A 72,089-nucleotide genomic window follows, 5' to 3' on the forward strand; every position below is an offset into this window, starting at 1 on the left:
CAGTAAGTTATGGAGTCAAGGGTAGGCCACGACGCATTAGGTATAGCGGAACCATCAAGATAAGGTTCGGCTAAACTGGTAAAAGCAATTTATCTGTTCTTAGCCCTTTGTACTAGTCGGGATAAACTCAGATGGTCCTTCTTATCTTGACTTATAACCGAAGTCCTAGAATGATTAAATAAGTGAAAGGGAGGTACGTCAATGTTAACAGGTTCTGGGAATGTAGTATCACCTCTAATAGAAGCATATTGTGTATCACTGAAGAATGCCTGCATGAGTGCAAGATTCACTGGATGTTGAACGGAGACAGTTCTATGAACATCTGAGCATGCTGCCAAACGTGGGGCAAGTACAAATCTTTGTAAGGAAGAGAACATCTACAAGGAACGGAGAGGATGCAGAACTTACATCCTTGAATCATTCTTTGATGAGCATGATAATCAACAGTGAGCAAGTCTGATTCATACACAAGCACTGAAGCTGGAGTTAGTTCCAGAAGATTTGGAACAAGGTGGTTACAAAGTTTGGTAACATCCAATTTGTGATTGTAACATAGGGCAGAAACACAGGACATGGATGACCTAGTATGAACTGCTAGGTTAAAGGGGCAAGTTAAAGTGTTACCGATTGAGCAAACTGCTATGTCGGTAGTAGACATGGTGGTAAAACAATCACTGGACTCGGGTCTTCATAAAATAATCAGGTTGGTCTAAAATCTGGGAGGCATGAGGAGATGTTCTATTTATTGGAACAGGAAATGATTGCACCTTATAGATGGATAGAGGGGAGGGGAATGCTGTTAGAGGAATTTTTATAGAAACATTTATCTTCAAACCATCTCTGGCTAAGAGGAAATTGCCCTCTCTACAGTAAGAGTTGATGACTGTATTAGCCACATGAAAACGAGGGTATTGTGTGTTCAAGGTATGTTGGACTCGCCTCAGGGCATGCCCAAGCACTTGATATGGAACAAGACAGGGTGAAAGTTTATCATTGCGTTTCTCATTCTGACAAGAGTGATCAAAGTTGTTATAATCGCAAGACTATGCCCTGACCTGTCACGAGATAAAGTTGCACCCTGCGTTTGAAATATAATTTCAAAGACCAATGTGCTACTCTCTTTTCTTTCATCAAAATTGTTTCAAACAATGTCAACCACTGCTTAAAAATACAAAGCTGTTTCCAGTGTACTTTATTTATGATCCTGCAAATCTAACCTCATAAGTAAAATTAAAAATGTCGGCAAATAGCATGCCCCAGTAATATGATATCCAACAGTGTCATCATGATATTGACAGCATACATTATCTTGTCAATTGAACCCCTGACACAATTACAGTTTTTGGATATGAGATAGACGCAATAATTAAACCTCCCCGAAGTGCACGTTTCTTTTAGGTTAGAGAGTGAACACCTCTCCCTTGCGGGTGCTGTATATATACACAAATACAAATTCAGTTCTGCAGGATGGAAATCGTAATAACTATTCACTTTTCATGAAGTTTCTTGAAGCAAAATGACAAAACATTTCACACTGTCATTCTTACTTTGGAAATGTTCTTCTAAATGTTGTCAAACGTCTTGTTTTACAACCCCCAATACCGCGTGAAGTTCAGATTGGATGTTTTGCGATTCCACACAAACCTATCCTTATAAATCAAGACTTGAACCAAAGATTCTTGGTGACTGATCGTGTTCCTAAAAGAGTTTCTTAATCAAAGTTGTTTTTTTCCAGTCATCCTCAATTCATTTTCATGATGTACACAATGAGACGTGTTTGATGGCACCAATAATGATCTTATTTTAAGCGATCACCATGTTAAATGAGTGTGCAGTGCCCCAAACTGGTACACCTTTAAACAGTCATGAAGTATACAAACGATCTACACACACTAGAGTGATATGCATTCACGAAATATGTAAATGTCTCAACTACTATCTAGGGGGTGGCAAGAGGGGGGATTGCGGAAGGGAAAGGTCTATATTATAGGAGGGGTCAGGGAAAAAAGGAGTGGAGTGAGCAAGGGTGATTGGGGTGGAGTGGGAAATGAGAAGGTGCAGGAGGAGAGGGTTGGTAGTCATCATCAGTAGAGGTGGAGAAGGGATAGCGCGGCTGCGACAAGGTTTCCCAGGAGGAGGGATGGGGGCAACTTCTAGCAGGGGTTGGTACAGATGGTGTTGGTGTCTACTACGACAAATTCGGTGTACTGCTTTGCTAAAACGGAAAGCAACATCCGACGCTATCGTCAGAACCAAGAACACCACCAAGGAAATTAACCCAGCCCTCAAGACGATCTGGAAAAAGAAATGAGGAAAGAGAATAGAAATAGTTAAAGTTGTCATAGCATCATACAGTACTTACCGCTGTTTCTAAATATATTGCACACTCATAATCATCATGACTGTAATGTGATAATACGAAGCATTAATAATGACCATCACTGTGTCACTGGTTCATGTCGACATCGCAGATCAAGTGAGGTAAAGAAAAAAATCAGTCTGCCAAACATATTGTCATCAAAATGTCCATCACTGTGTCACTGGTCTTTGAGTTCATAGCACATATCATAACAGGTTAGCTGGAAACTCATTTAGTCTCAATGCTGATCAATTAATAGCAATTAATTTGCTGATTTGGCTCGTTCTGTTTTGCTTTGAGAACGTAATCCAAACTGATACACCGCATCCTCTGGACTAGGCATAACGACTCCTTGTGCTTTGTCATAACAGTAGTCTTTATGCTTATCCAGACAGACATTGTTGTGATGTATAACACCAAAGACATTTGCGACAGATGAACTGAGTGCGGTTATTTCGTTGCTTGTTTCTGACTAACCCACTTAAACTGGTAATGAGACAGTAATGTGTATTTGGTTTAACGTCTACGTCCATACGTTCATGTTCTTCTAACCCTAAGATGCTTTCAAAATCATCCGACTCACTTTCTGGTGAAAGCAACAACAAATCAATCTTCCTGTTTTCATGTACAACAAATCAATCTTCCTGTTTTCATGTACAACAAATCAATCTTCCTGTTTTCATCTACATCCAGCAGATTACTGATATACATGGGATACAAAGTATTATCTTCAAAGCCATACATATTGATACTCAACTCATTGGCTTCTTCAAATCGAGGAATTTGTTTCAAAGTCATGGGAAATGTGAATCCTTCTAAATTCAAACGGTTTAAATAAGGACGATAATTTGCCTCGCGTTCTTTGTTATGAGAAGCCGGAAACAGTTTTGCTAAAATGCTGTAAGCCAAACAAAGATTATCACCATTTTTTATGTTGATAATACTTTTGGATTTCTTGACAAGAGTTTGAGGTAGTGGAATATAACTACCACCTTTGAAAGGTTCAAACTTTACCACAGTGAGTTTCAAAAGTACGACGCCGTAGATATTCAAACCAGAATGAACACTCATAATCATCCAGCGTCTGAAGCATCTTGTGCACGGCTTCAAGATACTGTTCATTTAAGTCACTACCCTCTGTAGCTATAGTCATGACACTTCTGAAATAAGCCTCATGGTAACTTGTGCTCTCATCTTCCCGACTAGGTTTGGCCATTCTAATATGGAGACACAACCCCCATTTTACGGCTTTTTTCTCGCGAATTTCATCCTTTATTGTATCAATAACCTGACTTTGTTCACTGATCATGAAATTCAGTGGGTCCGTGCTATTCCGTCCGTCAAAGTCATAGTCTCTAACATCTCCCTGTAAGGAGTGGCTTGAACATGGACGTGAGATGATATTGGTGACGGGAGGGGCGTTAGGTGGAGGAGGGACAGATAGCGTAGCCGTTTTAGCCCTTTGCCTACGTTTACCTCTGCCACCACCCGACATGTCATGGTCAGTTTTATGTTTGTGCATTCTTAATGCTTTAGAGGTTGGGAAAGATTGATGACAAGTTTGACATATATGTTCATCAGGAGCAGATGTTTTACAGTTACATGAATGTCGTTGATAACCGAATTCGCTGTTAAAAAAACTGTTCAAAGCAATGTGGACATTGACCACAATAAACAATATTTTCGGAACAACTTTTGACATGACGTTTTAAATTGTCTTCCCGATTAAACGATCGATGGCAATGGTTGCAGGTAAACAATATGGCCACTTGTCCACAATGTCTCTGATGTCTTAACAAATGACATTTCTGTTTGAAACAATATCTGCAAATTTCACATTGAAAGACAGGACATGTAGTTTGCTCAGACATTTTGGTAATTGTTGTTAATTCACCTACTATAAAATTTGAATACGATTCACTATTGCATGCTTTTTTTCTGCGCCAACTTCTACTTTGTTTATCTGAAATAATTAAAGTTAGTTATGATAAAACGTTTCTAACAATGGTTTAAAAAATTATACACAAAAAAGGCCAAAGACTAAATATTCTGATTGTTACTCACTTCTCTGTTGCTTGTACGTTCGCTTGAAGAAGTCAAGTCTTGACTGTCTCTAGTCTTTGACGGACTGTTGAAGTGTGTTTCCGGTCGTGCATAACCTTACCCTTTTTATACCGTGTAAGTGCGCTATGTTGCTTCCTATTTCTCATGTCTTGTATCCAAAGGGGGATGCGACTGGGGTCGCCACGTTTTGAAAAAAGTGATGTGTCACGATTACCTCGCTTCTGTTTTTCAACAGTACAACGTGGTTGCTCGTTACATGTAGGGACGTTGATGCGACGTGTTTTGGAAATGAAAGAGTTCACGTTTGAAAGAGTTGTGTCACCATTAGTCAGCGCTTCATATCCCGCAAGTCGGGGAGGTATCATGCTAATAGCAACTTACTGCGGTACTGCTTACTGGATCTGGTACTGCACATCTTCATGATAGGGTATAAATACACCCGTCAACAGAACAGTTACGAAGTCTGCTCACTTCCGTCGTTGTAGTTCATTCGACTTACCAAGCCGACATCATGTCTGATTCTGTTAACATACAGTTTGCGGAAAAACATTTTTGTCTATCAATGTGTTTAATGGAACAGTTTACATACATCTCACGAACTGGAATTCCCGTCAACAGAGAAAGAGCATATCTATAACATTAGATGTGTTCAAACAACTCTTGGCTGATGGACGTCCAACAGGGTGAAAATATGGCACTAATGACGGATGAACTACCACAAAACAGTAAGGTAACGATTTGAAAAAAAACAAAACGAAAAAAAAAAAATGAACTTATCAAAGCAAGGATGGCCGTTAACGATAAGGTGTTTGGCAATCATGTTGTGCACTCCTTCGCAATTTGCCGCACCACCTCGTATAATCTGCAAAATAATTCCACGTGTGTGTGTGAGCAACATCATCGAAACACTCGCTTGCTACATGCAATCAGAGAAGTTGATAAATTAAAAAAAATGACATTATTAAGATCATCAACCGTAAGGCAAATTGTATGCTTACCTGTAATGAGGGGAACAATGTACCATCAATAACTGTCCGATCCATGATCCCGCGGAGTTCTATCACTTTAACGTGGGTCAAGGTACCGCCAACTCCACGACATGTCATGACGGTGAAACGTACATGACATGCACCTGAGACCTCGTGGTTTGTTGATTCTACCACGATCGCCATCATCATAATCATCTAGCACACTGTAACCAACTTTATTTTCATTTCTTTTTATTCCAGGAATGAAACACTAATTTGTCTCATTTCCTATTTATACTATAAATATTTGATTGACAGATTTTTAATCAACCAATGAAATACAACACACGTACACAAGAATAATACGCGGGAAAAATAGCAACAATGTAACACATGATGTTCAAAGATCAAAGACAGTGGCGACACGCCGTCTCGTGTCGGCAAGAAGAAAGGACTGAAAGTGAGGGAAATTGCACGAACACGTTCTGGGTAAAACGATACAAAGCGATTTTCATACCTCACAGGCACGATGAAACTTTCATCACTAACTCTTCTATGGCACTCTTTGTTAAAATGAAGGTTGCCTCACCGTGGACCAACAACGCAACACCCAAAAAGCGATCCTTACAATATTTCGGGAAAAAAAGTTGTAAATGTGTACCTATCGTAACAACCTCACTTAATTCACAACGGTTGAGATATTTGCCTAAATAATTATATACAATTTCGCCTGAAGGCTGGTTTAAAATAATACTTATAAGTGGGTAGGAAATTTCAGAACTTTTTAAACACCACTCGCGGTTTGAATGGTAAATGATTTCAGATCTTCTCATTTCTGGTGTACTACCCTGTTGTGAGCGGGTAAGTCTACCGAGAGTCATATATATATATATATCGTGGGTATCACGTGTTTCCCCTTGAGAAAAAACAGTGCGCAAGCACCATTCATGCATCGTTAGTAGGGTAATATTAATGAAAGTTTTGCCTCCTCCTCATTTTGCGAGCTTTTGATTGGCTAAAACAAGTCACGTGACTGTGACGTCACTGAGTCACGTGACTCGATGACGTCATTACTGTACGAAGTGACCTTATGTCAACAAAAGCAGGAAATAGCAAACACCTGTGTCAACAAAGGCGTAGACGTTGCACTGAATAGGTGCCACCTGTGTCAACAAGATGTGAACATTGAATTAAATAGGTACCACCTGTGTCAACATGTGGACCGAATATGAGCATGATAGCTGCAATGGTTATTGCCCTAAGACCAAAAATAGCTTTTTAAAGATGGCCGCCTGGTGGCCCATATTTGATATCAGATTCGCCCCTCGTGAACATACTTGAAAGTACTCACTGACACAAGCATTCATGCAAAGTTTCAGTTTCATAGCTCTTGCACTTTGGGAGAAGAAGTTTTTCAAAGGATTTTAGGTAAAGTCATAGCAAGGGTATGACCATGAGTATGACACTCTTTTTTAAAGATGAATCTTTTTGATGTTATTGTTGATGTTCTTTTATAGTTTTAAAGGGCTAAAATTGGCAGAGATTATTGCTATAAAGTGGATTCTTAAAACTGTTTAAATTGTAAAATTTTAAATTACTAGCCTTTAAAATGATACTTCATGTGCATTAAAAAGTTTCTTGAAATCTTGAAATTATTTTTTGAAAATGATTGTATGACGTGCTTCTTTAAAAATGGTGAAGGCATTTCATTTGAATTGTGGAACCACATGTGTTTTCTATTGACTATGGCGAGGGCATAACACAAAATGTCAACAAACATTTGAAAGGGTTCGCAACCTGTTAACAGCAAACAATGGATTACCCATATGTTATTCATTATGAGCAACATTGTACCACATAAAACCTTAATCCTTACAATTCTATTTCACAATTACTTCGGTTAAAATGGATTTTAGATTTAATATTTTTCCGGGTAATGGTGATCACTTTGAAATTCGTATTTTGGATGATCTTATTTTGAACATTCTAGTGTGTCGTTCCCTTCAAGGAGTCCTTGAAAATTTCTTGGACGAACTCAACAAATCAACTCATGAATTTATATTTTTATGAAATAGAACATTATGTGAAGAACCTATTGAGCTTCATTCCGTGTAGCTATATTGGACAGTTCGTCTACCATCATCCTTTTAACACGAGCTGGTAGCAACATCATGATGATTTTTTTTGAGGAATATAACTAACCAGACATGGAATGTATGAATGAGTTCGCTGAATGGATAGATACAATATTCACCACTTATGTACTTACCGCGACATCTTTCTCCATTTACGTCAATTTTCCCCACTCCAGCTCCTCTCAGGTCAGAGCATCGAGCCGCCTCACCTTTGATGTGCTGAAAATAATTTGTCATCACATTAGTATGTTAGTTCATTACATTGGTGAGTGAGTGAGTGAGTGAGTGTTTACATCGCAGTCGACAATATTCTACATGCGCTCTGTAAATACTCGATTTTGCACTAGACAACCCAGTGATCAACAGTATGGGCACCGACCTGCGCAGTAGGGAACCGATGACATGAGTCAACCAAGTCAGCGAGTCTGATCGTCCAATCTCGTTAGTAGCATAGTCGCCTTTTTGCGGCAAGCATGGGTTGCTCAATGTCTATTCTACCCCTCAGACGTTCACGTGTCGATAATATATAACGTGTCGATAATATAAAGTTCCCTAAAATAGATGTTGTGTAATGTACTCACCTGTAATTTGGGGAAAAGATCCGTAGACACCTCAATCCTGTCTCGTCGTCCCAGTAATTTAATAATGGTGATTGTATGATAGGGGTCCCCACTCAGATGTGAGAATGTTCCCCCACCAGGTGGACATTTCATCATTTTACTTATCACATCACACTTGCTGGTGGGCAGCAATGCTGCAGAACACATTATCAAAAACCCACCAACAACTACGATCAGCAGCATTTTACACATCGTGGCTTTGCTAAATTATTGTAATGGCAAAGCTTTATATACCCTATCCTTCCACGTGTTTCACATGCACCATATTTGATCTTAAAGTTCAAAGACCAATATGCTACTCTCTTTTCTTTCATCGGCATTTTTCAAACGATGACAACCATAGCTTTGAAATACAAAGTTGTTGCTATCAAACAATGTTTACAGTGTACCTACATAGATGTTTATGATCTTGCAAATCGAGGTAAACTTGAAATGTTGACAATTAACACATCATATATATATATCATTGTAATCTTGATGTTGTCGACACTTTACATTATCTTGTCAATTAAACACCATTCATTAATTATCTTTAGACATGAGGTAAACACAATAATATGATCATCTCTGCAAGGGATCACCCCCCAGAAGCGCACAACGTTTGTTTAAGGTTACAAAGTGACCTCCGCTCTCACACTTTTTCGCACGCCAGATGTGTTTATTTTGCTTGCTATTCCAATATCAAATTTAAATATTTATTAAGCCATACACCTAGCTACCACTTCCGATGTGCCTTTTTTTCACTTTTTATTTTTACCACTGATTATCGAAAGTAAAGGGGTTACATAGTTTAATGTATCATTAGGTATTAATTTGTTAGATTCATATAAAAAATACCCAGTCGCTGCAGATGAAAGATTAACGAACTACAGGGAAATAGATTAATGGTGTGTCTGTAAAATTCACTCGGTGAAACCCTATCAACAGAATTATTGCAACATCACGCATGACCTACATACTACACTGATATTTACTATTCAATGTTTGAATAAAGTTTTTTTTCCACTGGAAAAACTGGTTTCATATTGCTCGTCTCACACTCCTATGGTCATTCTCACATTCTTGGTTTTTTTTTATCTTCGGTGTACAAAACGTTAACCGTAGTTTACTTACTTGGATCTCATAGAAATTTGGAAGTCGAATGTGATATTTAATTTTATTTTGTACCTTAGAACCGACTTTAAAGTTACTCTATATTGTGAATGATCTCTTTATTTTGCTGTTATGATCAAAGTGTGGAACCTGGTGAGGATTTCACCCTATAGGGAGCGTTTCCTAACTTCTGTCTTACCCCCACGACGAAGCACATTTAATGTGGTCTCACTTTAGGGGAGTGACCATGTTCTAATTTGCCTCGGTTCATCCAACAGAAACTGGGTACCCGGTGAGATCATGTGACCATAACCTTCTAGCATCCTAACCTAGCAGCTTGGGCTATCAATGATAATAACGATGATGATTAACGTGCTAGTGCTTTAAGCGTGCTTTGTTGCGTGGACGCCGGCGCATTACAAGATTTCACATTATTCTTATGAGTGATTGAGTGAGTGAGCATTTCCGAAAATAAAATAAAATAAAATGCACAGCCTATATTATCAGAATTATTTCTGTAATGGATTTGTCCGGTACACATAATGCTCTGCAGCATCACCAATGGAATAATGAACACGGAAGTTCGTAATACTTACATTTCAGCATAAATGGTTGAAATCCACCCTAAATTGGAATTTCTCCAATTCCGCCTCCCCGCGAATTAGCAGTTCCACCGTTTCCTTTATTTCATCTAGGTCCAGTAGTGCGATTGAGTGACAGCCTAGAGTCTGTATCTCCAATGTCCTTTCATCTCGATTGAAAGTGAATCGGGTATTTTCTAAAGTTAACGTTAATAGATTATTGAATGTCTGAATGAACGATCTGCTCACCCACAAGTCTTGCTCTTTTAAAAAGTTTATAAGGATAAACTTTAGTTGCCCGCTCACGTTGTAACTCAAAATGTGATCCTCTCCGATGCCGAACCTGTATTTGCTTCTTGTTTCATCATAAATTAGAGTAAAACCCATTTCATGAGAGTAAGAAGACTTTTGTGAAAATGTCTGCTGAGAGGTTCAATTTATACTAAATGTGTGTGTGTGTGTGTGTGTGTGTGTGTGTGTGTGTGTGTGTTATATTCGTAGGCTGATCGGAATGTACATGAGCTTCAATGCGCTTACCAAATCGTGTATTGCTTTTAAAATATGATTGAAATACACATAGTCATTATCATCAAATGAAGCTGACGGGTACATCGTGTATTAATATAGTGAAAAACGCATCGCAATAGCCACCCGACATCACAGGAAAAACGAAGGTTCCTGTCCTACACACATTCCTTCTTATTTTGTATTTATTTTGTCCATCATAACTATTGCACGTAAACTTGGGTTATTGCATTATATTCGTGAATCGACACCCATCGTGCCTACATGCGATGAGTCTCGGGCCCTATGTTAAGTAGGTGGAAGGGAAGGGAAGGGAAGGGAAGGGAAGGGAAGTGTGTTTGCAGTGTAAATACGATTTTGCATGTTTTCTTTCAGCGGCGTTGAAAACATCTCTTTTCTACCTGCGGATATACCGCTCTTCCGGGTAATTGCATTTCATTCATCACATGCACGTATTATTCGTATGCTGAGCTATACGTCATCCATTGACGAATCCGAGGGAGGAGAGTCGTTTGCACGGGTGTGTGCAATCTTTATAAATTCGTTTAAGCAACACAGCAAGAGATTTCAACGTTACTGTCAGGCGGTCTATGGTAACTCTCCGCGCACAGGCGAACGAGTATACGCTTAACCAGGTGAGTGAGTGATAAATAGATAACATGACTTGGGGGTTTAAAGTCCGCTTTCAACAGTATTTTAAATTGTCTCACGGAGGTTAGTATTAGGACAGGAGGGGTGCGAGCAATTGTAAAACACCGACTGTGGTTTCTGTTTGCAGTGACATCAACAAACCCGTGTTGAAAATAAACAACATGACGATGGCTTCATTGTTTGTTTATTTATTTATTTACCACAATCATGTATGTAAACACACAAGTCACAACCATCATTTCGATTACAAAGATTCCAATCTTTTAAAACGCAGCTGCCCCGGCACACCATTTATAACTTTGCTCTTCACCCCTAATCTTTTGTTAGTAGCTGTTTTAACTCCAGATCGTTTCACAATATGTTTAGGTACTTTTAAACTGCGTAGCAGATTACGGAATTCCTTATATCCAATTGGCTTTTTCGATGTAGAATGTTGCAGAACAACGAAACGAATCAGTTTCACAAGGTTCGAGCCTTCCAGCCGTTTTCCATTTTGCAGTTCAAGTTCCAAGTTATCTCTCACTGTCAAGTATCCCCCCTTGATTACATTCTTGACAAATAACCACAAAGTCATTAATTTCCCCACAGTTTTTGTAGAAGAAATGTTCTTGAGAAGTTGTTCGGGAATCCGTAACAAAACTTCACTGTCGCTGTTGCTGTTGCATTTATTGTTGACAGACTGAGATTCATCCTCAACTCGGAGGTCATCCTTTGCCAATGTGCTACTGTCATCCGATTCATTCTCTGTCCGAGATCTTGGCTCTGGATTCGCTGTCTGATTCGTCGACGTCGTCGTCGTCGTCGCTGTTGTCGTCGCTGCTGCTGCTGTCGCTGTTTTCTGCGCTTCCGCCTCGGACATCAGTCTCTGATAAGTGTCCCTCGTCAAAAGAATCATCGGCTTGCTCATCATGAATCTCTGGCTGTACAGATGAGAGGTAATCTCTATAGGATCTTATGCAAATGGGTAGAACCGAATGGTGAGCGGCAATCAAATCACGTTTGCGACGTCCACTGACTGTCTTGGTGGCCAGTGTTCGTATGCACTTCTTGTGACGTGACAGTCGTAATATATCCTCATTCGATAGGACAATGTTGCCCCTTAACACGTTAAATATCAGAGTAATCACAGCCCTGAACTGTTCGCGCGATGCGTGATTCAACAAAGCTTTTCTTTGTTTCACATTAGCTTGTTCCAACATCAGAAGAAAAGTCCTATGTTTATCCAACAGTTCACTCATGTTGAGATGTGTTGGATGTTTGCCGCTCCGCTTTCAAATGTTCGACACTCACTAGGTCAATGGGGTTTTATTATATCGTGTGAAAAAAAATCATGGATGCTTTCTAAGCTCCTTTGCTGTGTTTGGGTTCAGACACCATGTGTATGTAGTCACAGTGAGGTGACAGTCTGAAATGTTCTACCATGGGATTGTCTTCCGGTATCCATCGATGAACACGTAGCTTGCAGCTGAAACAGTAGACTTTGTCCGATTGTCCAGTGTACACAAATCCGGCCGCAGCCATGGACTTTGGAGACTGCTTCATCTGAAGTGGCCAGCAGTTAGCAAACGAGTTTAGTCTGTCACTAAATTTGTGTCCATGCACCTGGGGACAGTACTCTGTTTCGGTACAGTCTGGAGCTATGTCTTCAAACCTTCCACATACGTCCATAACGCCGACAACAACGTGAAGAGTTCTGTTTAGTTCGAGAGTTGAAAGCAAAGTGACGAAACCCAGTGCAGCATGTACACTTTGTAATATTTTTGTGTTGTTTTGATTTGTTAGATACAGGTTTAGATGCGAGCAGACGTGAATTATGACTGAGGTAAGTATACCGTGCACACATCACCGGGAAATATTCCTGTACGCAAACGTCCATACTGTTCGTCGGCGTGGGGTGAGACATCCAGAACGAGATATCCGTACTTTTGTCTCCCAACAGCATCTTGGAAGGCTTCGGCAAAGTATTTCGCCTGTCCCGGGAATATCTGCGACGCTAAAATTTTGTATTCGTGCGCCGAACGTGGGTTGGATAACAGAACAAAGTAATGCGTGTTTATAGACATGGTTCTGTTGCATTCGCCTTTGGGATAAGCCGACTGTTGAATGTTGATTACCGTGATCCCTAAATGGTGGGAGAGAGTAGTGTACAGATGCAGCATGAGTTGATTTCTAGATATCTCCATCATTAAATCATCAAATATCAACAGCATGCGTTTTCCCGACTGTACAGACCAGGATCTCAGTTCATGTTCCGTAGGAAGGGTGTCGTGAAACTGAATGTTGGGAATGGAGTGCTGCATGTCACTGTACACATCTTGCCAAACTGCGTAGCAATACACTATCAAGTTGGGTGCTGGTTGAAACATGTCATCGACTTGTTCTAGCATCCGTTTTACCAGATGGGTTTTACCGGAAGAACTTCCTCCTATGACGGATATAGTCGTAGGTGTTTGAAACGGCAGTAAGCATGAGCTGTCTGCGACATTTGATCGATCATCGGACTGTTCCATGATTGTACTGTACAGTACCAGTGTTCAGACACAACTGATCGAATCGTTATCTATGCAGATGTATTTTATGTCAAAGTTTTAGGGAAAGAAAACATAAAACCAATATTTTTTTCTGAAATATTTTTTATTTATTTATTTGAGTTGATGTTTCTCTACAGCATCTGTTCAGCACTATAAAGAAATAGTATTCAGCACTATAAATGAATATACATTCAGTACAATAATGCGGTTACATAATTAGTAACATTAAAGAACTAGATTCGGCGCTATGAAGAAGCTGACTGCTTTACAAACACATACAACACTCGGTAATCCTATTTTTCACGTCTTCTGTGCAGGGGATAAACACGATTCTGTAAAATATCTGAAATAGTGACAAACATATGTGACATGGGTCGTATGGCACTGAATTTAAGTAAAAGCTAATACACCTGCGTGTTGGCTTAATTTTTGCGTGCAGATTTGACATGAGCATAGATCGTGAAATCGGGTCGCATCGTAGGACACACCAAAGGTGTGAAGCTTTCAGCCGCTGACAATTACTTGACAAACACGTTGCGGGCTTGATCGATTTCAATGAGTGAATTTCGCTGCGTCAAGACAATGCAACTCAGCGTGCTTTTGAGTGCCGATTTAAATTCCAGTTCGAGCCTCACGCTTCCCGATTTCACCAAATTCAGATACTCCGAATCCGCACACATTTTGTCAATGTCGAAGACGAACAAAGCGTTCCCAAGGAGAAATTCGCTTCTACTAATGCCGTTGCCCTTGTCTTCGTTCCACACACCCATGCCGTCGAGCATGTTGACGTAACAGGTGACATCGTCGGCTTCGACGGGCTGACCGGGCACACTGACACCGTCGATGTACAACGCCATCTTTTTAAGCATGGATGACTTGAAATTATACGGATTGCCTGTGTAGCTCCCGTTGAGACTCGAACTTTCCACCAGTCCCACGACATATCGGTTGGCGACGGGATTGCTGACGTTGTCTATGGTGTGTGCCTGTTGGGTGGTTGGGATGCTGGTCACCTTGACTTCGCTTTTAGTGTATGGGTAAAGCGCGTTTGACTTTTCGAACAGTGTGTTGTGAGCCAAGATCAAGGCAGGGTTGACTTTGACCTTGCACACCTGCAAGTAAGCGTCCAAGAGGTGAACTTTGAATTCATGTGCGGTAACACTGCTCATCAAACAAAATTTGGGCTCCGATCTGAACATTTTCAGGGTCAGATCCACGTCGTTGGGCAGAAGTCGATTCATGTCGAAGATGTCCTCGTACAAGGGTCCCGACATGGTGAATTCTTTGCTTTCCGCTATGAAAGCGGAGCGTGCCAACACGCCTGTATTACTAGATCCGGTAACGTTACTGCTTTCCAGATCAGCGTCGTTATCGCCAACATCCTTGTAGAACAGCTGCGTGGACAACTGGGTGTTTTTTGCTTCCTCGCCATATCCCAGCAAGACTTTCATCATGCTCTTGTAGGCGTAATGGTTGTTGGTCGAAGACACGAGCTGGTTCTGCAGGTACACCGCGAGCTGTGAGAACATTGTTTGGAGGAACAAATTTGTGGGGGCGACATTCTCATCAGTAGCTAAGGAAGTACCATCGGCCTGTGTTACTTTGACTTTCACGTGTAGACGAGTGCGTCTAAGGTCGGTGTAGTCGGGACCGGAGTTGTTCACTTGAAATTCCAACGGTGCACCATCGTTGATTTGGCTTAAAGGTCGCACATTCACGAAATAATGTTTCTGTACGCTAGTCTGATAAGGGGGTAAAGTGAACAGATTCAAGGATTCGGGCACCAGCTCTTCAAATTCTTTGTCGTTCAGCAGTGACATCGTGTCTTGGTCGTTACGGATGGTGTTTTAACTGAAGATATCGTTTTCTTGCACGGGCGTACACTTGAGCGCTTTGGCTGTCTTTGATGGGGCAGCGTTGTTGTCGGTTCGGCGAATCTTCTGCGTTGTGACGCACTTTTCACCGCCCTTGCGTTTTAAAGCTTTCACTCTTTTGTCTTTGGCTTCCGCTCTCTCTACCTCGCTTTGCGATTCTGACGTCATTTGCAAAGTGACCTTTGTCGGCTGCTGTTGCTGCTGTTGACGATGTGTTCCTGCTTGCCGTGGTGGGATCACTAGTTTTTTCGCTTTTCCGTGAAGCAGATTAGACGTTTTCCTCACATGTTTGTTGTCGAAAATATTGCTTAAACTTGGCATAGTCAGGGAAATACAGAGGACGTGAATCCATGGCTTCTTTTGTATTTTTACTCCACAAAAGGATAAGACCTTAAATGAAGTGTAGCGTACGTCGCTTCTGTTAGGAATGAAGCTGTCGATGCATTTTCCGACTTTAAATACATTTCGATATTGTCGGTTTCTTTCAGCTTGACACGAATATTAAATTCAGTACCAAAGGCGTAGGTAGGTCCCTGTCTTAAATCGATACGTCTCAATAAGGCCAGTTGTGTTTCGCCCACCAATGAACTGTCGCACAGATTACACAATACGTCTACGTACGGATCCGTGACTTTACTCAGGTCCACCTTTCCAAAGTTCAGCTCCACTAAAGATACAACCCAGAATCCGTCGAAGACTAACCTTTGATTTAATTTGACGCGAAAATGGTAGGCCGTATTCTCCGGAAAGGATGTCGCTTTGGAATCGGTGCTTTTAAGAAACAGGTACTTCTCCATACTTGATTTTTTTTGTTGTTGTTGTTGTTGTTGTTTTTCACTCCATTACAATTCCTTCAATTCGCTTTCTTCAACGTATGAATCGAAAGACTTAGGCCAGCCGACCCAGCGCACCAGAGCGTAAGTTTTTCCCCTCACTTTTTTCCTTTTGAGCACTTTCTCAACTCGCCAGAGCGCGTCCGTCGTCTTGTTGACCTTCTTTAACTCGTTTGCGTAAAAGGACCCGATCACTGGTTCGTCGTGAAAGTCCTTCAGTTTGTACTGTGGAAATGTCTGTTTCTTGTAGCGTCGAGCCACTTTAAATAACTCCTCTGTCCACTTGAGGTCGAGTACCGTGCTGAAGGGTTTCCTGAGATATGAGATGCGAACCAGGTCGCCCACTTTAAATACATATTTTTTCACTCTAGGTTTACTGACTTTCCTCAAAGGTTCCAGATAGACGTGATCCCATACCTTCACTTCATTTTCTCTATTCACTTGCGCAGGGGACAGGTGGGGTAAAGAAGAATGTAATGTGTGGTTGTAGTTGTAAACCAGTTGTGGCAGAACGTCCAAATAATGCTTGGTGTTTTTGTGCGTCATGTAACGAGTGATGAGAGACTTCAATGTTCTGTTAAAGCGTTCGACGTAATTGCTCTTGATGTTTTCATTGCGAGCTATGGTAAGTTTTATCTTTTGTGTTTTTAAATACTCCTTAAACACACCTTTGAATTCACTCCCTGCATCCACTCTGACTTTTTGGGGTTTTCTTTGTTTGAGTATTTTTTTGAAACTCTTCAACACTGTCTCAGGTCTCTTGTTTTCCAGTGGTAAAACGAAAGCAAATCGTGATAGAATGTCCACCACTACCAGCAAATATCTCACTCCCTCGTTCCACTTGGTATACCTCGACACATCGGCTAAATCCACATCAAACATTTCATCGATAGAATTGACTCTTACTTTCATCCTTTTGAAACGATATCTAACAGGTCTATGTAAGCTGTAAGCATCTTGATCGCTAACAAACTTTTTGACACGACGAAGTGACGTCTTTGGTTCACCCTTATCTCGTAGCACACTTCGAAGTTTCGAGGGTCCGTAATAGGCACCTGGTTTCTGCGGGTCGAAATAATAATCTTCTAGTGCTGTGCCAGGAGTCTGTGCAGTGTTACTCTCTTGAGAACTCATGATGAAATGAGAGCAGCGTAAGATAAGACAACAAAAATACAATGAAAACATAATGATAAAATAACATCATTGAACGGGATGTTGATTAAGCGGTCGGTCTCTCTCTCTCTCTCTCTCTCTCTCTTGCTGTCTCTAAGAGTTATCCCCCTTGGACCATGACCACGTTTTAACTGTAGCGGATGTAAAGAGGATTTGTGGGTAATTTTAATGGTGGTGCAAGAATTACATTTGTTTTGGCTTAGTTGCATACGAGGAGAAAATGGGCCAGTGTTTCTGTAGAGCAAGGGGAGACGGGGACATAGAAGAGAAGGTGAGGAGATGTGAGGAGCGACTAAACGTCGCTTCTCAAGACATAAAGACAGTGTTTTCTTTGATCGAGTGTCCCAGACACTGCCGTTATGAGGTCAGGATGAACCAGGTAGAGAGTGACATTCGCAGACTGAAGTGTCCTCCACCTCCCCTGCCTCCGCCGAGGAGAGTGGTAGCAGCCAGCATTGATACATCATCATCATCTCAGAGTAGCTGGCCCACCCCGATGGCGCCACATCCATCCCCAGTCACCGCAACCACAGACGAAGACTACATTCCCATGACTCCCATGACTGAATTATAAAAGTTGTACTACATTCCCATGAATGGATTATTTGAACCTTATTTTAGACCAGATTGCATTCCATCCCAGATGGGAACCCAAATTTTGTTACGGTTAATGTTTCATTATTTTCCCGAAATCTGCATTGTACCACTGCTGTTGTACATTTGCTCAATACATTTAATTGAATATTTTAGATTTGTCAGTGTTATATTTTGGTGGTTCATTGTGGATTTTTTTATACATTTTGTCACGGCAATATAATGACAAATAACATAAATAACATAGAGGGGTTTTATTTGCGAGAAATACAGACCAGTACGATGGTTTCTTCTTCTTACGGTCCTTTATCCAACTTTAACATTTTCAAGACACGCTCTTTCATACTGTCAGTGCATTTATCAGTTTTAAACTGAGAGTCACGATATTCCTCGCATTGATACGGAGCAAAGTTGAATTCTTTCACGTCTCGCAAAGTCGGGTCATCTGCCAACAGGTTTCTCCAGTTTCTGTTCACCTCTGCGTCGTCTACTTCAGACATCGCCATGTTGAAGTACTTCTCCACCATGTTTTCTTCTGACAAGTCACAAGTATGCACCCATTCACCTTCTGTCTCGAACATGCACCCAAAACACAGTTCGCGAGACAGTCGTTTGATAATCTTAGTGAGTTGATGACAATAGCAGAGAGTCAACAAGTTTTCTATGAGGGTCATCTTCTCCGTCATAGCGACCTCATCTGCGGAGAGTGCCCAGCGAGATTTTTTAATAATGACTCGCTTTGTGACCTTGGAATCACTTTGAAACTTTTTCTTGGCATCGTTCACACATTCGTCACGAGTTGAAAACCAGTTACTTGATTGGTGAATGACCGGTTCGTTCAGAGTGAGTGGCATTCTCACGACTTGTTTCCAGGAGTAAAATGTAGATTTGTCTCTGCTTTCTCTCCTGATACAAAAAAAAAGCCAACCAAACAACAATATAGAATGACAAGGTTCTGAAATAGATTAACTCGACAGGAGAAGCAGTACATAGTATGTTGAATCACTCACAAGCATCAATTTGCTAAAAGTACATTAAATATTCTATGTTTATAAAATATAGATGATAAAATTCACAAACCTTGCCGTCATGATTTACACTGTATTTCTCACTAACACAATTTCTCACTAACTCTCTCTCAAGCAGTAGACGTGACAATGAATGATATCCAGGTAATTTTTTGCGCAAGACAGTATTAAGATATTTGAAATCCATTGGTTGACGGGATTAATTCTTGTTTGTCACGTGTTTGAAATCCATTGGTTGACGGGATTCTTGTTTATCACGTGTTTATCTAAATACAGTAAAATGATTTAGACCAATGTAACCGTTTACATAAATATTTGAATTTATAAGCATCTCAATGACTGATGAATAAATGTGTGTTTGTTTGTTTGTGCGTGCGTGTGCGAGTGTAATATAATATTGGTTGGTTGGTTTCTGTTTCGATTCTCTCAGAATGAACATATGAACTTTGTTTTTTCCCCGCCTTCATGATAACTTCGACATATGAAATAACAACAAAACAAATTTTATCTCTTGTATTTATATCATATTTTAATATATTACTTCATGAAACAGGTTTCTCGATTATTAATAGAAGTACTAACATTATTCATCCATGTGTTGAAATACAATAGAAAGGATGACCATAATGCAATAATGGTAATGTTCATTCATTTATAAATTCATTTATTATTTCAGCATGATGTTCGTGTCCCCAACATCAAACAACCAGATTCACAATTCTTAGGCGAAAACTACTACAGCATGAGGTAAATGGGATGAAGTGGGGATAATCATAAAAAATATCACTGGGAATAAAACTATCAGTGTTACATTCTAAAAATCTCTCATTTTCTCTCTCAGTTTTTGCTCTACTCGTTCTTTTCTGCTCACGGAAAAGAAAGACGTGTTTAGGTAGTCCACATTTTGATAGCATTCAGTGTTAATTTCGGATGATGACTTCATTTGCTCTCGTGCCTTGTCGAGGATGGATCTATGAGGCATTGATGACAGCGCAGCATCAAAATAGTAATCAACCCGCTCATTGGCCTCCATCATTAGACACTGATGATGGACTTGAGACGGGTGATCCACTTCACATCCATAGCAGTTTCCATTACATAATTCATTCACTTTGACCTTAAGTTCATCAACATAAATAGATTCCATCACATATTCAAATGAAGATCGAATGTGTTTGCAGTTGTCCCCACTCTTGCGTTGCATCCGTCTTGGAATAAGGACCTCATAACAGGCCACAGAGAACAACGGCTCTTTATGAGATGTGCTCTCTTGTGCTCCCACATTCAGCTGTTGTCTTAGCATTCTCTCCAGACATCGAGTCGCTGCCTGACAAGCTGCCAGACGATTTTTGTGCAAAAGTCGCCCTTCCTTCAGCACTTCTCCCCGACTTCCAATAACCCTGAATCGGTACCTCGTGAGTTTTTCAATCATCCTGTAAAAATAAAGAGAAAATAATTATTATTAATTTTTTTTTCACCCACTCACCTTACAGACGTTTTCCTTCTTCTATAAAATTTCGTACAATTCGGTTTCTGTTATACAAGTTTTAGTTACTATGATGCATATTTCAGTTTCTCTCAGACACATATTAGTTTCTATCACACACATTTCAATTTCTGTCATGTACATTTCAGTTTCTGTCATACACATTATAGTTTCTGTCTTGCGCCTTTCAGTTTCTGTCAAGCAACATATGAAAACGATCGATGAAATACCTCATTTTTTTCCCCCTTTCCTTCTTTCTGTCAGCAACATCAGAGGGTTTCTTGACATGTTTGCTAGACACATGCTGTTCTATTGCTCGAAAGTTGTTTTCAGATATTTTTTTTTGTGTGTGTGTTTAGAAGTTCTAGAAAGGGTTAAATCCATAGGGTCGAGACTCAATGCCGTCTGCTAACAGATAGCGCTTATCATCTTGTGGCGTCAAAGCCAGTTTGGTCACCTTGTCTGTGTAAAGGGTGTTGTGAATAGATCGAATCTGATGATAAGTGGCCATGTTTTGTTCATGTTTGAAAAGACAGTCTTTATACATTTGGTGGCGAAGATGTTTCTTTTTGAATGATTCCTGTATCCCTTTGGCAGTGCTCTTCTCGACCCTTTCACCTGAAGTTTTGTCAAAAATGAAACTATAGTTTTTTGCTCGAAGTCCAACAAACTCTCTGATAGTCTGACCACCCACTTCGTCTTTCATCAGACCAATCACTTTGTGTCTTTCCATGGAATGAAGTGGGTGGTCCTTAGGGTAGTTTGAGGTGTCAAAGAGATGTGGGTTAGCTAACATGAAGTCTTGAGGGTCGGGGAGAGGAGTACTCATGGGCGACCAGAATTGGTAAAATAAGCTATCTGTGTCAGTCATCAAAACTCTCACTTGGTCGCTAACGTAAGCCTTTAACACAACGTTGTAATGGAAATCGTACAGAAATCGCTTAGCATGTTCCAAAATGGTGAAACCTACAGCGACGGGTTGGTTCAAAGTGACAGACACTTTCTCCATGCTCACCACGACCAAATTTTCCGAAAAAACATTGACACTTTTGAAATTTGGCTTTGCCGAAAACCTTCTTAGTCTTGCTTCATTGGTGATCAACTCGATTTGTATGTAATTTCTTACATTTTGTAATTGTTTCCCATACACGGCATTGGATAGCAACTTGAACAAATCTTTTGAAAAATCGTCTGTTGCCTCTTTGCGCTTTTGGGTGTTAAAGTCGATGTAGGGTTTCATCCACTTTGACTGAGTAAATTTCAACACCTTGTGTACTTTCTTCAGCTTCAAACCCAGTCGCAAATATTGCTGCAAAGTTCCGAAATAAATGACATAATTCTCTTTGTCTTTCAAGGTGGAAAAAAGTTTGGTGCTCGTGGGTGGTTTGCTCTTATTGTTCTTTCCTAACATACCTAATTTCATCAGCAAATTGTGATGGTAGGGTGACAAATCTTCGAAGGGAATGCTCTCTTTGGTGGGAGCGAGGGGCAAGGATTGATGGACGGAGTGAAGATGACGTGGGTATTCCAAATCGCACTCAATGACGTAACCTACATCACCTTGGGGGTCGAGTTTCAACCAGTCAATAGCATCTACTTGTGTTTCATCTACCCACTGAAAATCACCTTGAGGTAAAGGACAGCTCATGGCAGCACCATACAGATTGTTAATATCATAATACATCAAGTGAGATTTGGGTTTTGACGGGTCGTAATCTGACATGTATTTGTTGTTGGCTTGGGCGTGACGATGATTGATGCTAGCCACGCCCCCTCTTACTGCGTTGGAGACAAAATTGTACATGTCTGGATCAGTCATGAGATCAAGGGTGACCCCTGTCATCAAGAGACACGCATCCATAGCCATACCCGGGAGAGTAAAGTACTGACAGGGATCAAGCTTGTAATAGTTTAAACACATGTTGCGAAATGCTTCAAACACATCGGTCAAAATCAGTGTGTCAACGGCAACGTACAATTCCATGAATTCTCTCACTGATGTAATTTTGAATGTCTGCCAAATATGATGAGCAAAGGCATACTCTTCCTCTGATATCGTGGCTTCCGACAGAGAGGAATAAAAGTCATCACGCATCGGAAATTCAGTATGGTTTAATTTTTCAAAACTATCAACGTATTCGTAAAAATAGGGCAATTTCCGAGTCAACAAATCCACATGGTCAGGATAGTTCTTGGCTAAATAGACAAACTCTTCTTGACCTTTGCTTCTTAAGTTGTTTGCCAACGTTTCCAGGCTGGTATTCAAAAATTTGAAACTGTCCAAAAACCGCAGTTGATCAATTTGAAACATGATGAAATGCTCAGAATTTTGACCTATGCATGTCAATTTGCGATCCGCAAACATCTCAGCCGCTTGAAGAATCAAATGATTGTCATATCGTGAGGCATTGTGGCAAATGACATTCACAAACGTGGATTCTTTGTAATTGACATTGCAATAATTGTGACACAAACCCCTGACTCGACCCGTTAAATGATCATGATCGATGTGTCTCTCATTGAATTGTATTTTTTCTCCACAAAGATAACAGTGACTTTCCAGTTTTAATGCTGACATTTCCTCTTGAGTCAGATTCATGGGAACCGGGTGGTTTAATATGTCCATGAGCTGATCGTAATCTTCCAATACATGCTCCATAAAGTGCTGAGCAGCATGGTCTCCACTGTAGGTTCTTAATGGGAAAGTGTACAAGTTTGGCTCTCTGCACACAATCTGATAACTATAACCACAGGGAAGGTGCTCTTGGACATGATGAGTTCTCCCCACTGTCTCTTTATGATTTAAGGGAGCCAAGACAGACTCAAAATCTGCATAGATCACAAAGGGGACCTTATTCATCTTACCATACTGACCCAACCCAAATGATCGAAACGCTTTATCCGGTTCAGGCATTTTGATTCTTTGAGCTTTTTGATGACAGTAAGGGACATGTTTTTCCAAAGTATTTTCAGTCTTGAACGTCCACAAACATTTACGACAAATGAATTTACTGTTATTGTCACCGGCTTTTCTAATCAAGGCTGACAGACTGTTGATGAGAACATAGTGAGACAGTGGGGGTTCGTTGTCTTCCTCCACCTCCTCAGTTAACAACAGGAGATCGATGTGACGATTTTGAGGTACGTCTGCACTTATTGAACTGACTCGCAAAGGAAAGATGACATGATGTTGATTCTCATCTTCGTCAACACTGACATTGACACTGACATTGTTTGTTTTTTCAAATTTTGAAATGTGATTTAATCTCATGGGAAATGAACAGTCAGTGAGGTTTAATTGGTGTATTTTATCCTTATAGTGACTCACTTGTTCTCGGACTAGATGGGATGGGATGGGATACAAATGAGCCAGAACACAATACACAAAGCACATGTCATCATCCGTGTTCTTGATGTTCAACAGACAACGCTTTTTCTCTAACGAAGGGGGCAGAGGGAGATATGAACTTCCACGAAAAGGTTGAAACTTGACCACAGATAATATAGCACTCATCACAGTTTCAAAATTCAAGTTTGAACTATCCCCTTCGTAATTGTCCATCAGTTGCATTATTGTATGTATGGCTTCTGTGTACAACACATCCAAATCATCAGCTAGCGTCGCTGGAGACATTTTAGTTCTAAAGTAGGGTTCAGAATAGGAAACCTGACCATCAGGGTTGGTTTTGCTAAATTTGAATTGAGTACAAAGTGCCCATTTGATGCTTCGTTTTGTTTCAAGCTCCGTTTTGAGGCATGCTATGATTTCTGGTTGAATTTTCACAAAGTAATAGAAGGGGTCATTCCCTTCTTGACCTTGAGGAATGAAATCAAATTCCCTCACAGTCCCATTCAATGCATGTCTAGAGCACGATTGTTCATTATCACTGTTAGATTTCCTTCGTTTAGCTGACCCACAACCGCTTTGTTGTTGTTGTTGTTGTTGTTGTGAACTGGTGGAAGAAAAGTGATTCTGTCTAGTGTGTTTGGTGAGGTCTTTGACTGTGGGAAATGTCTTTGAGCAGGCACGACATGTAAATGATTGACGGGAAGCTGTGCTGAGCGAGGTGTCTTTGTGTTGACTTTTTATATGTCTTTGTAATGCATCACTGCGCAGGAATGATTTAGAACAGTTTTCACAATCAAAATGTTCCTCAGATGGACCACAGTTTCTCCGATGTCTAACTAGGGAACGTTTGTGACCAAAGGTGCTTTGACAAAACTCACAAGTGAATACAGGTGCTGTATGTGGGGTAGACATTTTAAAGAGAGTCTAGCAAACAATGTCCTTGGTACACTGATATTTTTTCTGAAATAAGCAAAGAAAGAAACAAATAGATTTGTCTGACTTTCTAAGCTTCAGAAAACAACCTGATGATAATTAACTAAAGTTCAAATGCATTCTAAATTATCATCAAAATGTGTACATTTGAACATATAGTTACAATGTGAGATAATATTTGTGATTTCTTATTATATATTATTCTGTTGAAATGAGTGCATAATCCTATCTGCGATTTCATCATGATGTGATTGTCTCAAAGCATCTATCACCTGGTGAAAACTGCTGTGTCTTAGAACAAAGCACATCAAGTCTCGATTGGATTCAACTCTACCATAATGTTGCAAAGAGGATCTTTTATCAGTGTAACATACAAAAGTTATCACTCCTTTTTCAAACAAAACATCAAGAAAATCTGGGGTTTCCAAATGATGTATGATAAAAATCCAGTTCAACTGAAACGCAGTACGTTCTGTGGGATTCATTTTCTGTATTACTTAAAAGCAATTAACGTGATCTAGCAAACAATGTAGATGTGAAGGAGAATATTCTGAAATACAATGTAAAAATTATTATGACATATTTGTTGTGTTGTTCTTTCAAGGAACGTAATACTGATAATGTCGTAAACTGCTTATGATATGTTTGTTTAAAACAACAACAACAACAACAACAACAACAACAACAACAACAAATAAAATAAAATAACACTCTTACCTTAACTCAGGGGTTCTGTCAGTCCAAACTCTGAGGCACCCTTCTGGTAGGAGAGGAAGAAAAGGTTCGACTGGTCTATGAAGCCAGTTGGGAGGAAGTAAGGTTGAGACCACAGGACACTGACAATATATATGCGACGCAATACACCAGGGAGTGGTACTCATTTCAATTTCAATACATTATTGACACAAGGCGTGGCACCACTGGTATATCTGCGACGCAATATGCCAGGGGGTGCTATTCAATTCCATTTCAATACATTATTGACACAAGGCGTGGTACCATCGCTATATCTGCGACGCAATACACCGAGTGGTGCTATTCAATTCGATTTCAATACATTGTTGACACAGGGTGTGGTACCAACGCTATATCTGCGACGCAATATGCCGGGGTGCTATTCAATTCGATTTCAATACATTGTTGACATAGGGTGTGGTACCAACGCTATATCTGCGACGCAATATGCCGGAGGGTGCTATTCAATTCCATTTCAATACATTATTGACACAAGGCGTGACACTGATGGTATATCCACGACGTAGTAACACTAGGGTCTATTAAGTTCAGTTTCAATACGTTATTGACACAGCTGCCCCATGAGTACAATGGGTATTCAACCCACTGTTGACATAAGGACAATACCTTTCAACCCGCTGTTGACATAAGGACAATACCTTTCAACCCGCTGTTGACATAAGGACAATACCCATTCAACTCATTGTTGACATAAGGTCAGTAGGTACGCTGGTGACGTCAGAGCACCACAAATGTGGTGCGATACATCTTCTTTATTATCTACTCACATTAGGTATTGAAATACAGTTCATCTGAACTTGTTGTCCATACAGTTATGCATAAAATGATAAAACAAAATTCTAACTTTTCCCAGCAGGATAAATATGAAAAGCTTCTACATTAAATACATTTAATGTTCGCACTGTTGTGGTCTCTATTTTGTCTGGTCTATTTTGCAGATTTTTGGATTGATCCAACACCTGAAAAATGAACAATTTTCACAATGTTACATGTTCATTAGAGTGTCAGTCATTGAGAAGTATTTCACTTAAAGAGTTTACTTTAAGGTATTGAACCTATAATTGAGCTATTATGACGTCGGGAAAAGTCGGGTAATGTCGTAACTTCTCGGAAATTCAGCTTGAACAATGCCAAGACAATGTTAAGACGTCATAAATGTGATGACGTCACAATGCGATGTCATCACTCAACAGCAGCTCTAAATGTACTAGATGTACATATGCTTTCTATTAAAAACAATCTTACAAAGATTTGCATTGTGTATATACACGTAATCTTACCCTCCTGTCCTATGATATAAATAATATCGGCACTCATTGATAGTAATACCATATTTTTGAATATAGATAGTTTTAGTACCTCGTATTGATGTATTTGATATCATCACAAAATACATTTTAAGATGAAAAATAGGAAGGGTAATGGGTACTTAGCAATTGATTTAGCGCATTTAGCAGTGACTAAACATTCAGAAAACTTACAAAATGTTGGTCATTTAGGTGGTATGAAATCTGGAGAAAGTAATTTATTGACATTGCTATTGCTTATAGAAAATATTGTGTATTTGTAATTTTTCACTCACCTATTAGAAGCTCTGCGAGTTTTCAACAGCTGTTGCATCATTGACATCACCATCAGGGGTTTCATCTCCAGTTTTGCTTCTTTCCTTTCCACTGTTGAGACTTCCCTTTGCATTCTCAGTGCTGTCACCTTCAACCTCTGTAGAGCTTTCTTTTTTGCTACTCTCCCCTTCACTCGTGACACTACTCCCTTCTCCAACAACAGCATTGGTTCCTGAACTGTTGAGACTGCCGTTGTTTAAACAGTAAAACTTCAGTTTATTGTAACTTCTATTCATCTTGGATTTAGCCTGTCCTAAAAACGTCATGTGCGTTGCTGTTCTTAGTGCTGTTGTAAAAGTATCATTCAACAGGATATTGAATGATGTCTCTTCCTTTCTCTCTGCTCTGGAGTAGGGAGAGAGCTGGATTTTCCAGAGATGTTGATTGTCAATTATCATATCCGTTTTAAACATAATCCGTAGAAGACGACTCTTTGGTAAATCACTAACACGACATCTATCATCATGCTGTTCTTGAAGAAGACCATTCTCGTCGAACTGTATCAGCAAATCCTCTTCTGATAATGCAACTGCTTCTGGTTGATAACAAAACTTCTTTGCTGTTGTCTCGTTGGTAGAATTTCCTTCAGATGCTGCTGCTTGTTTCGGCATTTTTTTCTCTCTGTCTTTTTGCTGCTTCTACTGTTGTTGTTGGAGTTGATGAATGGTGTTAGCAAATGTATGGTGTGGGCTTATCACAAAATTTCCTCTTATATATGTGTTAAAATGTGTCATAATTCTATCAAGATACTATGACATGATTGTTTAAGTCAATGGGAGTGACTCGAACAAATAACCAGCAGATGGAACCATAATGCAAACATACTCTCGTGACATGGGTGTATTTCCTGTTCAGATTTTGAGTCAACAAGGGAGTGACTCGGACAAATAAGCAGCAGATGGAATAACACAAAGATACTCTCACTGTGTTTCCTGTGAAAATGGTCTAATAAAAGACAACACCTGTGTCAACAACAAAGTGAGTTAAGGAAGTTTACCACATAATTGAATACAATACACAATTGAATGTTTGTACTCTTGAGACTTGTGTGTACTTCCTGTTCAGACTCGTTTGACGTCAGAAAACATCTGTGTCAACAAGGGAGTGACTGAAACAAATAACCAGTAGCTGGAACCATAATGCAAACACACTCTCGTGAACCATCTATATTTCCTGATCAGATGTTGTGCCAACGAGGGAGTGACTTGAAGAAATTATCAGTTGATGGAATACAAATTCTAATCCACTGAAGATAAAGGGTTCCAAATGGTTTGCAGACTTAGGCGTACCCATTTTAGTGTACATTTTCAAAATTGAAAGGTCACCAATGACGCAAAGAATAGGCACCTGCAAGCACTCAATAGGAGGATATGGTGGACATTGCAACTATTTTGATTAAAGCGTGGACTTGCTCTCTAATTCCAATTTCTAAAAGGTTATTGTCATGGGTGGGTATTCAGTGCAAAAGACCAACGCCTTGTTGATACAGGTGACAATAATCAAATCATGGACCCGCATTTTGTTGTCACAGATGGTAGTCATTTACCTATGTCTTCGGTGACTTGTTCACTGCCATAGGCCCTACGACATGCTACACAGGCTTTGGCTTAATTGCATATTTGACCTTGCTATGACTCTGAAACGTTTTTCATCCTACAATCCATTGAAAAACTTTTCCTAAGAAAGCACAAGCTGAAGCTGAAATTTTGCATGAATGTTTGTGTCAGTGAGTCCTTTCAAGCAGGTTCACGAGGTTTGAATCTGATATCAAATATGGCCGCCATATTTCTAAAAATAGCATCTTGACCTACTTTTAGGAAATTGACTGAAACGTCTAAATCCAGTGTCAGCTATAAATAGAAAGGTGACCCAGTTTTCTAAAAAATAGTATCTTGACCTACTTTTGAGAATTTGACTGAAACATTTAAATTCAGTGTCGGCTATTAATAGAACGGTGACCCAATTTTCTAAAAATAGCATCTTGACCTACTTTTGGGAAATTGACTGAAACGTCTAAATCCGGTGTGGGCTATAAATACAACGGTGACCCACTTTTCTAAAAATAGCATCTTGACCTACTTTTGGGAAATTGACTGAAACGTCTAAATCCAGTGTCGGCTATAAATAGAACAGTGACCCAATTTTCTAAATATAGCATCTTGACCTACTTTTGGGAAATTGACTGAAATGTCTAATTCCAGTGATGGCTATTAATAGAACGGTGACCCAATTTTCTAAAAATAGTAACTTGACCTACTTTCGGGAAATCGTCTGAAACGCCCAGATCTGGAGACGACTATAAATAGAATCTTGACTCAATTTTCTAAAAATAGCCACTTTACCTACTGACTCAATGTAGGATGTCCCTTTAGCTCAATCTGTAGAGCGCTCACCTCTCTGCAATGAGGGCCTTCTCAACCAGGAGGTACCGGTTTAGAATTCAGCAGCGGACAGTTGGTATTTTTTTACTGTCTCTGTGACATAATCTTGAAAGCGGTGTTAAACCCCAATCCACACACCCACCTCAATGTTGTTGCTGCTTGCAACTCATTGCCTAACCTGTATCGTGACTTTGCTTAAAGCAATGATGACAGAAACATTTTTAGCAATAAGACAATCGTGGGTAATTTTGAACCATTACCTACATAGTCTTATTTATTGTGTAATACTTGAAACTGTCCTAATGATTTCGCAAGATTTCTCTGCGAATCTCTATGTCATACAATTTGAAGTGCACGTTTCTTTACTAGCATAGACATGAGCGCTACCGACAAACTAAGGTATGTCAGTTGATCGTGTTACCCTTGACCTACGACGTCACGAGTTGCTCCTTCACCATTGAGGAGGACACCCAAATAGATGATAGTTTCATCTATTTAGATGAAGTTACCATGTAATTGGATGTTGTAGTATGCAATGAGGCTCTCCACCACTGAATTTTAACAATCACAACAAAATGCAACACAGTCTATTTTCCTTTGCAAAAGTTATTTTATTTCATAAATTTTTTATCCAAGCTAGACAGAGTACACTGATGTATCTTCAGAATAATTCCAATCTTTTAATGTTAGTTCTTCCAGGAACTCCAAGACCTGCTTTACTCTTCACATGCAGTCTTTTATACACCGTTTTGTCACTGTTGCTCTTACTGCCATTGCCTTTAGCGGTCCTCCCGATGAAATGTTTAGGCATGCATAGACTGCGCAACACTTTGCGAAATTCAGTGAGTCCGATAGGACTCTTTGACCTGGCAGGATTGAGAATCATGAAGCGAATCAGTTTCACGAGGTTTGCGTGTTTCACCCATTGTCCATTCGCTGACACAAATTCCAAATCTTGATTCACTTTGAGGTTATTTGACTCAATGTTCTGTTTGAGAAATAGCCACAATCTCATTAACTTTCCTACAGTTTTTGCAGAAGCAATGTCTTTCAGGAGTTGATCAGGAACACGAAGGAGAAAGTAGTCACTTTTGCTGCTGATGTCACCATTTGATTTCTCTGTTCCTTCGTCCGTGGAGGACATGACATCATTCTGTATCGTCTCCTCGTTCTTCTCTGTCACTGTCGAGCGAGCTTGTGGTGCTTTCATCGTCGTCGCCGTCTGTGTCTGAGTCTGTGTCCTCTCTGTCGTCGACTGCGACTCTTGATCTGACATCAGTCTCTGATAGGTCTCTCTGGACAGCAGAACCATAGGCTTGCTCATGATTGCGTCTGTCTTGCTCGAGCAATGCTCTAATGCACGTACGTAGGACGTTGTGGTGTGTGACTAACAGCCTCCGTTTTTCACGAGCCCCTACCTTCTTGCTTCCCAATGTCCGAATGAGATTCTTGTGTCTTTGCAATCGTATTTTGTCAGAGTCAGAGAGGGGAATGTTTCCCCTCAATATGTTGTAGATCAAGGTGATAATCGCCTTGAATTGTTCACCCGAGAGATGAGCCAGCAAGGCCTTTCTTTGTTTGGTGTTCACGTCCTCCAGTGAACAGAGAAATGTCCTCTGCTTCCTCAGGAGGTCTGCTGCCATAATGTCTTTTTTACTAGTCAGATGCAATGAAGAGATCCAGACACAGATTGTCACAGATGAATTTCTTTACGAACAACGACAAAGTGCTTGGGGCTTCCCCAGCGGTCTGGAATGTCGATTCCCCTGCTTTCTATGTGATGTTTGAGGTTGTCAAATGCCTGCGATTCGCTGGCAAACCAGGTCTCACACCGAAATAGCGTCACCTCTGCTTCTCCTCCAGGTGGGTTAGCTACTACGAGCCAGGAATATGGCTTCTTATCCATCACACGGTCCGTGTACAAATAAGCGTGTCGGAGGTATTTGATCTATTTAGAGCTACTTAGGTAGGTACACTGTGCACGCGTTGTGGTTGTCCCCAGGGAATATATTGGTACGCAAACGTCCGTAACGTTCGTCAGCGTGTGGGGAAACGTCTACAACCAAATAACCGTACTTTCGTTCAGCAACTGCATCCTGAAATGCTTCTGCAAAATATTTCGTCTGACCTGGAAATATTTGCGATGCCAAAATTTTGTATTCGTGAGCCGACCTGGGGTTTGACATCAGAACAAAATAGTGCGTGTTCAGGGAAATGGTGCGGTTGCATTCACCTTTGGGGAAGGCCGACTGTTGAATGTTGATCACCGAAATCCCCAGATGATGAGAAAGCGTGGTGTAAAGATTTAAAAACAATGGATTCTTGCACACTTCCTGCATGTAATCGTCCAGTACCAGCAAGCATCTGTTGTCAGACTCCACAGCGTAAGATTTCAGTTCCTCCTCCGTTGGAAGCGCATCTTGAAATCGAATGTTGGGGACGTTTTTTACCAAGTCCCCATACACTTCCGGTTGGTACACGGCATAGCAGAAGATGATAAGTTTCGGTGGTGGTTCGAACATGTTTTCAGCCTCCTTCAACAGCCTGGCTGTCCAGAACGTCTTTCCCGAAGACGAACCGCCAAGTATGGAGATGGTGGTAGGCGTTTTAAAAGGTAACAGACAATTATCGCTCTCGGCCATTACGTGTTGTTTACTCTCTGGGGGGTTCGTCTCTAACACTGATGTCGACATTCAACAGCGGTTGAATTTATACCTTCAGAAGGCAACGATGTACAACCCCATGACACCCAGTGATAAATGAAAGCAGATACTATGAGAGTATTAATATTTCAAGTCAGAACATCAAATCTTGTCTTCCGATTTCACAAATTTTGTTTCCACTCTTTAAAATTTGTTTAAACCAAAATCACACAAACAGTTTACTACATTTTTTTTTTGTTTCTTGGTTTCTCTTGTATGCATGTTGTTTCAATGATCACGCTAAAACGCCCATTAGCGGTCTCCTTTGTCCTGTCTTGTGAGTTATCTCCCTTAGACCATCACATGTGTTAGCGAAAGCGGACATTGAAGTTGAATTATCATAAGAAGAAGAAGAGAATGGGCCAGTGTTTGGGGAGACGTCGGGAAGACAGGGAGAGAATGGAGGAACGTATACAGAGATGCGAGGACAGGCATGACGCTGTCGCGCGAGATCTCAGAAGCATCTTTAACCAACTCGAGTGTAGTTATGAATCGCGCATGAGGCAAGTCGAGAGCCACATTCGTCTGCTCATGGCGCGGCCACCTCCCCTGCCACCGAGGAGCGATGGTGTGATGTGGTATCCCGCCACCCCAACCTTGTTGGCCCCTCCCCCCTCCCCAGTTCCATCTTCAGACGAGGACTACGTCCCCATGAATTGATAAAAAAAAAAAAAAAAAAAAAAAAAAAAAAAAAATTTTCTTTTTCACCGAATTATGAAAGTTTGTTCTTTTTTAAGAACCGTCATGTGCTCGGGTTCGTATTAAATATTGATTCCAACCACCAAGTTGGGTGATTAATTTCAATTTAAGGAGAGACAGAAAAGAAAAAAAATTGTTATCCAAAAAATAAAAATCTAATACCAAAATTTAAAAATTGCACGTCAATTGAAAATGTTCACCAAACTTCAATGGATCATTATTCCAGTTTTTAAAAAATAGTAGACAGAAAAAAAAATTGCTGTCAAGAAATAAAACTTGTTTTCCAAATTCACAATTTTGTTTTCATTTTTCAAAATTTGTTTTCATTCTTCAAAACTTTGTTACACTAAGTTGAATTGATCATAATCCATTTTTTAAAAACTGTAAACAGAAAAAAAAATTGTTGTCAAGAAATAAAACTTGTTTTCCAAATTTACAAATTTGTTTTTCATTTTCAAAATTTGTTTTCATTCTTCAAAATTTGTAAAACAAAAAACAAACAAAAAGGAGTTGTCTTAATTAGTTTTAATTACTTGTAAAAAGAAAATTACAAAGAACAACCATCACTATCTATAAAGTTTTGAAACAAACAAAAGATTTTTTTCTACATTTTTCTTTTTATTTATCACTTTTCTTCTGCATAAAGTTCATAACCAGAAGGGTATAAATCTAAATGGTATGTCATAGAATAGTGCATGGATATTTATAATATTAATATAACTACAGAAATAAAATATATTGTGTTCAAATCAAACCTTTATAAAATTACAAAGAACAATACAACAGCAAAAGTAGGCTAAAGAAAACAATAGGGTACGAATAAACACAGTTAATACACGTTTATCATCTAACATTGAAGCTAAGAGCAGGTGATGGGTAGCGATGTACAGCGAGTGCAATATTTGAAATAGCGACACATGGATCGCGAAACAAAATCATCATTCCACAGCAAGTCGGAAGGATGAAATGGCTGGACAATCCGGTTCAAACTTAAACGATCTTTGAATTTACGCAGCAGGTAATACAAACAATACAAACCGCAGAGGTCTGACTCTACGGATTGCAACTGCTGACTGTTTCGTACGTAAGAACTGACGTGCGTTTTTAAATAACGGTCAAAGTCCACATCCACTGGTTCTCCGAGACTGTCGAAAAGTTCTGCTCTCTTCCCATGGATGAACATGGCGATCCAATGACGACCTTTGCTTTGTCTTATCTCTGTATTGACGATAAGACCCACACCTCGGGCAAGCATGTTGTCTGGGATGGAGAGTGGTAGGGTATTTTTGGCGTACACACCCAACACGTGTATCTGTAAGCTGGAATCGCACTGGACAGCGCACCAAAGCTCCGAAGCCTTCATCTGACGTTCTACTTGACAAACACGTTCCGCGCTTTATCGATCTCAATCAGAGAGTTTCTCTGAGTCATGACAATGCAGCTCAGCGGTTGAGTGAGGGCATTTTTGAACTCCAGTTCGAGCCTCACGTCTCCAGACTTCACCAAATTGAGGTATTCCGAATCGGCGCAAATCTTGTCCAGGTCAAAGACGTAGAGGGCACTTCCCAGGAGAAACTCGCTTCTGCTGATGCCGTTGCCCTTGCCTTCCGCCCACAAACCCATACCATCGAGCATGCTGACATAAGTGGCGACATCGTCCGCTTCGGTCGGCTGACCTGGCACACTGGCACCGTCGACGTAGAGGGTAATCTTTTTCACCATCGAGGATAAAAAATTATACGGGTTGCGATCGTACGAACCGTTCAGAGAGGCCGATTCGACCAAGCTAACGATATAACGGCTGGCCACGGGGTTGGAGACGTTGTCGATGGAATGACTCAGCTGCGATGTCGGGATGCTGGTGACCTTGACCTCGCTCTTCGTGTATGGGTAGAGGGCGTTAGACTTTTCGAACAGGGAGTTGTGAGCCAAGATCAGAGCGGGATTGACTTTGACTTTGCAGACCTGCAGATAAGCATCCAGGAGATGCACTTTGAATTCGTGGCTGGTCACGCTGGTGATCAGACAGAATTTGGGTTCTGATCTATACATTTTCACGGTCATGTCCACTTCGTTGATCAGGTGACGGTTCATTTCGAAGATGTCTTCGAAGATGGGACCCGACATGGTCAGTTCCTTGCTTTGGGCGATAAAAGAGGCACGTGTCATCATTCCGTTGTTGACCGATCCCGTGACGTCACTGCTTTCCAAGTCCGCATTGGTCACGGCGTAGTCCTTGTAGAACAGCTGTGAGGTCAACTGCGTGCTTTTGGCTTCTGCATCGTACCCGAGCAGAGCTTTCATCATGCTCTTGTAGGCGTAGTGGTTGTTGGTCGAAGACACCAGCTGATTCTGCAGGTAGACAGACGTTTGAGAAAATAGCGCCGACATAAACAAGTTTATGGGAGCCACGTTTTCATCTTCCGCCAACGACGTGGTGCCGTCGGCTTGAGTGACCTTGACCTTGACGTGCAGACGGGTCCGTTTCAGATCGATGTAGTCGGCTCCCGAATTGGACACATGAAACTCCAGCGGGCTCGTGTCGTTGATTTGACTCAGAGGCCTCACGTTAACGAAATAATGCTTCTGCACCGAACTTTGATAAGGCGGAAGTGAAAACAAATTCAACGCTTCGGGAACCAGTTCCTCAAAGTCCCCGTCGTTTATGAGAGACATGCTTTTGGTTCTCTTTTTAACTGAAAATGTCGTCTTCTCGCACGGGAGTGCACTTGAGCGCTTTGGCAGTTTTCGAAGGGACGATGGAGGTAGTGTTCTCGGTTCGACGAATTTTCTTCGTTGTGACGCATCTCTCGCCCGCTTTGCGTTTTATAGCCTTGGCTCTCTTGTCCTTGGCTTCGGCTCTGTCTACCTCGCTTTGAGATTCCGAGGTCACGCGCATGGTGACATCAGCGGTCGTTTGGGGTGGCGTTGCGGCTGCTGTCCGACGTCGAACTGGAATCACCATCTTTTGAGCTTTCCCGTAAAGTAGATTGGAAGTCTTCCTCACGTGTTTGTTGTCGAAGTAGTGTTTGAACTTGGCATAGTCCGGAACGTACAGCGGACGAGATTCCATGGTGGGCGAGGATACGTGCAGTAAAGTTACTCCACGAAAGGATATCGTCTCAAGTGAAGTGTGGCGTGGGTCTCCCCCGACAAGAATGATGCGGTGCCGACGTCGTCGCTCCTTAAATACAGATCAATGTTGTCCGTTTCTTTCAGTTTGACGCGCATGCACATTTCGGTGCTGAAGCTGTAAGTAGGACCCTGTCTCAAATCGATCCTTCTCAGTAAGTTCAGCTGAGTCTCTCCCACCAACGAAGTGTCGCAGAGATTACACAAAACGTCAACGTAGGGATCTTTGACCTTGCTCATGTCTAGGGATCCAAAGTTCAGCTCCTTCAAGGACACCACCCAGAATCCGTCAAACGTCAGTCTCTGGTTCAGTTTCACCCGAAAACGATAGGGCGTGTTCCCCGTGAAGGATGTGGTTTTGGAGTCTGAGCTTTTGAGAAACACGTACTTCTCCATGATTTGTTTCACGCTTCTTTCAGTTCGCTTTCCGGCACGTAGGAGTCAAACTTTTTTGGCCAACCGAGCCAGCGCACCAGGGCGTACGTCTCCCCCTTCACCTTTTTCCTTTTCAAGACCTTCTCTACTCGCCAGAGCACGTCGTCCGCTTTGTCGACCTTCTTTAGCTCGTTGGCGTAAAACGATCCGGTCAGAGGCTCGTCGTGAAAGTCTTTCAGTTTGTACTGAGCAAACCCCTGCTTTCTGTAGCGTTGAGATACTTTGAAAAGCTCCTCCGTCCACTTGAGATCGAGCACCGTGCTGAAGGGTCTTCTCAGATATGAGATGCGAACCAGGTCGCCTACTTTAAATAGGTATCTCTTGACTCGAGGTTTGCCGCTGACTTTCTTCCTCAAGGGTTTGAGGTAGACGTGATCCCACACTTTGACCTGGTTCTCCTCGGTCACTCGTGCAGGAGACAGTTGTGGCAGCGAAGAATGCGACGTGTGGTTGTAGTTGTACACCAGTTCGGGGAGAACGTCCACGTAGCGTTTGGTGTTTTCGTGCGTCATGTATCGAGCGATCAAGGATTTCAAGGTCCTGTTGAATCGTTTCACGTAATTGCTTTTGATGTTTTCATTGCGCGCAATGGTTTGGGTTATGTTTTCCTTTTCTAGAAATACCTTAAAAGCCCCTTTAAATTCGCTCCCCGCATCTGTTCTCACTTTTTGAGGTTTCCTTTCTTGAATTATTTCTTTGAAAGCCTTCAACACGGTCTCGGGTCTCTTGTTTACCAAAGGTGAAACGAATGCATACCGTGAAAGAATGTCCAAGGTCACCAGCAGGTATCTAACGCCATCATTCCATTTCGTGTACCTAGACATATCGGCTAAATCCACGTCAAACATTTCATCCAGAGAATGCACTCTGACTTTCATTCTTTTAAAGCGATATGTTGGAGGTCGATGTAAGCTGTAAGCGTCTTGGTTTCTGACAAATGCTTTCACCTTCCTCAGGGAAATGTTGGGTTGTTTATTCAACCGTAACTCCTCACGGAGTTTGGATGGACCGTAGTAAGCTCCTGGTTTGCTGGGGTCAAAATAATACTGCTCTAGAGCTTTCTCGTGTTTGTGAGACACTTTGTCATTCTTGGGAAGACTCATGATGCACACTGACTCATAGCATGGTAAGCTTACAATTATATAATAGAACACGAAGTCACCATGAGCTGAATGTGATATTTTTTATTGACAATACACAAACATTTCACATACAATATTTGTAAATAATACATGTATTCACTCACACACATAATTACATCAGGTTTTCTGTACTATTGTAAAACCCAAATCGTTTCCAATTTAAAGTCAAATGCTCTGTAGTCACTGTCAAATAAGACCATGTCCAATCTCATGGGTCAGTTTGAAAATTTCTTTTCCAGAAACAGCATTTTAACGACACGCTGTTTCAAATCACTAAGCCACTCCAGTGATTTGAACTGTGATTCACGATAGTCCTTACATCGATATGGAAGTAGGTGAAAGGTAGTCACGTGCTTCAACGATGAATCATCAGCTATCAGTTTCATCCAGTGATCCAACACCTGATCGTCATTGACCTCGTTCAGAGCTATGTTGAAGTACTTATCAGCCTGATCCTGTTCCGTCACGTCATAACAGGTATGAACTGGTTCCCCCTCTGTGTCGAACATGCAACCAAAACACAACTCGCTCGAAAGGCGTCGAATGATCTTAGTGACTTCCAAACAGTAACACAAAGTGAGAAGTCTCTCAACGTGTTTCAGTGCATTCGTTGCTTCCACTTCATCGACATGCCTGGGAACTTGCCTTGACTTTTTGATGATCACTCGTTTGACCGATGGACGATTTTCATCATCAGGACATTTTCGTTTGGCATCCATGACACACGCATCTCGACGTTGAAACCAGTCATTTGATTCCTGGACAACCGCATCATGGAGACTGTGAGAGGCACGAATCACTTGCTTCCAGCTGTAGAAGGTAGCTGTATTTGTCATGATTTGAACACCGAAGCAAGCAATGAACGTGTGTTGTGAATCTTACAAGAAATGCTCAAATGATAGTCAATGCGAGTGTGTATAATATATATATATATATATAACACGCATACATGTACAATGTCGTCAATTCATTGGCTGTTTTAAATGGATAATATCATTCATTTTCATTGGCTGGATGATGTCATGTTTAATATACATTTATCAATAGGAATAATGATTCAATTAAAAATGGTTTCCAGTCCTTCTAATACAATGTACACTTGAATTATTGTTCTTTCATTTTCTCTCTCAACTTTTCTTCCATTCGTTCTTTTCGAATGGAAGTAAAGAACCAATGGATCAGGTAGTCTTCATCCTGGTATCTTTGTATGTCTCTGTCAGAGAATTCGAGGTTAGTAGACGTTCTCTGTTCTCTGGCTCTCTCCAGGATGTTGGCATGAGATACAGACATCAAGGCATCATCGAAGTACAAGTCAACTCGTTCGTCCTCTGACATCATAAGACACGGATGATGCCGTTGAGAGGGATGATCTGTTTCACAACCGTAACAGTTATTTTGACACAATTCATTGACTCTACCTCGGAGTTCATCAATATACACTGCTTCCAAAATGCACTCAAATCGTAATCTAGTTTGACGACGATTACGATTTCTTAACGTTCCGTGTTCTGGAACAATGACTTCAAAGATGGATAAGGAATAAGGTCCTGGGTCCATGCCGGCTTCTGCTCCTGTTGACATCAGCTGACACTGAAGAATTCTTTCTAGACATCGAGCTCCAGCAAGATAGGCAGCAACGGGACTTCTCCGTGATGTTCTACCTTGTCTGATCAGTTCACGTCTACCATTCAACCTGTAGCGGTATCGTGTCGACATGATGTTTTTTCCCGTTATTCCTCTAAAACAAAACCAAAAGAAAAACAAACTTGAAAATTAGTGTACAAAATTACACATTTTTGGGGTAAAAATGTTGCAACAAGTTTCAATAAAGTTACATTTTTTTCCTTTTTCTTTCTTTTTTTTTTGGTTTTTTTTTTTTTTTTTTTTTTTTGCAAAGAGGTTTGGCTTTGTGTCTAAGAGTTTATGTTTTGATCAAATGTACTACATTTAGGTTATATCTACATCACACTGACCTCATGATTTATGATGATGTGTTGGAATAGATCAAATCAGGATTGAAGCCATAGGGCCGCGACTGGATGCCATCTGACAAGAGGTATCGTTTGTCATCTTGAGGAGTCAGAGCCAATTTGGTCACTTTGATTGTGTAAAGAGTGTTGTGTATAGACCTAATTTGATGAAAGGTGGCTAAAGTTTGTTTTTGATCGAAAAGACACTCTTTGAACATTTGGTGACGAAGATGCTTTTGAATGAAAGCTGACTGAACACCTTTGGCAGTGCGTTTTTCAACACTTTCACCTGTGGTTTTGTCAAAAGTAAAACTATAGTTCTTGGGTCGAAGGCCTACAAATTCTCTGATTACTTTTCCACCCACTTCATCTTTCATGAGACCTATGGCTTTGTGTCTTTCCATTGAGTAAAGTGGATGGTCTGTGGGATAGTTTGATGTGTCAAAGAGGTGAATGTTTTCAAGCATAAAATCTTGAGGACCACGAAGAGGCACACCCACAGGAGACCACACTTGATAAAACAGACTGTCTGTGTCTGTCATGAGCACTCTGAGGTGCTTGTGAGTGTACTCCTTCAACATGACATTGTAATGAAAGTTGTACAAAAGTCGCTTTGCGTGTTCCAAGATGGTGAAACCTACAGCGACGGGTTGGTTCAAAGTCACGGATACCTTTTCCATGCTCACAACAACTAGATTTTCCGAGAAAATGTTCACACTTTTGAAATTAGCTTTGGCAGTGAACCTGCGGAGCCGTTCGACAGTAGTGATCAATTCGATCTGTTTGTAGTTTCTCACGTTTTGTAACTGTTTGCCATAAACAGCATTAGAAAGTAATTTGAACAAGTCTTTGGAAAAGGTATCTGTGGCTTCTTTTCGCCTTTGAGTGTTGAAGTCTATGTAAGGTTTCATCCATTTGGACTGTTTGAATTTCAACACTTTGTGCACTTTTCTCAATTTCAAACCCAAACGTAAATACTGCTGCAATGTGCCAAAGTAGGTGATGTAATTTTCCTTGTCTTTCAAGGTTGAGAACAGTTTGGTTCCCGTGGGTGGCTTCTTTTGATTCTCTTTCCCTAACATACCTAACTCTGAAAGCAGTTCTTGTTGATAGGGAGACAAATGTTCAAAGGGAATGCTTTCTTTAGTGGGAGCAAGAGGGAGTGACTGATGGACGGAATGAAGATGACGTGGGTACTCCAAATCACACTGTACAATGTACCCCACGTCACCTTCAGGATCAAGCTGAAGCCAGTCAATACTGTCAATGTCATCTACCCACTCAAACTGACCTTCAGGTAATGGGCAACTCATGGCTGCACCATACAGGTTATTTATGTCAAAATAAAGTAAATGACTTTCTGACTGGGATGGGTCGAAATCGGACATGTGTTTGTTGTTGGCTTTGGCATATCTGTGGTTAATACTAGCAACACCCCCTCTCACAGAATCAGCTACGAAATTGTACATGTCAGGGTCAGTCATGAGGTCAAGTGTCACTCCTGTCATTAACAGACAGGCGTCCATGGCCATCCCTGGGAGGGTGAAATACTGACAAGGGTCTAACTTGTAATAGCTCAAGCACATGTCGCGAAAAGCTTCAAAGACATCAGTCAAAATCAAAGTATCCACGGAGACATACAACTCCATGAATTCTCTAACAGATGTGACTTTGAATGTTTCCCAAATGTGTTTGGCAAAAGCATAGTCTTCCTCGGAAATGGTTTCCTCTGTTAAAGAGGAATAAAATTCATCTCTGCTAGGAAAGTTGGTTTGATCCAACTTGTCAAAAGTGTCCACATACTCATAAAAATAGGGAAGTTTTCTCGTCAACAAATCAACATGGTCAGGATAGTTCTTTACCAAATATTTGAATTCCGCTTGACCTTTGCTTCTCAAATTGTCGGCCAAAGTTTGCAAGCTGGTATTCAAGAATTTGAAACTGTCCAAAAAGCGAAGTTGGTCAATTTGAAACATGATGAAGTGCTCAGAATTTTGACCTATGCATGACAATTTGCGATCAGCAAATAATTCTGCTGCCTGAAGTACCAAGTGATTATCATACCGGGAGGCATTGTGACATATGACATTTATGAATTTGGACTCTTTGAAATTGACATTGCACTTATTGTGACACAGACCCCTGACTTGTCCTGTCAAATGATCGTGATCGATGTGTCTCTCTTTGGGTTGCACCATCTTTCCACACAGATAACAGTGAGTTTCCAAATCTAATGCTAAATTTTCAGAGGGTGTCAAATTCATGGGGACAGGGTTGTTCAAAATATCCATGAGTTCATCATAGTCTTGCAAAAGATGAGTCATAAAGTGTTGAGCAGCCCCTTCCCCACTATAGGTTCTCATGGGAAACGAATAGAGATCAGATTCTCTGCACACAATCTGATAGCTGTAACCACAGGGAATGTGCTCATGGACATGACGACTTCCTGTTGAGGTTGTCTCATTATGTTCTGGAGTAGCCAAGACAGACTCGAAATCTGCATAGATGACAAAGGCAACTTTTTCCATCTTACGATACTGACCCAAACCAAAAGTTCGAAAAGCTTTTTCCTTTTCCGGCATTTTGATTCGCTGAGCCTTATGATGACAGTAGGGAATGTGCTTTGTCAATGTATCTTCCGAACAAAAAGGCCACAAACATTTTCGACAAATGAATTTAGTGTTCCGGTCACCTTCTCTTCTGACCAATGCTGGCAAACTAGTGATCAGAACATAATGAGACAATGGAGGTTCATCTTCCTCCTCTACTTCTTGAGTCAATAGTAAGAGATCAACATGTCGGTCTTTGGGCACATCAGAAATAGCTGAACTGATTCGTAATGGAAAAACAACATGCTTTTGATTCTCATCTTCATCAATACCATAAACATTGACACTCACATTGTTTGCACTTTCAAATTTCGATATGTGATTGAGTTTCATGGGAAATGAAGATTGTTTCAAGTCCAAGTGGTGTATTTTGTCTTTATAGTGATGCACTTGTTCTCTGACTAGATGAGATTCAACGGGAAACAAATGAGCCAAAACGCAGTACACAAAACACATGTCGTCATCCATGTTTTTGATGTTCAACAGACACTGCTTTCTCTCTAAAAAAGTGGGAAGGGGAAGATAGGAGGACCCTCGATAAGGTTGAAACTTGACCACAGATAATTTTACACTCAAAACAGCTTCAAAATTTAAATTTGAACTGTCCCCTTCATAATTGTCCATCAGTTTCATGATGGTGTTCATGGCTTCTGTGTACAGTTCATCCAAATCGCCAGTGTCAGTGGCTGGGGACATTTTAGTTCGAAAGTAAGGTTCAGTGAATGATGTTTCACCATCAGCATCCATTTTGTTGAATCGAAATTGTGTGCAAAGTCCCCATTTGATGGATGATTTTGCTTCAATTTCGTTTTTCAAATGTTGGTCAATGTCAGGTTGAATTTTCAGAAAATAGAAGAAAGGATCGTTTCCTTCTTCCCCCTCAGGTGTAAAGTCAAATTCCCTCACATCCCCATTCAATGCTTGTCTTGAACAAGATTGAGAAGTGTCAGTGTTTGTTTTTTTGCGCTTAGTCGAGCCAGCCCCACTTTGTTCATGATTAGAATGAGAGAGTTTTCTGTGTTTGTTTAAGTCTTTCACAGAAGCAAAGGTTTCTGCACATATGTGACATGTAAAAGATTGACTAGATGAAGAAGGCTGAGAATAATCTTTGTGATGAATTCGTGTATGTCTGTGTAGATTATCTTTGCGTGAAAAGGATGTGTGACAAAATTCACAGTCAAAACGTCTTGAAGATGACCCACAGTTTTTTTGGTGTCTCGTGAGTGAATATTTTAGTCCAAATGTTTTTTGACAAAACTCACAGGTAAAAGAAGAGGATTTATCTTGATTAGACATTTTAAAAAATTATCCTCCAAAGAAAATATTTAAAAAAAAACAAAAACAAAAAGCAAATTAATATCAAGGCTCTTCTCAATATGCTTCCTTGTCTGAAATGTAAAAGAAAAAATTGGTTCTGGTATCATTTTTTTTTTTTTTTAGACTTTGTAATATAAAGTGTATAGAGAAATGTGTAAATGTAAATTTTCTTTACTTTGTTGCAGGTGATAAAATAAATGATGAAATAACAAAAAGAAATATGGTCACTTACCTTAATTACTAAAAATAAAATCCTCAACACAAAGAATTTTCCAAAGAAATTATAAAGGATTCTTTCCTCTCTCACTGATCACCAGAAAATGAAGACTTGCAGAAAGTTTGTGTCATTTAAAAGGTTCCAGACACATGTCCGAGGTTAGAGCACTGTACTCTTGATACTCAGATGACTCACGGGTACTGGAATGTGTGAGGTAACTCGAACAAATAACCAGCAGATGGAACCATAATGCAAACATACTCTCGTGACATGAGTGTATTTCCTGTTCAGATTTTGTGTCAACAAGGGAGTGACTCGGACAAATAAGCAGCAGATAGAATAACACAAAGATACTCTCACTGTGTTTCCTGTGAAAATGGTCTAATAAAAGACAACACCTGTGTCAACAACAAAGTGAGTTGAATACAATACACAATTGAATGTTTGTACTCTTGAGACTTGTGTGTACTTCCTGTTCAGACTCGTTTGACGTCAGAAAACATCTGTGTCAACAAGGGAGTGACTGAAACAAATAACCAGTAGCTGGAACCATAATGCAAACACACTCTCGTGAACCATCTATATTTCCTGATCAGATGTTGTGCCAACGAGGGAGTGACTTGAAGAAATTATCAGTTGATGGAATACAAATTCTAATCCACTGAAGATAAAGGGTTCCAAATGGTTTGCAGACTTAGGCGTACCCATTTTAGTGTACATTTTCAAAATTGAAAGGTCACCAGTGATGCAAAGAATAGGCACCTGCAAGCACTCAATAGGAGGATATGGTGGACATTGCAACTATTTTGATTAAAGCGTGGACTTGCTCTCTAATTCCAATTTCTAAAAGGTTATTGTCATGGGTGGGTATTCAGTGCAAAAGACCAACGCCTTGTTGATACAGGTGACAATCAAATCATGGACCCGCATTTTGTTGTCACAGATGGTAGTCATTTACCTATATCTTCGGTGACTTGTTGACACAGGTGGTACCTATTTAATTCAATGTTCACATCTTGTTGACACAGGTGGCACCTATTCAGTGCAACGTCTACGCCTTTGTTGACACAGGTGTTTGCTATTTCCTGCTTTTGTTGACATAAGGTCACTTCGTACACTAATGACGTCATCGAGTCACGTGACTCAGTGACGTCACAGTCACGTGACTTGTTTTAGCCAATCAAAAGCTCGCAAAATGAGGAGGAGGCAAAACTTTCATTAATATTACCCTACTATCGTTGTAAATTGACTTACAGAATAACTAACAGTGCAGTGATAATAACGTATTTTAAAACTTGTACTTCTCACATCTTAGTAATAATTTATCCAACACTATGATGTAGGTGATATAAAAAGAACACTTTTTGTGAATTTCTGGTTCTCATAAAATTCGTAGTCGCCTACAATAGGATACAAGGTCATTATCAGTACACCTATCAACATGTATCAATTTGTGAATATGGTCTTTAATCAAGGCGATCGCACGAACAGAATTATAAACCACTTATCAATCAGATAAAGTAATCACATGATAGTTAATACGTGATTGTGGTAACATAGATGATGATCAAAGTTACAAAGTACCTGCGCGTTAGGTTCTGCAACTTTTCAACAGAACACTAATCACATGGTTTAACATGTAATGTTTGCATCAAAATCTCTCCCACTTTACTAGTGAATTCACTATCACGTTTGTGTAAAGTCGAGGTACGTTACAAAGTAACTGAAAATATACACAATTACCTTCTATAAGATATCTTTGAATTCTTCTCGGAAGCTCTCCAACTGCACAATTGCATCAGCTTTAATCAGATATTCAGTAATTTGTTTCATATCATCGATATCGAACGTTATTCTAGAGTTATTGTTCCAATTTTGATTGGAAAGTGAACCAAACAATCGATCGAAACTGAAATGAAAGTTGTCAATAATGTAGCTCAACATGGTACAGGTTGTGACGCTATATATCTTAGATTTAAAATTTCTAACTTCTTGGAAGAAGTCGATAAATAACCCTTTTAATTTGGAAGCTGTTTTATACTCAAAAATAAAATCAGAAGCGTTAGTACTCTATAATTTTAAGTTCGTACTCTGTTCTTTGAGCATTAAATGAAACGCGAACAGGCATTTTGGGGTGAAATATTCCAACTAAAGCTGTTGCGAGCGGTGGTACGTTTTAAGACGTAAACGAATTAGCAGACTCTTAAATGTGAAAAGACGATCTGTCTCCTGCTTACTATTTTCTTTTCATCACTAATTCTACTGAATTTTAAAAACGTAGCAGGGAGGGTCTTGCACATCACAGTTAAATAAACAGTAATTTAAAGCAAACCCATCTTGACCTACAGATCAAACCATCTTGACCTACAGATCAAACCTACTTGTCAGCACTTTTTTACACAATGGACAATGGCGGAGAAAGTGGTGCATGAGCATGACACAGCGTTTCTCTTGCTTCTGATTACAAGTTTCATTACAACGCATGAAATGGGATCGCGATGGGTTAAAATTTGTATGTGACTTGATCAAAAAACGCTAGATCATAAAGACACTGTCGAGACGTCGCCAAGATAACCAGTCACATGACACCTTTCATGGTTGTTCTATATTACAGCGTACGTCGTGCACTGGATATCAACCGGTCATGCCACCCTGTCGTGACCGTTCTGTTTAAACAACTTATTTGGATAGACAGCATTCCAATCGTTTTGTAACAAATAACCATCAGCCATAGCGTGAAACATTCATTGATAATTTCCCCTTAAGCATCATTAACGTCTTTTCATCATGGTGATATTATGTATCACTAGGCTTAATGAAATTGATATGATTAGATAATGACTGTCATGTGTAGCTATTTTTGGGATGAAATGTGGGCCAGATGAGGGATGGGGGATTTACGGTCACTGGTTTCATTGTCTTTGCTAATTGGAGCACGAAATGTGGGATGAGGGTCATGGGCTATTGTTTTAGCTAATTACCGCATTGTTTTACCATTGTTTTGACATAGTTTCTATTGTCTGTGCTGTAGAATGAAATTTATATCTACTGTCTTTGTACAGTGGCCCATAGAGCAATTAGCACACACACACACACACACACAGTGGATGAATAACAGCTTCAGTCATTGTGGTGTATCCTATCACACATGCACACACGTGACGTCTTTTGTATCACCTTCCTCCTCACAGGACAAGTGTCTGTATGTGTCATAAACCTGTGATAGATGTATTTCAGCTTGGTATTGCAATAGACACATGTAATCAGCCCTTGATCATCTTCCCCATCAGCATCCACAGATTTATGACCATGACAGGTTCTGCAGGCATATGACGGTTGTTCCATCTGATGAATGAAACAAAGATTAATTAGAACAGACATAGAATCATCATGCCAAAGCTAAAAGTTTATGTTCAAGTGTATAATTAGGAACCTAATTTTAAAGATTATGGATACCAAAAAAAACACAAAGTGGAACATACCTGAGATTGATTTCCTCTACTGAGATTTCATCTACTGCTTTCCTAATGGTTCAGTAAGCAACTATTCTGGTGAATAACCATAAGGAACACTGCAAATACCATCTTCTAAAAGTAAACGTTTGTTGTCTATGGCTGTCAATGTCACTTTGGTAAGATGTTCAGTGTACAGAGTGTTGTTGTGGGAACGAATCAAATGGAAAGACCATGAGACAGCTGTGTTATCAAACACTCTCTAAACATCTCATGTCTGAGAATTTTTTAAATCACAGATTTCTTAATACCTTTGGCTGTTTTTTTTTTTCTCAATGAGTTCTTTGTCTTTTTTCATTAAGAAAGAGTACATCTTACTTTTCAAGCCGCAAAATTCTAAAATAATGTTTCCACCTGCTTCATCTTCCCAGTGACTTTGCGATTGTGATCAGAATACAACCCCTTGGGATCGTCAGGAGCATAATTGGAAGTGTCAACTCCAAGTTTTGTTTCATAAACACGTAAGGATCAAGAAGGGGAGCATGTGGAGGAGCATAATCTGCAACACTTATACCTTGTTCACTGAGTGAACTGTAAAAGACAGACAGACAGACAGACAGATTTTATTCAGTAATATTGGCCAACTGGCCCATGTTACAATTGTTGTTACAACACGTTTGTTGTCACGTGGTAAGAAAGTAGAAAGGGTACATTTAGGCACTGTTTTGAGCATTTTTTGAAAGTACACATTCCAAAAATTCTGCTATTGCTTTGACGGTATGTCTATTTTGTGAATTGAGTGAGTGAGTTAATATTTAGCGTCACATCGGCAATATTGCAGCCATATCGTGACGAGAACAATTTTAATTTATATCAAGATTAGAATAAATAAATTTAGAACATAAAAACCTGCCATCGAAGGACAGTAAAATACTAGACTATCACAGATATGAACATAAAACTAGCATGGAAAACTAAAATACTGTAATCAGGGAAGACAATACAATATAAAACACGGGCTATAGGTCACCAACAACCAAGGGTAGATCACCATACTAGGGACCATGGGGACTTACATTACCTTGCTACCTGCATGGATCCTAGCTGGATTTACATCATCTCCTCAGCTGCCAGCGACTGTGAGAAAATTTTAGCCAAAATTTAAAATAACAAATATACTAAGTTTAAAACCTTGGTACGTGAAAATTTTACTTTGAAAGTTCTGGGACTTACGTACCTTCTCAGGGGGACAATAATTTTACAATACTTTAACCCCCTTTGAAGGCACAGCCACTAACGATCTCAGTTTGCCAATTTACACTACCAGTAATAAAATAACATTTATCTATTTACAAAACATATTGTTCAAAATTTATCCAACAATTCTATTTCTTTTAAGAAACCAATTATTAGATGATAATTTACTTTATTAAAAAGATTCTTAATTGTTTTGGCACTGAAATATTTATCCCTTGTGATAGATGTGAATTAAGTAAATTTACCATTTGAGATTTACATACATATTTGCCATCGAGAAATCTTAAATACTTTATTCTCAGATCATTAAATTCTGGACATTGCAGTAACATATGAAATTCATCCTGGACATGTCCTGTGTTACAGTAGTTACACAAAGTGTGCTGTCTTTCTGCATCTTTGTTTCGTCTGGTTACATTCACATTCAAATTATGCAGGGAGATTCGAAATTTACAAAATACCTTCAGTAACGTCTTATTATGGAACAGGTATGTAATATACGATTCAGTGTAAAATCCTAATTTTACAAGTCTATAATTACTCAAAAAATGTGATGCTTGTACATTGCCTTGCCAATTTTGAATGTAAATATCTGTTAATCTTTGCTTGAACATATACAGGAACAATTTCTCGTCTCCAACATTTTGATATACCCATACGTGAGAGTACCCACAAGCAAACAGTAAAAGACGAATATCTGAAACCCAATTCCTTTTACCTCTGTCGTCTAGATCTTTCAACATGTTATAACACTGATGTGGATACCTATTTGCACTCATTCTAACCAATTTAATCCAGTATTTAACAGCTCTGTATCTACTTAAAACAAACATATTGGTACGACCAATTTCGCCTGGTATAGCCTTATTCGCTGTGAATTTACCAACACACAGAAAACGTTTGAAATAGGATGTCTGCACCTTTTCAATAGAGTCGTGATATTGAAGGCCCCATATTTCCGATGCATACAATAAGATAGGTGCAACTTTATCATCGAAAATGTTACATGCTGATGAAAAAGACAAGAACTTGTTCTTATAAAACAATCTGCATATGGGGAAAACAGCTTTAGAAGCCTGCAATGCAAGAGTACGACAAGCTGTAGACCAAATCAGCCTGGATGAGAACATGATACCTAAATATTTATAATATGATACAATTTTTAATTTTACACTACCAAATGTCCATTGTTCATTTTTTGCAACTATGCCCCCGTTTCTGAATATGACTATATTTGTCTTATCAAGATTTAACTGGTGTCCCCATTTTAAACAGAATGAATGCAGGACATTTAATTGCCTTTGCAAATTTACAACTGTGAAAGAGAATAAAACCACATCATCAGCAAACAGAAGCAGCATAATATCCATTATATCCTGGGATACAAATATACCGTGGGAACATTTTTCATACAATTCGTGTAGTAATTCGTTTATAAAGAAAATGAAAAGAATAGGGCTGAGGATACAGCCTTGACGCACACCACTGGAGGTAGAAAATGACTGTGTTTGACAAGTTCCAATCTTGACAGAAGCTTTAACAGATTTGTACATACTTTCCAAAATCCGGAACATTTTACCATGGCAACCTTTACTCAATAGCAAGTACAATAGCTTCTCCCTGTCCACATAGTCAAAGGCTTTCTTGAAATCAACAAAAGCACAGTAAAAACGACCTTTCGGTTTAGACAAATATTTGGTGCATAAAGCTTGCAAAGTAAAAATATTATCAACGGTAGCATAATTCGGTCGGAATCCAGCTTGCGCTTCTGAAATTAAATTATTTATATCTATCCATGTCCTTAAACGCCGCTCCAGAATCGTTGTAAAAAGTTTCCCAATACTGTCCAATAGTGAAATGCCTCTGTAATTTGATGGGTTGCTTCTTGATCCAGTCTTATATAAGGGAAGAATAATAGCCTGATTCCATGCTTCAGGGAATACACCACTGTCAAATATTTCATTAAAAAGCAAGGTTAAATATGGAATAATGGTTTCTGATGAAATCACATACAGTTCTGCCGTTATGCCATCTTCTCCAGGTGACTTTCCTTTTTTAAGATTTTTAATTTCTTCCTTTATTTCTTCCTCAGTGATATATTTACTAAGCAGATCATTTGCCGAGGGACAAGTGTCACTAGAATGGCTTTGTATAAATTGTTTAACAGTGAGATCAAATTCTGTTTCTTCTCGTTCCAGAGCAGGATTTAATAGTTCTTTAAAATTATACCTGGCGAATGGTTTTCCTATATCTCCTTGATTGCTCCTAGGGTTCAGTGCTTGTTTAACAATACTCCAAAAAGATTTACAGTCTCCATATTTAGCTGCTAGATTTATCTTGTCGCTTTGGTTCAAATTGTATGCAGTTCTCTTCTGGTCACAGCATTTCCTGAATTTTGATTTGGCAGATACATACTGTTGAAGATTAAAATAAGTCTTGTACTTTCTAAAAAGATTTAACATTTTATATTTCTCCTTCTTCATTTTCCTGCTCTCAGAGTCAAACCATGGTGACTGCTCCCTTTCCTGTTGTACGTTTCCTCTTGTTATATTCCTCTCAGTTACATTGAAGTAACAGAACATAATAAGATCTGATAATTTCTTAACCGCCATATTTACATTTTCCCCCAACACAGTTACAAAATCAGTTAACATTCGTTGCACTGTTACACTTTTCATTGAATTCATATAGTCATTTACTTCCGTTTGTCTTAAATTCAATTTAGGAATTTTTGTAAGACTGACCTCACTGTATTTGGTTGTATGAGCTACAGCATGGGGAGTATTAATATCAGACAGTGTAACAACTAGTGGCATGTGATCAGACTCTGATCTTGATATTACTTCCATGTCTTTCACATTGGCAAATAATTCACTCGAGATGACAAAATAATCAACAACACTGCAGCCAGAATGTGAAAGAAATGTGTAGTTACTAAGTGTATCACTCGGAGCACGGCCATTTACAATATGTATATTAAGTTGCTTACAGGTTTCAAGCAAATAACGACCATAGTTATTGAGAACTGTATCACATGTGGCTCGGGGCTGCCTAAAATCATCAGTCTTGTACTGGACACCGCAGGGGAGATAATCTACAGAATCATCAATCAAGTAATCCAGTTCATTACCGGTCCTAGCATTAAAATCCCCACAAAGGATAAACTTGGTTTGTTCGCCACAGTCATATATGATTTGCAGTAAACGAGTCTAGTATATCAATTCCACTTTCTTCACTGCTCATATATATTGGTGATCCTTCAGGGTGGATGTAGAGAAATCCCAAGATAACAGGGTCTGTAGAAAGGGTTTTGCTGAGTCTGAAGAACAGGCAGTTGTCCCATTGTGAATATATTCTCTCAAGCAATGTTGTAAGCTGATGTTTTATGCATACACACATTCCCCCAGAATACCTTCCACGCAGTGTTAACCGCTTAGCATCACACACATGTATATCGTAACAAGTAAAAATGCTATCTAAAACAGATCTGGAATCGTAACACATGGTTTCTAGCAAGCAGAACATATCAAAGTTTTGGAGAAATGTTACAAAGTCTTGGCAAATTATTTTAGACACAAGTCCATTTACATTCCAGACACATATTGTGTTAGCATCTGATTTTGCCGTATGTTCATGTTGTTTAACATCGAGGCCATGGCCGGTGTCCTATGCGTGCTGTGTCTCTGACTGCGCATACGAATCCTCATTATCATCATTAGGCGGATTGCGTGAATCACTAACGTTCCTGAGCCAGTTTCTTCGTTGTCCTATTTGTCGAAGTCCATCAGCGTCACCGTCCAGCACAAACACCTTGCCATCTATAACAAGTTTGTCATAACTCAGGTAAGCTATCTTACCACTGTCTCGGGCATGTTTCATGAACGGGGAAAGCTTGTATCTGACTTGACGCACTCTCTCAGTGTAATCGTCAGAGACCCTAAACTCTTTCACACCCTTAAGGATTTTATGCGCGTTTTCCATCACTGCAGCCTTGTCCTTAAAGAATGAAAATTTGGCAATTAAGGGTCGACTTCCAGACTTGGAATAAAGTCTGTGTGCTCTTTCAATTGAAATATCATCTGATACAAGGATGTTATACTCCAGCAAGTATGACATGAAAAGCTGAAGTGGTTTACCAAATTAAATGTCTGGCTGGTCCGGCCCATTACAAGTAATCGGAAACCTACAGATTTCAGAGGTCAACGTCACCGGATTGGCCCATGAGCCACCGCCTTCTGGCATTGTACTCTAGGCAAACAAACAGCAGTAAAGTTAAGAAAATAACAGTCACATTCATAAATGTGAAACAGTTTACAGCGTCCAACATGATTATTATTTTCATGCACAGGGCACGGCATGACCAGCCGATTGGTTGAACCGGGCCCATTCTACCACCCGTCTAGGTGAAGTCAGGGCCAAAGTGGTGTGTTGAGCAACAGGAACACGGTTACAGGCCCCCATTGCTCTCAACCACCAGGATCCCTTCCTCCACCGACACAGGGCCGTAACCCACGGCAAACGGGTTGGTGGACCAAATATCCCCCCGGGTCCACAACGGGGGTGTCGGCGAGCTCTTGGCGTTACCCAGCACCCACCACGAGGAGGTGGCTCGCCACGGGTGCCTTTTAATTATTGACATGTATTAGCAATGTATTACTTACTTCATTGAGATGTTATAGTATAAAACATATCATATTACTTGCTGGTGAGGCTCTTGAAATTTAATTATCTAATATATTATAAATGCCTTCATACTTACATTAGTTTAAATGTTGATATCTGGTGTTAAATTCTTCTGTTGCTTTTGCTGCAGCCACTTCTGCTTCACCCTTGTGGAGAAGGGCTACAGCATCCTTGATGTCACTGACATCAAGTATTGATATGATCACACAGTTTTTTGTTTGTATCGACAGAGTTTTGTTTATATCTGTCTAAACTAAACAGGTGATCATCAATCACCAAAGTCACAAGACCACAGTAATTAGAGTTGATTGGTGAAGCTTGGTATATACACAATTCATCCAAGAAGTATGATAAAATAGATGTGAGTTGGGAAGAAACTCGCTCCCCTAAAATTTGATCACTTTGAATGTTATTCCCAAGTAGGAATCGGAACTCTGTTTTTGAAGAGTTAAAGAGTAGCATAAGAGATGAAACTCTCGGTAGAAAGTCTTTTTTACTGTCAAACTTCAATGTTTAATTTACTTATCGCACACAAAAAAATTTACCGTTCTACGCATTCTATTATTTGAGAATCTTTTCTCCAGTAAATCGATAAAAATCCACCCATGACTAATTTTTACTTTATAAACATTCTATCTATCAAATTTACACCCTTACTTAAATTTACTCACGCAACCCCCATGTTAAACTTTTTTGAAGTGTATAAAAACTGTTTACATTTTTTTGCAAGGAGAAAAAATATGTTTATATTCTCACGACATCAGGTGCAACTTCGTGAAAGTACAGTGATGAAGGTGTGAAAAAGAAAAAAAAAGTAAAGAAATTGCGTTTTAGATTTATTGTTTATAAACCTTCTCCCTTGTGTTTACATAAACTTTATATAAGGAACAAGTATGTCAAAGGTTGGATCAAACCATACAATTATGTATTATAAGTGTTTCCATGCAGTTATTTTATTAACAGTTATATCTCCAATGGTTTGCCTAAACAAATTAAACTCTGTTTTGTCAGCCCCTTCAATAAATACATCCATTGAATTTCAAGATGAAAATATATAACGAAACCAAACATTGAAACCCAAAAGCTTATATGTCTCTACAAGAAATAAAATATGTCGAAGTCGAGTATATGTGTCTGATTTGGAAAACATTCGTCAAAACGCATTCATCAACGTAAACGTGGGTCGGAAACGGTGCATAGCCCGCCCATTGTTGCGTTTTCGCGTTCGCTTCGGATGAGTTTAGGTTTATATTCTTCCCACGTATCTATACATATGGAAATTAATTAAGCAACACCAAATTCAAAGACACATAAAAACTTAACAAAGTTTAACGAAGTAATTTTGATGATTGATTATTCAATTTTGATGTATTGACATACAGCATGAGCTTTTCATGGGTTGATATGACGCGCGTGAAGCTTGCACAGCGCACGTGCATTGCTTTAACCTCAACTTTCGAAAAATGCACTTTTTCCCTGGGGTGTTTACAAGCGCAGGTTGTCGATTGCATTCGGTTTTTCATTCATTTCAATGTCATGGCACGTAGGAAATTATCAGAGGCCACTCGTTGGCAAATAATCGGCATGAGGAATGCTGGTATGTCTCTAAGACAAATCGGGACTCAAATCGGACGACATCATTCCATAATTTCAAAACTTTTGAAAAAATACCGGGCCACTAATGAAGTTAAAGACCTGCCTAGACCAGGAAGACCCAGGAAGACCACAGTCCGGGAGGACAGAGCTTTACTGAGACTTGTACGGCGCAGGTCCTTCGACTCGAGCTCTCGGTTGAGACAGGAGTGGCTTCCAGGGAGACCCATCTCGAACAGGACTGTTCGGAATCGTCTGAAAGCTGCAGGATACCGGGCAAGGAGGCCAATCAAGCGACCCAGACTGTCTCCAGCCCATAAGGCAGCCCGACTGGCCTGGTGTAATGACCGTTTGCACTGGAACATTGCCTCTTGGAGGAAGGTCCATTTCTCAGATGAGAGCCGGTTCTTGCTGCACATGGTGGACGGTCGTACTCGGGTCTGGAGGCAGAGGAACACAGCAATGGCTCCACGGAACATCCAGGAGACTGTGGCCTTTGGGGGAGGTTCCGTTATGGTATGGGGGTGCATTTCCATGAACTGCAAGTTGGATATCATTACCATCCGTGGCAACCTTAACGGTGTTCGTTACCAACAGGAGGTTCTTGACAGGGCTGTGGTACCTCATTTTGAGAACCATCCTCTGGCAACGAGACCCATATTTATGGACGACAATGCTAGACCTCACAGGGCGCATGCTGTAAATGATTTTTTGCGGCAAAATGCAATTGACAGAATTCCATGGCCTGCCATGAGCCCTGACCTCAACCCCATTGAACATTTGTGGGACTTTATTGGCCGTCGTGTGAGGCAGAGAGACCCACCAGTCCATAATCTCAACGAATTGACGGCTGCCCTGCATGAGGAGTGGAACAGGATCCCCCAGAATCAGATCCGGAGACTCATCCAAGGAATGAGGAGGCGTCTGGAATCGGTGGTGCGTGCGCAGGGAGGACACACTAGATATTGATGAAAGTCGGTGTGCAGACTCTCAGATGACTGTTCTTTCTTTCCATGTGACATTTGTGTTAATACACCTGACAACAACGTCTGTGGATGAATAGTAAATTGTGTCCATTTTTTCATGAATTTAAGACAGTTTTAAGAATTTGGATTTCGTTGCAATAAAGCAAAGTCTTGATACTTTTTCCCTTTAAGTTGTTTGTCAGAGATCGTCTGTTGAATAAAAAAGTGTCAAACTATATCAACCCGGCATATTTTGATTGTCAGAACACTTCAAAGTTGCTCCAATAGAAAAAATTGGGGTGTTGCTTGATTAATTTCCAGGTGTATATATTACATCAAATTTTTCAAACAATACAAATGATCTTTCTGAGCATAATACATAGTCTACAACGCTACTACCACTATTTGCAAAACATGTAAAGCGTCCATGATCCTGATCACTGCCTATCCTACCATTACATATGCGGAGTCCAGTTGACATGCAGAAGTCCAAGAGGGCATGTCCTCGTTTGTTAACCACGTGATCCTGAGATGTACGTGGAAGGTGGGTATCTTCTATATAGTTTATATCGTCATCGATGGGTAAGTAGTGGGCGTCGTCATTTTCAATGTAATCGCAGTGGTTTCCGGCTCCTGTTCTGGCGTTGAAGTCCCCTTGCAGTATGATGTCACAGTGCGGTTGTGCAGATCTGTACTTCTCTATGTCTTGTAAGAGGAGATCAAAGAGGTTCTCTTCGGCGTGTTGACTGGAGCCTGCAGGTGAATAATAAACCACCCCATAGAACACTACGTTGCTACCAGGTATTTGCACTTTGAGCCAAAGCACATTACAGGATTCAGAAGGTAGGTATGATATATACTTAGCCAATGTGTTCCTAATAAGCACTAGGATTCCTCCAGAGTTTCTGATTGCCCCTGAAGACTTATCTCGGGTGCTACTGAATTGGGTGTAGCCAGGGAAATTAAAATTGTCACCATCGGAGCACCACGTTTCAACCAAGGATACACAATCATACTTGTTAATGAAAGAAATAAAGTCACTGTTATTCAGTTGTTTCTTAAGGCCTTCAACATTCCAAATTACACAATTCACGTTCTGATCATCAGTACGCCTATATGTCTTGCCTTGGCCTCCCCGTTATAACGTGTCCGTAGACTCGCCATCTGCATCAACATCGTTACTCTCCCTGTTGCGGTTCTCAAATACAGGATAGAGCTTGCGAGTTCCCCCCTGTTGGGGGAACGTCCTGACGAGATCAAGTTTAGATTCCGTTTCGTTTAGCTTGTAAAGTTTGTTATCAATAATGAGTTTATCATACCTGAGTGCAGAGAAACTTCCCTTTTCCCGAGCTTGATCCATGAATGTTTTCAACTTGCGGCGTATATCCCGTACTCGCTGTGTATAATCTTGTGAGACAGATATTCTGCTATTCTTCAATTTTCCAGATGCTCTCAAAACTATCATTTTAGATTGGAAATCCTTGAATGTCACTAGTATCGGCCGTGGTCCAGACGACTGGCTGTGTATACGCTTAGCGTTGTCAATAGCGAATTCCTCGCCAGGTATGTCCATGGTATCGCACAGAAGAGAATTCACAGTTTCCAACGTTTCTTCTGCCTTCTCACCTGAAGTTTCTTTCACGTGGTAGAAAATAACGTTGTTTTTCTTCACAGAGTTCTCCAAGAAGTCAACTTTATTGGTAAGTATATCCACTGTATTCCTCAGCGAAGCGTTCTCCTCGACTATCGCCGTTAGTTCACGCTCCATTGACCCCATGCTTGCTGTCAACTTGTCGAACCTTTCATTCATCTCTAGTCGCATAACTCTCATTTCCTGGAGCAATTCAGCTCCATTAAATTTAGGGGGACCCGGATTCTGATGGATATCGTTGCTGGTGAGTATCGTTAGAAGCGACAAGAACAGTAGAAGTTTACACGCGACTCCAGTACCCGCCGGCACGTGGAGCGCATGGAGAAACATGGCCGCCTTCTGTCTCGCTCTTCGTGTCATGAAAGATATCAATGTCAGGTGGAAACATCCTATTCGGCTTCTGTGCTGGCTAGTATCACACCCCATATTCTCACATGTGATATGAAGTCCATGAATTTAAAGCATTTAGGTCCCAGTTTGTTGTTTATTTCGGTCGAACGAGGAGGTTTATCGGAGCGATGTAAGGCACGTCTTGACACTTCGACCACCAGGTGGCGCCAGTTAATGTATGAGTGGTTAACACGAATTAAAAACAAGAAGAAAAAAAAGCTGTTTGTGATCTTTTGTGATCATATATATGTTCTTGTACTGTGAGATTTAGTATACAATAGAATCTGCCACAGTTTTGAGGTATGTATTAGTCAAAAACAATGACATTTCTCAAAATCAAACAGCGATGAAGATTTCATTGTGTACTGAAACTTAACAAATGACAAAATACATCTTAACAAATTACAATGTTTTATATATGATTTGGTACAAGAAATAATACGCAACTCGTGCATGATACATACAATGATAGTTGTGTGGTACAGGAATGCATAACATGATACAAACTGAAAGATATAACTGGAGGAGTTTAGCATGGCTGTTCATGACTCGTTCTAAGCTTTTTGAGTCGCTGGTCTAAAATTCTCTGTGACTGGTGTTTCTCCCCACGGAGCTGTATTTTTGACACTGTTATGTATGTAATAGTACTCACCATTTAAATTAACATCAACAATTGCATCAACATCATCGTCATAGGTCTGTTTGGCATCATCATCATCATCATCATCATCATCATCATCCTTGTACACAAAGGTAGGGGTGGGTGGATCTGTGCATAGTGAGAACGGATAGGTGATTGATACATAAAGATTCATACAGTTGTTACTTTTTGACAAATTGTCTCCTCTTCCTCATCATTTTCATTCTTTAAATTTACATGTTCTAAATTTATATGCTGGTAAGGATCCTACTGATGCTTCCAATTACAGACCGATATCTTTAACCAGCTGTGTCTGTAAAACCATGGAGCGAATGGTAAATAACAGATTAATTTGGTATCTGGAAACCAATAACCTCATTACAAATATTCAATGTGGTTTTCGGAAGAATAGAAGTACTATTGATCATCTGGTACGTTTAGAATCCTTCGTTAAAAATGCTATAGTCAATAAACAACATGCTGTGTCGATTTTCTTTGATCTTGAGAAAGCTTATGACACGACATGGAAGCATGGTATTTTGAAGGATTTACATGACTTTGGGTTGAGAGGCCGTTTGCCTCTTTTTATATCACAGTTTTTTAAAAGACAGACAATTTCAAGTCCGAGTGGGTTCTACCCTGTCTGACCATTATAATCAGGATCAGGGTGTCCCACAAGGCAGTATTTTGTCTGTCACTTTATTTAGTATTAAGATCAACAGTTTATCCAAGGTTTTAAACAATTGGATTGACGGATCACTTTTTGTGGATGATTTTAATATTTCTTGTCGTGGTAAAAATATGCATACTATTGAACGGCAACTACAGTTGTGTTTAAATAAAATAAATAAAACAAAATAGATAAGTGGTGTCTTGAAAACGGCTTTAAATTTTCTAAATCAAAAACTAATTGTATACATTTTTGTAGAAAATATAAGCCGCATAAGGACCCAGAAAAAGTCAAAGTTGTAAAGGAGGCCAAGTTCCTGGGTTTAATTTTCGACTCTCATTTAACATTCTTACCGCATATTAAATCCCTTAAAGCTAAATGCCTGAAGGCACTAGATTTGTTAAAAGTTGTTTCAAATTCAAAGTGGGGAGGGGATCAAGCTACCCTCCTTCACTTATACAGATCATTAGTACGGTCTAAACTTGATTATGGCTCCATCGTATATGGTGGAGCCTGTAAAAGCAACCTGAAACTTCTTGATTCTATCCACCACCAAGGTCTAAGACTTTGTCTTGGGTCCTTCAGAACCTCACCTGTTGACAGTCTCTATGTTGAGACTGATGAACCTTCTCTTACACAACGCCGTATTAAATTGTCCTTACAAATACATTACTAAATTACACTCTAATGAATCTAACCCTGCATATAACTGTGTGTTCAATCCACTATATGAGGATTTGTACGATAAGAAGTCTTCTCTTGTTCCACCTCTTGGGCTCAGAATTAAACCCTTTCTTTCTTCAGCCGGCATTGAGCTGGAAAATATAGCTCTGTCCCGTCTGCTTTCTTCTCCTCCTTGGCAGATGGTTAGGCCACAAGTTCACCTAACATTAACTACATTTAAAAAATCAGAAACAAATGAATTTTTGTATAAACAAGAATATAATCAATTGAAACATAAATATAGCAATTATAAACCCATATTTACAGATGGGTCCAAGGATGGTGGAGCAGTGGCCTGCGCCACTGTCATTGGATCCAGAACAATATCTTTTAGATTACCAAATAATAGCTCTATTTTTACAGCAGAAGCTAACGCCATACTAACGGCTCTCAAATACATACAAAGACACCCTAAACATAAACAGTATATAATCTATTCCGACTCCCTTTCTTGCCTTCAGGCTATTAAAAATATATGTTGTAAACATCCACTTTTAATAGAAATTATTGAATTGTACAATAATCTTGCTACTGGCCAGTGCGACATCGTCTTTTGTTGGTTGCCTAGTCACGTTGGCATTTCTGGTAACACAATGGCCGATCTTGCTGCCAAGGCAGCACTCAACAAATCTGTGACACCACTTCTTATTCCATACTCAGATTATAAAGCTACAATAAGATCTTATATCCGTGATCTGATGCAGAAGAAGTGGGACACTCAAGTAGGTATAAATAAATTACATGAAATGAAACCTTATATCGGTTATACTTACTTGGGTTGTCAGTCAAGATTTGAGGAGGTCATTATGCGACGATGTCGCATTGGCCATACGAGGTATACTCACGGTTATCTATTAAAAGGTGAAGATCCTCCGTTTTGTATCCCTTGTGATGAAAGAATCACAGTCAAGCATGTCCTGCTTGACTGTGTTGAATATTCCATCACAAGGGATAAATATTTTAATTCACAAACTTTGAAGGATCTTTTTAATAATGTTAGCTCTCATTTAATTCTTGCATTTTTAAAAGACTTAGATTTGCTAAATGAATTGTAAATAGATAAATATTTTATTCTTGGAAGTTTGAATTAGTAACGTAAAGTGTTAGTGGCTGTATCCTCGAGGGGGGTTAAAGCACTGTAAAATTATTGTCCTCCTGAGAAGGTACGTAAGTCCAAAAACATTTAAAGTACATCAAAATATTCCACTGTTTCTAATCGTAGAATGCGTGTCCTTTTAATTTATGGCTAGATTTTCTGAATTGCTAACGGCTGAAGGGATGATGTAAATCCAACTAGGGTCCATGCAGGAAGCAAATGTACTTTAAGTCCCCATGGTCCCTAGCATGGTGATCTACCTTCTGTCGTTGGTGATATATAGCCCGTGTTTTATATTGTGTTGTCCTAATAGTGATCTTAGTTTTAACTTTCAAGACTAGTTTTAAATTGTAACTGTGATATTATGGTTGTTTTACTGTCCTTTGCTGACAGGTTTATTTAAGAAATATATATCATCCATTTCAGTGTTACATGTTCTCGTCACGATATGGCTGAAATATTGCCGATGTGACGTTAAATATTGACTCACTCACTCACTCACTAAATTTATATGATCTAATGATAAATGTCTGATTAATTGACCTGACTGCTTTTTATTGACGACAAAACAAATACAACACACGATGAAACAAAACAGAACAACAACAATACCAGTTGTGATGAGTGTCTTGACTGATGTAGCTGTTGTTGAGGGTGTATGTGAGGTTAAAGAGAGAGTCGAGTTAGGATGAAGAGAAGTGATAGGTGAGGACATGGTTGTTTGATGAATGAAAGTGCTAGTTGAATGTGAGAGGTGTTGTTTCAGTAGTTGATGTAGTAGTTGCTGTAGTTTCAGTGTTATGTGTTAAAGTGATACTAGTTGGAGTGATAGTCGTGGGAGTGGTGCTAGTTGGTATGGTGCTAGTTGGAGTGGTAGTGGAAGTTGGTGTGGTGGTATTTGGTGGGATAGTAGTTGGAGCGGTAGTGGTGGTAGTTGATGTAGTGGTAATTGGTGTGGTAGTAGTTATGGTGGTAGTTGGAGGGATAGTAGTTGTTGGTGCGGTAGTGGTGGTAGTTGGTATTGTGGTAGTTGGAGGAATAGTAGTTGTTGGTGTGGTAGTAGTGTTGGCGGTAGTTGGTACGGTGGTAGTTGGAGGGATAGTAGTTGTTGGTGCGGTAGTGGTAGTAGTGGTGGTGGTAGTTGGAGTGGTGGTAATTGGTGTGGTAGTAGTTGGACTTGAATTAACTGCAAAAAAACCAAAAAAAACAAACATCAAAATGGTTAGTGATTGGCAAAATATATAACAATCAACATCACATATGAACAAGACATTCATTAGTAAATAACTATAGGAAAACGTTGATTATGAAAACCGAATAAATAAGTTAACAAAGGTTCTGAAGCGTTCGTAAAATAAGCAGTGCAACCCCAATGTTCATGCAATTGATCCATGAAATATACGAATAACAAAAGTTCTGAAGAGTTCGTAAAATCTTCTATAAGCAGTGGAACCTTAATGTTCATGCAATCGATCCATGAAATATACGAACCATGCAAATACAGGTGACAACTGGTTGGAATAAATGACACGAGGAGGGAGCGTACATAATATTACGTGTTCAAATATATTGTCGCTTAGATTTAGGAAGCAAGATATTATTTTTCTATTCGCAGACATGATATAACTATTAAATAGCTTTCATCTATCGTAACGCGAAAGTAAAGTTGAGGAGGAATCTAACATGAATGCTTAATGCTAACATTAGAAACAACCCACATCTGCATAACTATCGAGTGAATTTATATATGTATATGTTCAACATAAAACGCAATATAAAACAAGCAATTAACTTCAGGAGCTGTGTAACAAAAGGAAAATATAAACCTCTCCTCGCCTTTCGGTTTGGCGCTCAATCCATGACAGCGAACGGAATGAGTGCATCACTTCGATATAACTCTAACACCTGTTAGCATCGCTGCTCACTCTTAAAATTAAAACAGAGAAAGATTATATATATACATATATTATATATATACACACACACACACGCACACAGACGCACACATATACATATACTTACAGAAGCACTGTTTGAAGTTAATCCTAACGGCGACTGCGACTAGAGAGGCAATGATGCTGTTGCAGTTAGCCTTCCCTCCTTCAATGTCCTGTAAAGAAAATATTGATTTAATGACAGCCATTAAAGGTGACACTACTATCAGAAGGATGTTGCTAAATTAATGGCGAATTAAATGATGATAAGACAAATATATCAAACAAATATTTCAGTAATTTGATTTATTTATACCTTACTGCTTTTTCCTTCACAGCGTTGGAGCAGTCCTAGGCATATATGCCCCTACGGTATTAAAGGGATAAGATGATATAATAATAACAATGAGTGGATAACAAGAATCCAAGCTGTAATGGAAAAGATAATAAATCATGTAGACATTAACTTATTTACCTTCAAACTTGGGAAGTACGCTAGATCAATGTGGACATCCGTATTTTCACTTAATTTCAGGTGACGTGTCTGATGATAGTACTTTCCGCTATTGTGCACCAATAGCACATTTGGCGTTGATTTACATGACACAACTTTACTGGTTACATAAGGACAGTTTCTTGAAAATGGTTGGGATTCACCTGCTGCTGCTGCGCAAGTGAATCCAATGATGATGAACACTATTGCGAACATAGCGACGTATTGTTTTACAACTAATGCAATTATTACATATATACCCTCTAAAATGAGTGACAAGTTTCCCTATTAGCCAATCAAAGTAACTGCGCGTACGCGATTTAGTGATAGCGTGAATCTCGCGCATAGATCAAAGGTGCGAACCATAGGTCGGTTAGATCAAAGATAAAAAATACCGTCCAGGATCATGTAACACAGTGAGCGGAAGACAGGAACTGTGTTCCACATTGATTCCAAATGACAGGAATATCACGTAACTTTGCCAAGCTGACTCTATAAACACTTTATACGTCACTCATATGAGCAAACAATGAGATAAATTTGACCTGGTAACTACCCTCGGTCGTTCACCGCTCATAACACGCTGACAAGATAAATGATATCGCAATACACCCGAAGATATAATCTGATAACAATTAAACTGATGAGCGATATAATTTTATTTCACAAGGCAACTATGAGCGAAATTAAGTTTGGGTTTTGAATAAAACTTTGAACGAACAGAGTAAAGAGTGTATGTTAAATTTGATCTAGTGGAATTAAAATTCACTTACCTTCAAGAAAACTGCTGTTTAAATGTTTAGATCTCCGACTTTGCCTCCTCTTTAATCAAAGCTTCAACAATAAGCTTGATTCCGTTGTAGGAAAAAGCAAATTGATTTCTCGAAACACCACTTGTAATAAAAAGCACTTTGCTTTCTAGATCGAACCTAAACAACAATTCACAGTTTTGTGTCGAACAGGTATGTAAATCGTTCTGAGATGAACTGATATTTGTGCCTGAAATTTGAAATCGTTCGTATGATTTCAGAATTTCTAACAAATACAATAACAATTTCTTCAATTGTCGTTTTACCGTGTTACACAATATATGTCTCTGTGAAGCTGAATTCTGAAGACCGATACCAAGACGATCGTCGATAAAAAACTGACTAGCCATAGTATAAGAGAAGCTAATAGTAGAGAATTTCTAGTCTACATTTCTTTATATAGCATAAAGTGAATTTGCAAAATCTATTTTTGAACCAGCACGTGAGCATAATTTCAGTAAAATAACTAGCATCATGTTCCAAATTTCGGAACATTTTGTGTGATGACTTTTTACTGATGTCATACACCCATCATATGATTTGAAAAAAAAACATGACTAGTCATAGATAAATAAATGTAAAAAGTTTTCGTCCCTCACGATTTTATTTGTGATATTTAAAAATCGTGATTATAAACATGCTGTGAAAAGTTTTCCTTCGTCATGAGTTTACAAATAACTCCGTCACAAACATGATGTTAAATAAATGCTTGAATTGATCGACATTCTGTATGTGCTAGTAAGCAGACATTTATGTTGATATTCGGTATGCTCTGCTTAGGGTGAAAAAGACGACCTACATTACAACGTTATGTAAACATGCAAGAACACGATGTGGGCATATCTGTCAGGAGACTGTTATGCGTTGATTTTAACATGATTAACCCTTTTGTCTACGCAGTTAGGTGTTGTGTATATTTTAAAATGATTTATAATGAACCTGATTAAAACTGTTACAGGGTTAAATCATTTACAGGGCATAAAACAAATTGAATAGTTATCTTCATCCAATATGTTAGGACACAGTGATATAGCCACAATGACGCATGTGGTGAATAAGTGCGATTAACCCTTTCAACGCTTAGTTACACGTCTCTTATCTACATGTAAAACTGTTTTTGAAGTGAGCATGATTAAATGGAGTGTAAGACAACTTGTATGGCTTATTTTACATAAAACGAGGGAAAAACTATAAGAATTTGATATTTGTATAGAAGGAATGTGTACTGACAGATGCCGTATCTATGGAATGTGAGTTAGCGCACCTGTATGTACCTGAGGTGGCAGCTGAAGGAATGTTTTTTCACCCCTATGGTTACTCCTACGCTCCTTAAGGAATTTCTTTTGTCCTGCTCTACGCTCCTTAAGGAATTTCTTTTGATCCTTAAGGAATTTCTTTTGTCCTGCTCTACGCTCCTTAAGGAATTTCTTTTGATCCTTAAGAAATTTCTTTTGATCCCTAAGGAATTTCTTTTTTTTGGTTCTGGAATGCCATTGTTTGGTTCAGGAATGATATAGTTTGGTTCAGGAATGCTATTGTGTGTCTCTGACTGATTTATTTCTCCCTACTTATACGTATGTTCAGTACAAACACGTTGAAAACAGGTAATTACGTATAAAATTGAAAGCGTTTTGTGCACAGATGTGATTAGTAAACGAGAGCAATTGTGTAACAGTCTCACTGTTTTACTTGAAACTATATTGTTATGTTTTTTAAGGTTTTAACCGTGAACATTCACTCGAACGCACAACTTGAGGGACTCCAGCACTATACAAGGTGAGCAAGCCAATGATTCTTTTGACAAGAGAGAAATACTAGAGATTGGTGTCAGAACAAGAAGAGAAAGCGAATCACCCAGTGAATCAGACACTGAATCCTCCATCGAATCTGTTAGTGAAACCTTCAGTGAATCCAGTGACAGTGAATGATGAGACTAAAGCAAAAGAAGATCACACATCATCTGTACATTCCGATTTCAATCTGTTGCTTCAAGCACCTGATCAAGTCATTCACGGCATTTCATCTTCAAGTTCTGTTGGCTGATGTCAATGTGGTTCTTTTTGAAAAACTATTTTACAGCTGGAAAAATTGGATTGACAGAAGATTTACAACTGGTGTTACAGAGTGGAAAAGTGGTGTATGGTACGAACATTGTGGACTTAATTCACTTTGTGATTCTGTCTCCTAAGAGTAAACATACACCACCAGGATATGATAAGTTTCATAAACTTCTAAAACGCTTGCATATGCCGAAACAACTAATGAAGAAAGGAAAGACAAAAAACAGTCAAAGATTTTATATGTCAAAAGAAAAGCAGCTAATGGTGTGCCAGGTGCATCAAGGATTAGAGCATTAGAGTCTCTTTAGGAATATCCTTCTTGAATAAATATTTTAGATTTACATTCATTGTTTGTCGTCTTCACACTGTGTGCACCTTCACATACAGATATTGTCACACTGAACTCAGTGGATTAAGAGTTCAGTCAATACGATGTGACTTGAGGCATGTGCACACACGCGGTTTCGTTTTCTGCTTCTTCTTATGCACCCGAATCCTTACAGCATAAACTTGTGATAGGTGTATCTCATCCTAATACCACAGTACACACAAGTAAAGAGTCCTGAACTGTCTTCACCATTGGCGTCTATGGGTAGATAACCATGACAGGTAGTGCAGTGATAGCTCCTTTGTTCCATCTGTGAATGGAAAATAATATTAATAAGCACAGTTATGGAAACACAGTGCCAAAAAACTAAAAGTTGATGTTCAAGTTTAAAATTTATGAACATAAGTTTAAAAGGTAACAATTGTAGATACCAAAAGACAAAGTGGAACATACCTGAGATTTGTGTCATCTACTGCTTTCACAATGGTTCAGTAAGCAACTATTCTGGTGAATAACCATAAGGGACACTACAAATACCATCCTCTAAAATAAAACGTTTGTTGTCTATGGCTGTCAATGTCACTTTGGTAAGATGTTCAGTGTACAGAGTGTTGTTGTGGGATCGAATCAAATGGAAAGACCATGAGACAGCTGTGTTATCAAACACTCTCTAAACATCTCATGTCAGAATTTTTTTAAATCACACGTTTCTTAATACCTTTGGCTGTTTTTTTTCTCAATGAGTTCTTTGTCTTTTTTCATTAAGAAAGAGTACATCTTACTTCTTTTCAAGCCGCAAAATTCTAAAATAATGTTTCCACCTGCTTCATCTTCCCAGTGACTTTGCGATTGTGATCAGAATACAACCGCTTGGGATCGTCAGGAGCATAATTGAAAGTGTCAAATAACTCCAAGTTTTGTTTCATAAACACGTAAGGATCAAGAAGGGGAGTATGTGGAGGAGCATAATCCGCAACACTTACACCTTGTTCACTGAGTGCACTGTAAAAGGCTTCTTTTGGAGGCAAAGATGTCTCCTCTAAAGTTTCCCATGATTGGATATACTCATATGGAAGGTTTAGTTTTTTGTGAGAAGATGAGCATAACGGCCAAAGTGTGCCTTTAAATACGCAAATGGATCTTCTCCTTTGTTTAACTAAAAATCAGTTAAACAATGTAATGAACTCTGCAAAAATTTGTATGAATCCAAAAAGACCAAATGTTTGTCTACAGTAAAGGACAGAAATTGTTCATTGGTATGTGGTATGACAGTGGTTTCACGATCACCAAATTTTTGTGCTACTTCTAACAACAGATGTCCATCATAATGTTCTAAATTGTGGAACATAAATACCACCTTCTTTCTAAGCGGAAAATTTAGATTGCATTTGTTATGCAGAACCTGACAAAAATTCACCTGTCTAATGATCATGATCCGCTCTATCAGATCCCAACAACTCTCCACATAAACCACATTGGGTTGTCCTGGCTAGAAGAATCTGGTCCTGATTGGTGAGCTGCATAGGTTTAACAGAATCAAATAATTCCATTATAGCATCATATTCTTTCAAAATATTTTCAATAAAATGTTCTGCAGCATTTTCACCTACATAAGTTTGAATAGGTTTCAGTGCATACCGCTTTGCAGGCATAAGCACAGGGACATGCTTATTCAGGCAGGAAGTATCATCGTCTTGTTCAGGCACTAAACTTTCAAAGTCGGCTACAATCAGAAACTTGGCTCTTTCAGTTTTACTTTGTGATCGTAAACCAAATTGGTACACTGCTTCTTCAGGTTTACGTCACGGTATGGCTGCAATATTGCCGATGTGACGTTAAATGTTAACTCACTCACTCACTCTTCAGGTTTAGGTAAGACAACCCTTTGTGCTTTTGTGCAACAGTGAGATGTGTGAACTTCCAACCTTTGCTTTGGTTGAGAATGACCATAAACATTTTCTACAAAGTGCTGACCATCTCCATTACTTACTATTTGTGACCAGACCATTCAAATTGGTAATGAGGCAAAAGTGAGTATTGGGCAAGTTATCTATCTCCATGCTTTCCACATGGTCTTCCAATCCTAAAATGCCATCAAAGTCATCTGGTTGATGTTCTTCAGAAAGCATCAATAAATCTATTTGTCTGTTTTCTTCTGCATCCAGAACCTCACTGATATACAGTGGATACAATACATTATCCCCCAAACCGTACCCATTGATGGACAACTGATTCACTTGTTCAAACCGAGGAATTTGTTTCAAGGTCATGGGGAAAGTAAAACCTGCTAAATTCAGTTGATTTAAATAGGGAAGGCAATGAGTCTGTCTCTCTTTGTTGACTGAGGATGGGTGCAATTTTGCAAGAATAGATAAAGAGAAACATAAATCACTATCAACATTTTCTACACTGGTTAAGCATCGTTTATGTTTTGCCAAATATGACGGTAAAGGGATGAAAGTACCACCTTTAAAGGGATTATACTTCACTACACTGAGTTTCAAAAGGATAATTGCAGAAACACTCAAGCCTGAATGAACCCCTTCATAATCATCAAGTGTTTGAAGCATTTTATTCATAGCTTGTACATACTGTTCAAGTAATCTGAACTTCTTGTAGCAATTTGCATTTCACTTCTAAAACAGCCTTCTTGAAAATGGGAAGCATCCCCTTCACTAGGTTTCTCCATTTTAATGTGTAAACACAAACTCCATTTGTCTTCAAGTGGAGAGACAAGTTTGTCTTCACGTGGAGAGAGATGCTGTGGTGTGATGAGAAATGAGAAAGTTCGAACCTTTTTTATACCTTCGCTTACATAAGTCCACATGGTTTCGTGAGGGTAAGGTATGGTTAGAAAGGTACACAGCATAGAATACTTTTCTTGAATAAAATTATAAAGCTCAAGATGACTAGGTAAAACTGATTGTCACCAACGAACTATAGATACGATATATCACATTTTCATAATAACAAGAAGTAGATTTCACTACAGAAATTATTATTCTTTTGTACTATATCACCAGTTACCAAAAGCTATTACATAGTTTCTTGGATATAAGAGATCTATTTCACACATAGAATACCTTGTGAAAAAAAATATACACATATGTAATGGCTCGATTTAGGACTTTGTTACTTGCACCGGTGCAACCCAATGTTACAAACATGCAACCTATATTACATTTCCAGATGAATAATTGAGGATGGAATACCAAAATCATAGCAAACATATGTATGGTTTTACTCATCAATATTAGTGTAGGTTAACATTTTGGTTGTAGTTGTAGTCGCTTTCAAAGCTTTTCTATTGTAAAACTATTTTCGGATTCAGACTAATACGTTGTGTGTAATTACCTTACACCTCCTCTGCCATTTTCTTTATTTAATGGCACCCGTGGCGAGCCACCTCCTCGTGGTGGGTGCTGGGTAACGCTAAGTGCTTGCCAAGCCCCCGTGTGGATCCGGGGACATATTTGGTCCACCAACCTGTTGGCCGTGGGTTGCATCCCTGTGTCGGTGGAGGAAGGGATCCTGGTGGTTGAGGGTAATAGGGGCCTTGAACCATGTTCCTGTTACTCAACATACCACTTTGGCCCTGACTTCACCTAGACGGGTGGTAGAACTGGCCCGGTTCTATCAATCGGCTGGTCACGCTAAGCCCTGCGCATGGTGATTATATTTGCACAATACATTATCAATGGGTCTCTGTTATTTTGATGTGAAGTGTAATAATATTTGCACAATACATTATCAATGGGTCTTTGTTATTTTGATGTGCAGTGTAATAATATTTGATTACTTTAACTTGCCAAGAGTCCTGTGCCAGAAGGCGGTGGCTCATGGGCCAATCTGGTGATATGAGACCTCTGAAATCTGTGATTCTTGGGGATTATGTCATGGGCCGAACCAGCCTGACATTTATTCTTTTAGTTTTTCATAGCTTTTCATGTCTTTATCTCTGGAGTATAACACCCCTGTATCCCTGGTGGCAGCATCTTGGAGATCCGGTGCTATTTGACGCTGTCCACGTTGACACTCCGTGATGGGTGGGGAGCAGGGATGTCGAATCCATTTACACTTATCATGGATGACTTTTTGAAAATGTTGAGGATTCTTCGAACACTGTTTTTTCAAATTCTGATTCATGGGCTCGTTTCCTTGTGATTGAGGCAACTGATTCACTACCTGTAAAGCTAAGTCCTTTTGCGATTTCAAAGGCCATTTCTGGAATTTGTGGAGATGTTAAGAACGTCACCCGTCTCTGTAGTGGTTCCCTTCTGGTGGAATGTGCACGGAGACAGCAGTCTCTCAATCTTTTGTCCATCCAAACATTTGCAAATATTGAGGTTGCTGTGTCTGTGCACAGAACATTAAATTCATGTCGTGGAATCATTCGTGACAGAGCTCGTCTGTTCGACATGTCAGAGGAAGATATTGCCACAGAACTTGTAGATCAAGGGGTAACTGCTGTAAAACGTTTCACTGTCAAGAGAGAGGGTGCAGTTGTGAAAACTAATACCTATCTCTTAACGTTTGCTCGTGCATCTTTGCCACAGTCCGTAAAAGCAGGATACTTTAATATTGGAGTGGACGTGTATGTTCCCAGTCCACTCCGATGTTATAAGTGCCAAAAATTTGGTCATGGGTCCAACTCTTGTCGTGGCTCCGTCGTGTGTCATCGCTGCGGTGACAATCATGAACATACAGACTGTGACAAGGAGTATAAATGTGCAAACTGTTCTGGCCCACATGATTCGTCATCCAAATCCTGCCCCGTTTGGCAAACAGAATAAAAAATAATGAAGCTGAAGTGCGAAAAGAATATATCATACGTTGACGCTAAAAAGCTCTTCCAAAGTGCTAATTCGACTCCATTGCCTCTGTCGTACTCTGCTGCAGTAACTCGGCCTGTAATGACATCTTCTGTTGCTTGTCAAACAGATCTGACATGAGTCAAGTCAGAGAAGCCCATGACTTCTGCTCCATCTTTACCATTGATATCTAAGTCAACATCTGCCTCTCAGACTTCATCTGGTTCCCAGTCTTCATCAGACTCTCAGACAAAGGCTCAGCCAGACACATCACAAACGTTGGCTAAACAGTCTACCTCTGGTTACTTACCCAAGAAGAAAGGTAGAAAATTCAATAAGAAACAGTTACCAAATATCCCAATTCCTTCAGAGGTTCCCTTTGAGAATCCCTTTGAACCTCTAGATATGGAGGTGTCACCGTCCTCTCAGGACACACGAAGAAGCTTAACTCACTCACATTCCCGCGGAAGATCACCAATTGAGGCACCATGACCCAGTTGTCCAATATTATTCAATGGAATTGCAGAGGTCTCAAAAATAATTTCAGTGAGGTTCAATTACTAACACAGGACTTTCAACCGTCAGCTGTATGTCCGAGAGACATATTTGAAAAATACATATAACTTTAATCTAAGACAGTTTAGTGATTTCCACTGTTTTTCTCCTCCAGGAGATAAAGCAACTGGAGGTGCTTCAATCTTGGTGCGGCAAGGTATAATACACAGTCCTGTCCATCTTAGTACTAATCTTCAAACT

At 39.6% G+C, this 72,089-nt stretch overlaps 5 protein-coding genes across 5 annotated transcripts; all 5 read right to left on the reverse strand.

Annotated features, from left to right (window-relative positions):
- Nucleotides 1-11,732: 11,732 nt before the first annotated feature.
- Nucleotides 11,733-15,346, reverse strand: LOC137259639 (uncharacterized protein F54H12.2-like). The gene is made up of 3 exons (XM_067797249.1): nt 14,162-15,346; nt 12,415-12,537; nt 11,733-11,915 (listed from the first exon to the last, which is right to left on the reverse strand). Exons 1-3 carry the CDS (start codon nt 15,344-15,346, stop codon nt 11,733-11,735), a joined length of 1,491 nt encoding a protein of 496 aa, XP_067653350.1.
- An 896-nt stretch (nt 15,347-16,242) lies between these two features.
- On the reverse strand, nt 16,243-17,367 carry LOC137259640 (uncharacterized). Its single transcript, XM_067797250.1, has one exon. The coding sequence runs from the start codon at nt 17,365-17,367 to the stop codon at nt 16,243-16,245; it is 1,125 nt and encodes a 374-aa protein (XP_067653351.1).
- A 2,475-nt stretch (nt 17,368-19,842) lies between these two features.
- LOC137259252 (uncharacterized) lies at nt 19,843-21,124 on the reverse strand. The gene is made up of 2 exons (XM_067796881.1): nt 20,928-21,124; nt 19,843-20,461 (listed from the first exon to the last, which is right to left on the reverse strand). The coding sequence occupies exons 1-2, from the start codon at nt 21,059-21,061 to the stop codon at nt 19,843-19,845; spliced, it is 753 nt and encodes a 250-aa protein (XP_067652982.1). The 5' UTR covers nt 21,062-21,124.
- A 13,203-nt stretch (nt 21,125-34,327) lies between these two features.
- LOC137259642 (uncharacterized protein F54H12.2-like) lies at nt 34,328-35,632 on the reverse strand. The gene has a single exon (XM_067797251.1). It carries the CDS (start codon nt 35,630-35,632, stop codon nt 34,328-34,330), a length of 1,305 nt encoding a protein of 434 aa, XP_067653352.1.
- Nucleotides 35,633-61,759: 26,127 nt separating this feature from the next.
- LOC137259643 (component of gems protein 1-like) lies at nt 61,760-64,484 on the reverse strand. The gene is made up of 2 exons (XM_067797252.1): nt 64,401-64,484; nt 61,760-62,074 (listed from the first exon to the last, which is right to left on the reverse strand). Exons 1-2 carry the CDS (start codon nt 64,482-64,484, stop codon nt 61,760-61,762), a joined length of 399 nt encoding a protein of 132 aa, XP_067653353.1.
- Between the last annotated feature and the right edge of the window lie 7,605 nt (nt 64,485-72,089).

This window comes from Haliotis asinina, chromosome 13, assembly GCF_037392515.1.
Source record: "Haliotis asinina isolate JCU_RB_2024 chromosome 13, JCU_Hal_asi_v2, whole genome shotgun sequence".
In the NCBI taxonomy this organism is placed as follows: Eukaryota; Metazoa; Mollusca; class Gastropoda; order Lepetellida; family Haliotidae; genus Haliotis; species Haliotis asinina.

What these genes read in the sequence shown, in the direction of transcription:
- LOC137259642 (XM_067797251.1), bottom strand. Translation starts at nt 35,632, where the DNA reads ATGTCTCTCATAAACGACGGGGACTTTGAGGAACTGGTTCCCGAAGCG.
- LOC137259252 (XM_067796881.1), bottom strand. Translation starts at nt 21,061, where the DNA reads ATGTATAAAGACTGTCTTTTCAAACATGAACAAAACATGGCCACTTAT. An exon ending in CAAGATGATAAGCGCTATCT is followed by an intron (nt 20,462 to 20,927) that starts GTTAGCAGACGG and finishes TTATTTTTACAG; the next exon opens with GATGATTGAAAAACTCACGA.
- LOC137259639 (XM_067797249.1), bottom strand. Translation starts at nt 15,346, where the DNA reads ATGTCACTGCTGAACGACAAAGAATTTGAAGAGCTGGTGCCCGAATCC. An exon ending in ATTTGGTGAAATCGGGAAGC is followed by an intron (nt 12,538 to 14,161) that starts GTGAGGCTCGAA and finishes TGGCCACTTCAG; the next exon opens with ATGAAGCAGTCTCCAAAGTC. An exon ending in TACCGGAAGACAATCCCATG is followed by an intron (nt 11,916 to 12,414) that starts GTAGAACATTTC and finishes TCATCTGTACAG; the next exon opens with CCAGAGATTCATGATGAGCA.
- LOC137259640 (XM_067797250.1), bottom strand. Translation starts at nt 17,367, where the DNA reads ATGAGTTCTCAAGAGAGTAACACTGCACAGACTCCTGGCACAGCACTA.
- LOC137259643 (XM_067797252.1), bottom strand. Translation starts at nt 64,484, where the DNA reads ATGGCTAGTCAGTTTTTTATCGACGATCGTCTTGGTATCGGTCTTCAG. An exon ending in GACATATATTGTGTAACACG is followed by an intron (nt 62,075 to 64,400) that starts GTAAAACGACAA and finishes AGTTAATTCAAG; the next exon opens with TCCAACTACTACCACACCAA.